The 70,952-nt window shown below is 49.5% G+C and overlaps 1 protein-coding gene and 2 pseudogenes across 3 annotated transcripts; 2 read left to right on the top strand and 1 right to left on the bottom strand.

Moving 5' to 3' along the window:
* Positions 1-13,883: 13,883 nt before the first annotated feature.
* On the bottom strand, positions 13,884-20,143 carry LOC309606564 (methylosome protein WDR77 pseudogene; annotated as a pseudogene). The gene has a single exon. The product of its transcript is annotated as a methylosome protein WDR77 pseudogene (transcript).
* Positions 20,144-29,764: 9,621 nt separating this feature from the next.
* SERINC2 (serine incorporator 2) lies at positions 29,765-45,251 on the top strand. Its single transcript, XM_082343836.1, has 10 exons — positions 29,765-29,901; positions 35,376-35,537; positions 36,251-36,441; positions 36,907-36,986; positions 37,374-37,511; positions 38,803-38,972; positions 40,691-40,781; positions 41,078-41,219; positions 43,506-43,721; positions 44,672-45,251. The coding sequence occupies exons 1-10, from the start codon at positions 29,863-29,865 to the stop codon at positions 44,805-44,807; spliced, it is 1,365 nt and encodes a 454-aa protein (XP_082199962.1). The 5' UTR covers positions 29,765-29,862; the 3' UTR covers positions 44,808-45,251.
* Positions 45,252-45,733: 482 nt separating this feature from the next.
* LOC309621807 (voltage-dependent calcium channel gamma-like subunit pseudogene) lies at positions 45,734-60,571 on the top strand (annotated as a pseudogene). The gene is made up of 3 exons: positions 45,734-45,857; positions 46,989-47,082; positions 55,908-60,571. The product of its transcript is annotated as a voltage-dependent calcium channel gamma-like subunit pseudogene (transcript).
* The last annotated feature ends 10,381 nt before the right edge of the window (positions 60,572-70,952 follow it).

Genomic DNA, 70,952 nt, shown 5'->3' with positions numbered 1-70,952 from the left:
GATCTTGGGGTTGGCTGGGTGTCAGTGGGGGGTAGCATCCCCAGGCTCTGTAGTAAACAGAGACACTGGATAGGAAAAGGAAAGAGTCATTTGCAGGAAGGACTGGGTTGGCTGGGGGACAACCAGGACTGGAGTCCCTGGTGAGAGATTTCCCCTTCTAGGCTTCAGTGGTGGCAAGACCAAGAATTAGAAGGCTGGGATCAGACAGAATCAGCAGGGATGTCGGATGAGCAAGGTTGTCTTCCCCGCAATGTGGTCGTCCAGTGCAGGGGTAAGACGAGCCCAGGGTGGCATCAGGAGCCAAGGGCTGGCTCTCCATGTCACCTTCTCCGTTTGATGAACCAGTGTATGAGCTGTCGGGGGCAGGGGGCTTGATATGGAAAGACCACTGGCAGGCAGTTGAGAGATACGATACCAGCTGTGTGAACTTGGCCAGTCAATCTCTGTTCCGGGGTTGTTGGAAGGGACAAACAAGATTGTGGGTGTTGAGAAGCTTTGTATGCCATAAAGTGTGGTGCAGAAAATGATCGCTAAGATCGATGCAGCCCTTACCAAGTGCCACGTGCTGGACTTAACAGCTTTCTGTCTTTCAACTCTTATAATCCTAACAATAACCCAGTGATATAGGTACTACTGTCCCCATCACCCGTTTACACGTGAGAGTGAAGACTCGGACCCAGGCAGACTGGCTCTAGAGTTTGTATGGCTTAACCACTATTCTACATTGCCTTTCCCCGTGACCATCTTCGCCCTGTCTTGTTCTGTGACCTTGGGCCAGTCTCTTCCCTTCAATGTCCCCAACTCCATGTTGGGGGTTGGGCCAGATGAGCTCTTTAATCCTTCAAGATTTGGCAGTCGGTGGTTCTGGAAGGGAACTTCCAAGAGCGAGGAGAGGACAAATTTTTCCAGCATCTCTGCCCCAACCCTGCCCCTCCTTAGTGGGTAGACTGGCAGGCTCCCCTTTGCCCTACAATTATGGGGCCAAGGGAGCAGGTGATGCTTAGCCCCAGCCTGAAATACCCACTGGTCACTGGGGGTCACTGAAATCTGCGTGCCAGGACGCCTGACAACAGGCGGGCAGGGCCCAGAGGGCAGCAGGGCCACAGCCTGCTGGAGCCACACCTCTTCGTTCCTACCCACCCACCCTGGGCTCCCATCTCCTCACTCAGGGTCAGTTTTTCTGGGCACCAGGCCTGCTCTGGGGCCTGGGATAGGGCTATTTCTAGATGTCCTCCTTGTCTCCTTTGCCTGGGCCTTCGGCCAGCTCAGGTCACCCACATAGACCCCACACACACACGTGCGCGCACACACACACACACAGTGTCCTCTTCTCTCTCTCACTCACCGCCACTGACTTGGTGCCTGGCCCTGTGCAGGGTACTGACAACCAACAGATATCTCACACTTGACTCTCACTCTTTTGAGAGATGGGAGAAGTGGATGCATCTACAGAGGATGACAATACAGAACAGCTATCACTATCCCAGGGGGCTGTACACAGACCGTGGGAGACCAGAGGAGGGAGCTGCTCATTCTGCCGGGAGGGTCAGGGAAGGCTTCACATAGAAGATACCCTTTGGGCAGAGTCTTGAAGAATACATCAGAGTCTGCTGTGTGTGGGGAGAGGAATTGGGAAGGCAGAGGAAGAGGGGATAATTAAGCAAGGATGAGATTTTCCTGCTGATTGATCTGGGAGGACGGCAGAGGATAGAAGTGACAAGTGATGAGACTGGGAGAATAGTTTAGGGCCAGACATGAAAAGACCTTGTCCATCATGGAGGAGGTGGCCTTTCTTCTGAAGGAATGGGGAGCCATGGAAGGTTTGGGGCAGGGCAGCACCATGATGTGACTTGTATTAAGGGAAGAGTTTTCTGGCTCTCGTGGAGGCTGGACCGGAGACTGGTTAGGAGGCTGTGGCAGCTGTCCCAGTCTGCTCACCCACGCCTGCAGCCAGCAGGAAGGGGAAAAGGGGAGGGGACACACCTCTCCTAATGAAAGGCATGACCTGGCAGGTGCACACGTCTCCTCTCTCGGCCAGAAATTAGCCATACATCCACATGCAAGCGAGTCTGGGAAACATGGTCATTATTCTGGACTGCCTGTTGGTCTAGAAAAAGGAGAGAATGGATATCAGGGGATCAGAGGTCTCTGACACAGTGGTTAAAAGTCTCTCTCTGAAATCAGACTTCCTGAGTTTAAGTCCTGCCTTACCACTTACCAGCCATGTGGGCAGGTTACTTGCCCTCTCTGTGCCTCATTCACCTCACCTGAGGGTACAGTGAGCTAACACACCACGTCTTAGAGTGGAGCCTGGTACATAGCGAGGCCCAGAGCTGTCTTTGGCTTCTGAGAGAAGGGGTTGTTTTGGGGACACGCGCTGCCTGAGTCCCCTGCCAGAGCTGAGGCACCCATGGGGGCTGATGTATGGCTAGGGCACCCAGGATTATTTAGCCCCTTCCCTTAAACCCCATGGTTTAGCTGAGGCAGAGAATGCTGGGAGTAAGGGCATGGGGGTTCTGGGCAAAGAAAGGTCAATTTTGGAGGGAATTCGAGAATACGTGGCCCAAGGCAAAATACCCCTGGACCCAGGAGCTTTGGAGGCAGCCCAGCCCGGAGCCCCTTCCACTCTCAGGAGAGCAGATCTCCCAGGACCAGGAGGAGGTGGTTAGTTTTGAGTCAGGGGCACTTGAAGCAGGGCTCAAGGGCTCAGACTCATAGCTGCTGTGTGACCCCAGGCCTCCAACCATCATTGCCCCTCTCCTGACCTGGGTCTTCCCATTTGGAAGCTGGGGATCACTTATTCCTGCCTTCCTGCCATGTGACTGTGAAGATTAGAAGTCAGTCCTGGCTCTGGAATTGGTTGCACCTGCAAGGCTGAGCACCTGGAGGGATGGGTTGCTGCAGACGACAGTGCGCCCCCTCCTGGGAAGGCAAAGCCTTGCAGTTCCGTCCTGCTGTGCCACCGATCTTCTCCCTCGTTTGGCTTGTGCTCCCTTTCCCAGGCTACTGGCTGTGAAACAGGGTGAGATAAGTGCTGATGTGGGAGGGAGAGGAGAAGAGCCTAGAAGGATTGGGGTGGGAGGGAGGACTGGGGAGAAGATATAGCAACTGCAGGAAAAAGGCAGAGTGGTAAGATTGAGGGCTTGTGGGCAGGGACGAGAAGCTTAGCGTGAGTGGAGAGGTGTTTAGAGTTAGCTTTGGAGGGACCCGTTCTCCCCATATTCAGGCCCAGATGTGGAGCTTTCTTAGGGCAGGCACTGTGCCTTATTCATCCTTCTATCCCCTTCCAGGACACCACGTAGGCCCCCACCAAAAACAGGTCAGCTATCAGAGTTCGTTGGTTCACTCATGCCCCACCCCAAGCCTTCATGAAGCCCCCTTCCCCCCAACCAGACTCTGCTTAGGGGAAGATCTGAAAGGCAGCCCTGGGAGGAAAGAGATGCCCTGGGAGACAGGAGACTGGGTCTCAGGCAAGGAGTCCTTGTTGCCTTGTTCTGTGACCTGGGACAAACCACATATCCTCTGGACCAGTCTCCCCATCTGAATAGCACGAGGGGGCACTGCGGTTTGAGAGCCATTGTACACCAGAGAATCCTGTCTTCACACGAATTCTTAGGTGGAAGTCCAGGAGATGAAACAAGCAAAAGGGAGCTGCACTGCTGAAGCCAGGAAGGGGTCTTGAATTTACTTGTGTGCTCCAGGGGGCCAGCAAGGCCAGTGTAAAGAGTGCCAGGATGGACACTTGGATCTCTGGGCCTGGCAGTCCTGCCTGTTCTTTCTGCAGCCTGGGGGTGGGGACGGGGATGGTGGTGGGCAGATGGGTATCTAAGCAGCTTTGGCGAAGAGCAGGCAGAGCCCCTCCCCAGGTTGCCCTTCTATCCCTGCGAACCGGCCCTGCCCACAGTGGTCCCCTCTGGGGTCCCTGGGCTGGAGGGAGGGACCCCAGAGAGAGCCCTCAGATTCCAGGGCCTCTGGATGCTTAACAGGGTTTGGAGTCCTGAGTAGGAGGATGAGGAGAGGGGAAATGAAGGGGAACCACAGGATTTGGTGTCAGGAGGCTCCTGGTGCCAGCAGGTTAAGAGGTCTGGAGCAGCCACTGCCCCTCTCTGGGTCTCAGTTTCCCTGTCTGTACAATGAGGGATGAATGCAGTGATATCTTCAAACCCTTTGTCACTTGTGACTGGAGGAAAGATGGGGGTGGGGTTGGAGATTGTGCTGTCATGCTGAGTTTCCCAAGAGAGATGGAATCCTGCTTGGAATTCAGAGGCAGTGATGGTGGGCGTGGCATCAGAGGCATGGAGGGGGTGAGGTGGGCTGGCAGGAAGACTGACTTTGAGCCTGGGCTCTGTCACTAAGTTGGTGTGTGTTGTCCCCTCTCAGGGCCACACTTTCCCCATCTGTCTAAGGGGACCAGGTGCTCCCAGATCCAGGATTCAGTGACTTTCTGGAGTCAGACTGGGACAGGGGTCTGGAGCAGGCCCAGGGCCAGGGTCCCATTTTGCAGAGCTGGGAGTGGCTGTCATCAGCCATGGGAACCTGAGAGTCAGGTAGGACGCAAGTGCTGAAAGGAACTTAGGGGTCATAACATCCAACAGAAGGGTAGCCAGTTGCCCAAGGTCCCAGAATGGGTTGGGGGCAGAGCCAGGCCCAGAACCAGGACTCCTGACTGCCCGTTTCCTCTTCTCCTCACAAGAAGCCCTGATTGTGAGGTGCAGGAGCAATCTGGGAAGGGGGGGAGACTGACCCCCTCCCTGATCCCTGGGGGGCAGGGAGGACAGAGGGGACACGTGTGGAGCTTGTGGTGCCCAGTGTTAAGCCCAGCTAGCATAGCTTCCTCTCCTCTCTCCCTGGGACTGGTGACCTGGGAGGTTTCCATTGCCCTTCCTATCCTCCTGCAGGGCGAGGGGTGCAGTGGGGCATCGGGATTTTGCAGAGACAGAGGGGTCCTGACTAGGGGGGAGGTGAGGCTGGGCTGGGGGGGTGCAGGGAGGAACTGAAGACAGAGGCTATTCCCTGTGTCTGGGGTGGGGTGGAGTACTGCCTTGTAATTTCTGGAATTCCCACAAAGACCAGCATTCTAGTCCCCAAGTCCAGAGGAAGAGACATCCCAGACATGCATATGCTGGGACCTGGGACCTGGGACCCTTTGCTGCAGCGCTTGCACTTGTGCAAATGTCTCCTGGAGCAACAAAATACAAAGAAACAAATAACTGTGTACATGCTGGCAGTTGGGGCAAATTATGAACAACAAGATACAAAAAGACCAAAAACTCAGCTGCTACTTCTGAGGTGTCAGGAGCAAAAGCAGGGCTCTGTGCATGATCCCTGCACACAGCACCACCAAGGGGGTGGGGAGACCACCCAAGCACCCCTCTGGCATGACCCATGAACCACCCCCTACCCTCACCCCACTTAAAGGACCAGCTCCTTCCCCCCGCAACCCCACACCCCCCGCCCCCAGGGAGCGAGCAAGGGAACATGTTACTTGTTTTCTCTCTCTCTTTTTTTTTTTTTTAATTAATTAATTAATTAATTTTTGGCTGCCTTGGGTGTTTGTTGTGGTGCGCGGGCTTCTCACTGAGGTGGCTTCTCTTGTGTGGAGCACGGGCTCTAGGCACGTGGGCTTCAATAATTGTGGCTTGCAGGCTCTAGGGCGCAGGCTCAGTAGTTGTGGCTCACGGGCTTAGTTGCTCCGCGGCATGTGGGATCTTCCCGGACCAGGGCTCGAACCCGTGTCCCCTGCGTTGGCAGGTGGATCCTGAACCACTGCGCCACCAGGGAAGTCCCTTTGCTCCCTCTTGCTGCAGCATGAGTCCCAATAAAGCCTTGCCTGAATTTCTCTTATCTCTGGCCTCTTATCAATTTCTATTGATGAAACAGTCCAGGAACCTGGGTCAGTAACACAACCGCATGTGACCTCACATACACACCCTACTAGACGCCTACTCACATATCCCCAGCCCTTGACTGGTGACATAATTGGTGGGGCCCAGTGCAAAGTGGGCCCCTTGTTTAAAAAGTATTAAGAATTTCAAGGTGATGACAGCAAGCATTAAACCACGAGTGAGGCCCTTGTGAGTGCAGGGCTCTGTTCGACTGCATAGGTCTGACACCCATGAAGCTGACCGCACCCCTAGACCCACCACCACTGAGGCACACGGTCCCTTCCCTCCAGAAACACACAACTACACCAGCCCCTGGGTTGCTGGAGCCTCACACTGAGCCAGAGCCCCTCCCAGCTGGGCAGGTCCAGCTGCCCCTCATCTGGGCTGCACGATCTCTCCCTCTTACTAAACACAACTGCCTCCTTACACACACCACCCTTCCTGCTGGCGTGGGGGTGAATGATAGAGGAGAGGGTGATGCCAACTCCTCCACCCATTATGTGTGCCAGCCTGCAGGGACGCAGCTGACAGTGAAATGCCAATAATAATATACCTAACACTTGTTGAACATTTACCATGTGCTAGGCACTTCTAACACTTTATAAATATTAACTCATTTAATCCTCACAACTTTACGAGAGGTATTGTAAGTTATTGCCACTTTACAGATAAGGAACCTGAGGCACAGAAAAGTTGAGTCACCTGTCAGATCACACAGCTAGTAAGGGAACTGGGATTTGAACCCAGGCTGTCTGCTCTAGAGAGCCTTCTCTGTCGGTTGTTGCCATGGTGTTGGACCAGGAATGTATCAGGCACTGTGGACCCAGATCTCTCAGGGCCTCTTGTGAAATGAAGAAAAAAGATGATTATGATGCAGCATCACCTCGACTGGGATCCATGGACAACCCTGGGAGCCGCAGCATGGTTACCAGACGGCAGAAACACAGATGACTGTCTTTATTACAGTCTCAATATTTAGAAGATGTATGAGCTAGAGACATATTCGTTTTTTATCTTTTCACAAACAAAAATGTCATATATGTAATGAAGGCATTTTCACTGACAACTGTGTACATGGTTGGATCATGGACAGTCCACATGGTGGTCAGTTCTCTAGAAGACTTTCTCACGAACTGGAATGAAGGGAAACCTGCCCGGCCAGCAAGTCCTGTTCATCCAACTGGTCTCCTTTAATATCATAGACCAGACTTCCCTGGTGGCGCAGTGGTTAAGAATCTGCCTGCCACTGCAGGGGACATGGGTTCGATCCCTGGTCCGGGAAGATCCCACATGCTGTGGAGCAACTAAGCCTGTGCGCCACAACTACTGAAGCCCGCCTGCCACAACTATGGAGACTGCATGCCACAACTACTGAAGCCCGCGCACCTAGAGCCTGTGCTCCACAACAAGAGAAGACTCCGCAATGAGAAGCCCACGTACCGCAATGAAGACCCAATGCAGCCAAAAATAAATAAATAAATTCATTAATTTTAAAAAGTGTTAAAAAAAAAATCTTAGACCTTCGGGAGAGTCTGCCCAGCCCATGCCCACCCTCCTTCTCTCAGAGTTGCCCCTCCCCACTCAATGTGATCCTTGAGGCCCCGTCTGAATCCTTGGCCCCGCTCCTGCACACCCCTGGCCGTGACTGATTGGTCCAGGAATGCCTATCTGCTCCAAGCCGGCCAATCAGATCTTTTGTCTGGGGATGGTGGCTCTGCCTGTCAACCCACTCTGGCTGGTCTCTGACCTAAGAGCAGGTAAACTTGTTGATTGTAAACCAGCTGCCTTCACCTTCACTGCTGTTTGCACAAAAGAAAAGAAGAAGGAAGCTGTGTACAGGGGAAGAGAAGAATGAAGTAGTGACGAAGGGATATGGGGGGGGAGAGGGGAGCTGGCCCTCCCGCTGATGGCCACAATTGCTCTTCCTCCCCGGCATGCATCCCTAGGATAACTCCTGCTGTCATGTCAGTTAGCCTGAGAAATTGCTGTTCCTTGCGGTCCAATAACCTTATTTAAGTTTAAACTGGAAAACGGCAAAGAAAAGTACCACAAAGCCCCTGAATGTGTTGGTTTTATTGTCATTGTTGAAAATGACAGATCCCAAAGCCACAGAGCTATCTGTGTCCTGGGAGTGTCCCCAATGGAAGCACGAGGTCATCTGTCTCTTTGTTTGGAAAATGCTTCCCACAGTGGAGAGGGCTTCCCCAAGAAGAAATGAAACCGAGTTCCCTTACCAAGTTTATGATTAATCTCTCTATCCGAAACTTTATTCCCTTTCTCGTCCCCTCTGACCTCAATCCTGTGCTAACTGAACACTCATCAACCAGAGTCAGATGACTAAAATTGCTGTTGTCAATAACATCATTAATGTACTAAAATTGCTATTGTAAGATATCATCATCAATGTACAAATTCAGGTTGTTTCTCCAGAAACACCTGGTTTCTCCAGAAACATCTGGTTGTTAGCCAGATGAGCTAACAGACCCCCACCCCAAGCCCACCCCAGCCGCGGACTACCTGGCCAGATAATCGTAAACCAGAGACATCCTGATTTCTGAAACTATAATTGATTAAGAGATGCCACAGCACCGTCACTAGGCGATGATTAATCCCAGCCTCTTTGTTCTTCCCCTTTAAAAAAAGCCCCTAACTCAAAGACCAAGTTGGGGTGGATCTGAGGCTTATCTCCCACTCTCTTGCTTGACATCCTGCAATAAACCCTTACTTTGCTGCCAACTCGTGCTGTCAGAGTTTATCTTTCTGCACTGCTGGCACACGAGCCCTTTGCCTGGTTTCAGAAATGTGCTTTGCAAAGGACTTTATCAAACTTGGGCTGTCCAATGGTGTGCCAGCACATATTTGACAACTGGTGCCTCAGAAATCCAAATGTATACATTATATACATATGTACATATATATTTATTATAAATTTTACTGATAAAGTGGATGCGTAGAACACAATTTACAAATAACTGCACAATGTAGGAACTCTTGATTGTAGATTCCTTATAGTCAGTTGATTCTCCAGAAGGCTTTTGTTAATTTTTGCTGAACTGTTGTATGTCTAGTCAACCTATGGTTGCAATTCAATCCAAATTTGAAATGGAGTTGCATTCCAGTCTGCTGTACTAACTCTTTTCCCCATAAATTTATTGTCATTAAATCTGATATGTGATCTACTGTTACACTACTCCCTCTCCTATAAATATATTCATTAAACTGAGACCTCTTTCAGCTTCAGCACTTTAGTTTGCACTGTTAATATTTCATCCATCACTTTCCTTAACCTAGAAAGTCAACAAAACAGCAAATCAAGGCCCGATTTGTGACTTTTGCCAATTCCCACCTTGGCCGACTTCAAGTTACCAATGTGATATCACAAAGCAGAGTTGGGAAGAGGTGTGTGGAAGCACATCATTCATTATGCCAAAGTTCTCCTATTCAGTTACAATAGATGCAGATAACCTCAAGAGAATAGAGAATAGTAAAATGTAGTAAAATCAGTAGGAAGTCGTGAGTTTTGAGTATTATCTTTATTTTAATATTTCCGTTTTTAATTGAAGTATAGTTGATTTACAAAGTTGTGTTAATTTCTGCTGTACAGCAAAGTGATTCAGTTATACGTATATATACATTAGTTTTCACATTCTTTTCCATTATGATTTATACCAGGATATTGAATATAGTTCCCCATGCTATACAGTAGGACCTTGTTGTTTATCCATGATTTAATATCTCTTAATTGTAAATTTATACAATTTAATTTTTAATAATGACCCTTCAACAACCTGAAATCGCAAAATTCCCCAAACTTTAGCAACTGGCTCCTGAAAGCTGGTGTGAGCCAGCTCTGGCGCACTGCTGGATTTGTCTCCATCCAAACGCACCCTATGGGACATTGTCAACAGAAGAGGCCCCATGACTGGAGAGTCTGGTGAAGCTGTTTGCCCTGGGAAAGTTTGAGCTGGTTTGTGCCTTGGAGCAGAGGAAGAAACTTGCAGCAATGACTCTGTCAAATTCAAGGACACATCGACGCAGCCAGTTTGGCAGGGCCATTTTGATTCCTTCATATCAAAACATGAGATTTCTTTTTTTATTATTAAGTGCTCAACAGACATCCTTGACCCTTGACCTCAGCCCCTCTCTGCACCCCACTCTGTGTCTGAGACTCACCCCACTTATCACAGTCTGTAGGTGCCTGTTTTCAACCCAGGCACCCAGAGGAGAAGCCTTTTTGTTTGTTAGATTTTTCAGTCTCCATCACAACTTGCTTGTCCCTCTTTCCCAGGGAAAAGCGGAACTTTCACTAAGATTGCTATCTTTGCGCAGCCAATGTGACAGGAAAAATTGTTTAATTTTAGAAGAATTCAGTACCTGTTTTACTCATCCTCACCTTTCAAAACCCTACTCACGTCACCTCCCTTCTGATATTTCATTTTCCAACATTGCTATGGCTATGACTTGTCCATAATCCAATTGTACTTGTTCAGAGAAGAGTGTGAATGTTTGTTTACTAATCAGTGCCCTTGACTAGGCTGTGAATTTTTCCTCAAGGGCAAGGGTTGTGTCTGTCTTGTATGCGATTGTGTGGCCAGTGGCCAGTACAGGATCTGGCACTGAGGATTTTCTCACTAAATATGTCAAATTAAAACACCTGAATATATATTCAATGCCATGGGGCCTCCTATAAGCCCTGGGAGATGATTTTGAGCTAGTCCTTCCTTTAAGGAAGCTCTCCTTGAGGCCCCTTGCACCTCCTCTTAATCTCCCTAAACACGTATTTCCCACTTGGACCCCTAAATGTCAGAGCCAGAGGGGTCCTGAGGCCATTTGGTCCCATCAACTTGTTGTGCAGATGGGGAAACTGAGGCCCAGGGAAGGGCAGGGACTTGCCTGAGCTCACATAGCTCATTAATAGGGTGGAAACCAAGGCTACGCCTCCTGGATCAGGCTTCATCCTATAACTCCCTTCTTAGAGACAGGGGAGCAGGCCTAGAGAGTGGAAGGTGAGGCCAAGCTCACACAGCAATTGAGGGGCAGAACCAGGGCCCGGCAATTCTCCTGCCCCACCCAGATCTCCTCGGGACCTTTCGCTTCCTTTGAGGCCTGGCAATGAGACTTGTGGGTGCCGCCTCCACGTACTCAGGGCTGAGGAGGGGCGATTCCGTGGCTCCTCATCTGGGAGTGGATGGAGGCATGCACCAGTTTGTCCACTAGGGGGCACTAGAGAGTCCAGCTAGAGAGCGGTCAGTTCACTGAGCCTCCAGCCTTGGTTCATGTGTACCTGGGCCAGATGGGAAAACCGAGACCCTGGGAGGAGAGGGACTTGCAGAGTCACCCTGAGAGCCAGAGGGAGAGCTGGCACTTGGCCCGGGCTTCTTGAGACCAGTCAGGTGCATTCCCTGGGTGGCTGACCCTGGCCTGGGGGCGGGGCTTCTCTGCCCTTTTGCTGTCCACTCAGGCCAGGCTGCAGAGCCACACCCCGCGTGCATGACGTTGCACCTCTCCCTGGTACACACTAGCCAGTGCTGAGTCACACCTTGCTTCATCCCTGCTCTGTCTGAGGCCCCCCACCCCACTGCTGCCTCCTGGCATCAGCACAGGTCTTTGTGGTTTAGGAAACATTGTCACTCTCTGCTTACCTGCTTTGTCTGCGTGGAGAAGAGGGTGGGCCTCGGGTTAGGCTAGGGAGGTGGATTCCAGTCAGACCAGCCCCTCAACCTCAGACCAGGTTGGTTACACATCTCTTTGGGCCTCAGTTTCCTTATCTGTAAAGCAGAGATGATAGTAGCTCTTATCTCTCAGGGGTTTTGAGAGGGTTAAATGAGATAGCACATCAAGTCCTTGGGAGCTTTTTATCAAGACTGAAACCTGCGTAGCATCTGGGAGAGATGTGAAACTGCCTTCACCTTACAGATGACAGACTGAGGCTCAGAGAGGTCAGTGAGCAATAATGCAACTTCCTAGTCGAGGGCCAGGTATGATTGCCAGGCCATGACTCAAGGGTGTGAGAAGTAGCACGTTCTTTTCTTTTTTTTTTTTTTTTATAAATTTATTTATTTTATTTATTTTTGGCTGCGTTGGGTCTTTGTTGCTGCGCATGGGCTTTCTTTAGCTGTGGCGAGCAGGGGCTGCTCTTCATTGTGTGCGCGGGCTTCTCACTGCAGTGGCTTCTCTTGTTGCGGAGCACAGACTCTAGGCATGCGGGCTCAGTAGTTGTGGCTCACGGGCTCTAGAGCGCAGGCTCAGTAGTTGTGGCTCACGGGCTTAGTTGCTCTGCGGCATCTGGGATCTTCCCAGACCAGGGCTCGAACCCGTGTCCCCTGCACTGGCAGGCGGATTCTTAACCACTGCGCCACCAGGGAAGCCCGCACTTTCTTTTCTTTAGCCCAGGGTTGTGTCTCAGTTGGGGTGGGAGAGGAATGTATGTAAAGCTAAGGCTTGGGTAGGCCCATGTGTTTCCCAGCCATGTATCTGCATGGGTCGCCTTGGTGACACCATTGCCCTTTTTGCTTTTTTTTTTTTTTTAATGTTGATTCATTCATTTATTCGTTTCTCTTCTGTGCCAGGTGAGCAAAATGGGCATCCTCCCTGTCTCATTAGGAGCGTCTTGTCTCATGAGGTTCCATCAAGAAAGCATTTCTTTTTTGGTCTTAAGACTCATGCAAGATACCGTCTATGCCCTGGTTCTGGGTCAGTGATTAGAACTGCACCTTCCCTCCATCAGCTCTGCCAACTGGTCAACTATGTTAATCCTTCAGATCTCAGGGTTTGGTTTTTTTTTTGGTCCTTTTTGCTTTAAATGGCCCTTCCGGGGCCAACATCTCTCTCCACTTCTTCTGGGTCATACTGGAGGACATAAGACTAGTTCTGCTGAGCTGGGGGGTCACACTGTGGTTTGGGGGGGTCATTCTGGTAGGTCTCCCTTTGGGGTCTGGCTGCAATGTGCAGGGCCCTCTCAGGGCCCGTGATGTCTCTGCTCTCACCACTGTCTCCATCCTTCCTCCTGTTCCAGCCTGGGGAGGCCTTTAGTCTGCTTAACAGTTTCTCTTGCATGGGAAGCAGGAGAGTAGGAAAAGGGCAAAATATTAGGAGAAAAACAAACAGATCAATTATATCAATACATATTTCTGGAGTGGCTTTTTTGTACCAAGCACTGTTCTAGGCCCTGGGGTTGCAGCTATGAGCAAGCAGACAGTTTCTTCTCTCAAGGGGAGCTGGGGCGGGCAGACAGTGATGGTCACAATGGCTACCCTTTATGGAGCCTTACTATGTGCCTGTGTCATCTCATTTACTCCTTCCAACAACATAATGACATGTGTTACTATTATCCCCATTTTATAGGTGAGGAAATAGAGGCACAGAGAGGTTCAGTAACTTGCACCAGCTAGTAGATAATAGAGGTAGGATTCTGAGCCAGGCAGTCTGAAAATTAAAGAAGGTCATGGGGTAGAGAAGGGCTGGCCGTGCATCCAGCTGGGGAGGGCACTTCTAGCGTTCCTGAGTGAGGAGGTGGGGTTTGAGCTGAGGGCCGCCTGATGGTAAGAGGCAGACATGCCTGGATCTGGGGAATGAACATTCCAGGCAGAGAGAAGAGCAAGTGCAAAGGCTCTGAGGTGAGAATGAACTTGACTTATCAAGGTCTGGAAGGAAAGCCACTGTGGCTGGGAGGTCAGGAGTAAAGGAGAGAAAGTAGCAGGAGGTGAGGGGCGGAGTAGACGGACCCAGGTTGGCAACATTGAACTCCGTGGGGCAGGGAGGTTGCAGACATCTGGGCTGCTTCCCTTGTGCTGGGCAGGGCCAAACCCTATGCCCATAAACCCCAAGAGGTCATTATCTCCTGCCCCTGGAGGCAGCTGGGGCACCCATGGCTGGGGCCTATTCTAACCTCTCATTGGTCCTGGGACCCTGAGGACTATCCAGGTGCCAAGGGGAAGGGGGCCAAGGGTGGGCTAGGGTGGAGGGCCTGGGCCCCAGAGAAGCCTTATTTCTGATGCGGCACCAGGCAGGAGGTGCTGACCCCTGGGTCAGAGACCTGAGGTCTGTCCCAGTGGTGGCAAAGGCATTTTGATTGGAGTCATTAAGATCACTCAGCCTTGATGGCCTGGACTTGAGCCAAGCTGTCCTCATTGGCTCCCCTTGACTTCCTGGCCTGACCTCTCCCACCACCCAATGACAGGAGAGGCCCCTCTGGAGGCACTAATTAGCACTCCCTCTTCTGGATTCCAGGGCTTTCTCCCTGCCCCCAGTCAGGGAAAGAGCTCCTTTCGGAGACCAGCCATTGCCTCTGCCCCCCACACGCACCTTCCCCCACATCCTGGGGTTTCAGCTGAGGCCAGTGCAACCACATTTCCCAGGGCCTCCTGGTCCTTCCTGCCCACGGGGAATTTTCACCCATGTCCCCTCTACTGGGAATGTTCTTTCAACTTTTGTTTACACTGAAAATTCCTCCTATCTTATTCCTCAAGATAGAACAGGTGAATTTCTTCCTTCCTTCCTTCCTTCCTTCCTGTGTTCCTTTCCTCCCTCCCTCCTTCTTTCCTTCCTTCCTTCCTTTCTTTCTTTTCCTCCCTCCCTCCCTCCCTTCCTTACCATCATTCATTCATTTTATTTTTTATTTTTTTAATAAATTTATTTTACTTTATTTATTTATTTTTGGCTGCATTGGGTCTTTGTTGCTGCCCACGGGCTTTCTCTAGTTGCGGCGAGCAGGGGCTACTCTTCATTGTGGTGCACAGGCTTCTCACTGCGGTGGTTTCCCTTGTTGTGGAGCATGGGCTCTAGGCGCACGGGTTTCAGTAGTTGCAGCATGCAGGCTCAGTAGTTGTGGCTTGTGGGCTTAGTTGCTCTGCGGCATGTGGGATCTTCCCGGACCAGGGATCTGAACCCGTGTCCCCTGCATTAGCAGGCAGATTCTCAAACACTGCACCACCAGGGAAGCCCTCATTCATTCATTTTAGTCATACATTTTGGGCATTCATTTATTCAGCTTCCACCAGGCACTGGGGGCACAGAGGGCGTAGGACAGATTCTGAGGTCAAGGAGTGTATTAACCTGTGTGAGAGGCAGACGGTAAAGAAGCAGGACAGGCTACATACGTAATGGACGGGTCCCAGTGCAGAATAAAAATGTGAGACCCCTTGTTAAAAAATCATTAAGAATTTCAAAACGGTGACAGCAGAGCATTAAACCAATCGAAGGGTGCTTCCTAACTAGGGAGCCCTTCTGCAGAGTTCGTGTCCCCAGAAAGCTGGTCCCGTGAACGAACGATTCCATCAGACATGTGGTGGCGAGCCTGGGAGTCATCCAGGGGGAGGGGATGTCCACAAATGGCCAAAAGCAGAAGGAGAGAGATGGAAGGACTCATTTTGGAAACTGCACGTTGTCCGGACGTGAAAAGGGGCCAGAGGAGCAGGCAGGGTCCAATGTAAGGGAGCGGGTCTTTACTCCATGGGCAGTGCAGAGACACCTAAAGTTCTAAACAAGGGTGTGATCAGATTCTTCTTCTGAAAAGATTATTCTGGGACCAAATAAGAAATACAAATAAAAATATATGAAAAATATAAATAATAATACATATAAATGTGAAAAAATTTCCACTTCACTAGTAATCAAACAAATCAAAAGTAATGTTTTTAACTTTTTTTTTTTTTTTATTGCCACGCTGTGTAGCATGCGGGATCTTAGCTCCCTGACCAGGGATCAAACCCATGCCCCCTGCAGTGGGAGTGCAGAGTCTTAACCACTGGACCACCAGGGAAGTCCCAAAAGTAAATTTTTTTAATTATCAAAAAGTGTTGTTTACAATATCAAAACTTTGGAAATGACTTTAACCCACACAGATCAGGCTGGTGTCCTTGTCCTCACAGCTCCTGAGAGATCTGTTGGGGTTCTCCGGGGCACATGGTTGACATGGGAGACATTCCAAGGAGGTTGACTTTATTTGATGATAAGTAATTTCAAACCTAATTTTTGTGTTCAAACAAACATGACAATCACACCACATGGCCACAATAAAAAATATAGACAATGACAAGTGTTGACAAGGATGTGAAGCAATTGGAACCCTCACCCATTGCTGATAGGAATGTAAAAGGGTGCAGCAACTTTGGAAGACAGTTTGGCAGTTTTCAAAATGCTAAACAGAGTTACCATATGACCCAGCAATTCAACTCCTAGGTATGTACTCAAGAGAAATAAAAACATACGTCCACACAAAAACTTGTTTATCAATGTTCATAGCAGCATTATTCGTAATAGCCCCAAAGTGGAAGCAATATAAATGTCTGTCAGCTGATGAACAAATAGAATTTTTTTAAATGCTTTATTCGTATAATGTAATGTTATTTGGCGATAAAAAAGAATGAAGTGCTGATACATGTTATGATATGGATGAACCTTAAAAACATTATGTTAAGTGAAAGAAGACTTACAAAAGGCCACATAATTACATTATTTGAAATGTCCAGAACAGATAAATTTATAGAGACAGAAAGTAGATTAGTAGTTGTCAGGGGCTGTGGGGAGAGGGGAATGGGGAGTGACTGCTTAACGGGTACAATATTTCTTTTTGGGGTGCTGAAAATGTTCTGGAATTAGATAGTGGTGGTGATCACACAACCTTGTGATTGCTCTAAAACCCACTGAAATGTACACTTTAAAACAAGTGGATTTTATGGTATGTAGAATATATTTCAATAAAGCAGTTTTTTTTTTTTTGAAAAGAAATCATGAATACAGTAGAGCAAAGAATTAGGGTGACAAGCTGTCCCAGTTTGCCCAAGACTGAAGGTTTTCCGGGGACATGAGACTTTCAGTGTTAAAATCAGAAAAGTCCCAGGCAAAACAGGACAAGTTGGTCACTCTGCATCGAATGCAAACTTTACATTTATTTGAATGATCAAATGTGAGAATTTAAAGAAATTTCCTGGTTATATGAGAGGTAAAGCAGGGGGAAAGCTTAAGGAGCACTGACCTAAATGTCCAACAACAGGAGGTAGTTAAATTCATTCATTCATTCATTCCCCACTAGAATGTAAGCTCCACAGGGCCAAGGGTTTTTGTCTGTTTTATTCACTGCTGTACTCTGAGGGCCTAGGACTCTGCCTGGCACACAGTCCATGAATGTTTGGTGAGGAGAGCTGTATGCTAGGTGCCAGTGGTGCATTAGTTCCTCCTGTCCTAGGGCTTAAACTGCCTCATGGCTAGTTTAATAAGCAGACAAACAAGACACTAGTGGACAGATGAGGGAATAATATAATTTCAGATAGTGATATATGTCATGAAGAAAATAAAGTGATCGAGTGGATCCCTTTAGGCTGAGTGGTCCCAGGAGCCTTGCTAAGAAGGTGACTTCTGAGGGGGGGGGACACCCACTGACAGAGCCATTCTCAATGGTGTTAAGAAAACATCTTTTTTTCCTTATTTTAAAACAATGAATCAACTTCTTATTTCACTGACCGGTACTTCTGATTCTCTATCTGATGCTGCATTTAAAATCTTCAGAGTCCCCCAAAACAGCATTCAGTCTTCTTATATCCAGAGACAGGGGCCCAGAGGCAAAAAAGCTCAGGCCCCAGGCTGTTTTCAGGTGGGACAATGGCAGACATTCCTATGCAAGCCTGTGTCAGTTTTTAACTGAAATGCCATTAAGCTCTCCATCCTGAAACTTTTTTCTATGGCATCTGTGGCAGAAATACACTCATCTCTCATTCACATAACTCCATGGGGGTGTGGGGTGGGCATTACACAGGTGCCAGCCAAACTTCTTATTCAGCCAGAAACTGGACTTCTGGCTCAGTTTAATAGCAAGGAGATGAGCAAAACTGTGGTGAGTGTGCTGGCTCTTCCTCAAGGTGAACTGGGCTGGATGTGAATGGAAGCACATGATAAAGGTGAATTAAGCTCTACAAAAAAATTAAGTTGCTCCTATCTCTATGAGCGGTCTATGACCTGCTTCCAAGAATCCAGGGATGCCCACATCCCATACCTCATCCAGACAAGGCCAATTCCTCACGCACAGCTACATGGGAAGCATAAAAACCTTTTGTTGGGACTTCCCTGGTGGCCCAGTGGTTGAGACTCCTCGCTTCCAATGCAGGGGTCGTGGGTTTGATCCCTGGACAGGGAACTAAGATCTCACATGCTGCAGGGCGTGGCCAAAAAACCCCAAAAAACAAAACAAAACAAAACAAAGTCTCTCAAATAACGTCTTGCTTTAAAAAAAGTCTTCCGTGCAGATGAACCAGTTTGCAAGGCAGAAATAGAGACACAGATGTAGAGAACAAATGTATGGACACCAAGGGGGGAAACCGGGGTGGTGGGGTGGAGTGGTGATGGTAGTGGTGGTGGTGGGATGAACTGGGAGATTGGGATTGACGTATATACACTAATATGCATAAAATAGAGAACTAATAAGAACCTGCTGTATTAAAAAAAAATAAATTTCGAAAAAAAAAGGAAAAAACCTTTCTCTTTAAAAAAAAAATCTTTTATTAACTTTAGGGGGTGGGGATTGGGTCTTGGGAAAGATGTGGGATGGCTTTTTTATTCCCCTTGCCAGCAACAGCTATGTATCTATACACACACTCAGACACACATACATATCCATGTTCAAGGAAGTTTTTCTTCCTTGACTACAGGACCCCAGAATCCAGCCTGCCCCAGGCTGAGAGACAGTGCCTATTAACTGCACAGATCTGACGTATCAACATACTGTATAAGGCTCCTGTGTTGTCTCACAAACTGAGACGGCAGGGGCAAAGGGAGTGGATACTCACGGGGGATTTGCTTTTTGTCTGAAATCCAACCTACTCGGCAACACTCTTAGGTCCAGGCTCTGGGAGAGGTTCTGTGGGCACGATATGGTGGGTGACCTGACGGTCCCAGCCCACTGGGGTAAGAAGGGAGTGATTTAGCAGGGACAGAGTAGTATCTCTCACAGTCTCTGTGGGCTCGGCTTCTACACCCCTCGGCAATGCCTGAGTCCAGCACAGAAAGTGAGCCGTATTCACTGACAGAGGCCAGGAAGGGAGCACTGTGTGGGGAGAACACCAGCCCAGTGACACACTGGGAGTGCACAGCTGAGCTGAGGGCACAGCTTGCACTCTTTGTGCCCACAAGGGAGACAGTCCATTCTCATCACCAAAGACAAAGACTTTACTCCGCTGAGGATGCCAAGGCTGGGAGGTAGGAAGGTAGCCAGAGGCACTGCGGCCCATCTGTGATGCTGGCTTGGGGCAGTGGATATCCCACAGTGAAATTCTACTGTCCTCACTGCATGAAAGAAACACGGAGTCTTTGTGCAGAGAGGCAGCAACACAGGTGACCTGCCCAGAGTGAGCTCGGTATGAATTCAGAATCATCTACTGAGCAAGGTCCCAAACCTTGATGCAGAAGTCTTTGCTACCACCAACCGCTTGTGTGCCAGAGCTTGGGACACTGCAGACACAATGTCATCGTGCTCATACTTGCAGAACTTGCTGTCAATGAGTGTCTCATTCTCATCCACCTCCCACAATTCAACAGCACCTGAACTGGAAGCCATTAGGATACCTCTGTCCCCTACCCAAGTGAGGTCAGCCACTCCAGCCTCCGTCTGGACTCCAGCAGAGCAGAAATCTTCCTTGCGGACAGCACAATGGTCCCTAAAAAGCTAGAGGGAGCCAGCCCAGCAGAGGCCACTCAAGCTGGAAACCGTTAGCAGGAATGCCCCGATAGCACACCGCCTCCAACTGATGCTCCATATAGGCAGGTGCATTAGGGGGATGGTTCCACTCCCTGCTGCCAGGGGCACAAGTTGGGGGCGGGGTTTCCTTCCAAATCTCCATGGTTCCAACTCCAACCTGGCCCCAAACTGGACATCCGCCAGAGATTCAGCTCTGCCAGCCCCCACGTGGTCCCTCCTCAGGAAAACATCTTAATGGCCAGGAAAATGTTCATGGTGAAATGGTACCCTTATGTTCATAGCAGCACTATTCACAGTAGCCAAGACATGGAAACAACCTAAATGTCCATCAACAGATGAATGAATAAAGAAGATGTGGTACATCTATACAATGGAATACTACTCAGCCATAAAAAGTATGAAATAATGCCATTTGCAGCAACATCGATTCAACTAGAGATTATCATACCAAGCAAAGGAGGTCAGAAAGAGAAAGACAAATACCATATGTTATCACTTATATGTGGAATCTAAAATATGACACAAATGAACCTATCTATGAAACAGAAACAGACTCACGACATAGAGAACAGACTTGTGGTTGCCAAGGGGGAGGAGGGTGGGGGAGGGATGGATTAGGAGTTTGGGATTAGCAGATGCAAACTATTATATATAGAATAGATACACAACAAGGTTCTACTGTATAGCACAGGGAACTATATTCAATATCCTTTGATAAACTATAATGGAAAAGAATATGAAAAAGAGTGTATATATATGTATAACTGAATCACTGCTGTATAGCAGAAATTAACACATTGTAAATCAACTATAATTCAATAAAATAAATTTTAAAAAAAGAATAAGATATATTAAAGCGGGACTTCTCTGGTGGCGCAGTGGTTAAGAATCTGCCTGCCAATGCAGGGGACACGGGTTCGATACCTGGTCCGGGAAGATCTCACATGCCGCGGAGCAACTAAGCCTGTGCACCACAACTACTGAGCCTGCGCTCTAGAGCCCACGAGCCACAACTACTGAGCCCGTGTGCCACAACTACTGAAGCCCGTGCACCTAGAGCCTGCGCTCCACAACAAGAGAAGCCACCGCAATGAGAAGCCCGTGCACCACAACGAAGAGTAGCCCCCACTCGCCGCAACTAGAGAAAGCCTGCACACAGCAACGAAGACCCAATGCAGCCAAAAATAAATAAATAAATAAATTTCTTAAAAAAAAAAAAAAAAAAAATATATATATTAAAGCACGTTGAGGGTGGGAAGTCACGGGTGATTTCTTTTTACTTTTTTAAAGCATTCTTGTATTTCCCCAATGCCCTGTCTGACGCAAAAATCTGGGGGATTGGATCCTGGGGTGAACCAGACAAATGAGGTCCCTGCTCTCATGGAACAGGTATATTTTATAACTGGGAGAACAAAACCCAGAGTAAAGGAGTAACGTTATTTTTTAAAAAGATTGAAGAAATTGCACTGGTAGGTGTGCCAAAGAGCCAGCTGGAAGCTGGAGTCCGGGTTAGGAGTTGGATGCAGCAGCTGTGCAGCCCGGGGTGAGAGCGGGGCTCGCTGGGGAAGGAACAGAAAGTCAGGGAGCACCTCTCAACACTCACCCATTGTGTGCATGGGTGTAAGTCCTTTCCCCTGTCTCAGCCTCAGTTTCCCCATCTGTTAAATAAGAGGAGACACTAGATGTGTTTCTTGCTTTTTAAAAATGTATTTATTTATTTATTTTTGGCTGCGTTGGGTCTTTGTTGCTGCACGCGGGCTTTCTTTTTAGTTGCAGTGAGCAGGAGCTACACTTCGTTGGGGTGCACAGGCTTCTCATTGCTGTGGCTTCTCTTGTTGCGGAGCTCTAGGCACGCGGGCTTCTGTAGTTGTGGCACACGGGCTCAGTAGTTGTGGCTCGTGGGCCCTAGAGCACGGGCTCAGTAGTTGTGGCGCACGGGCTTAGTTGCTCCGCAGCACGTGGGATCTTCCTGGATCAGGGCTCAAACCCCTGTCCCCTGCATTGAAAGGCAGACTCTTAACCACTGCACCACCAGGGAAGTCCCTCCTTCCCTTTTAAGACTGAATAATATTCCACTGTATGTATATACGTTACGAAGTTTTGAGTTTCCTTCAGCTCCAACATTGCAGGATTCTCAATTCCAAGTGGCTGTCCACCCTGGGGCTGATTGCTGCCTGATGGGTTGGGGACCCTGGCTTCAAGTTGACTTTCCCTCCTGCTTGTGTCACCAGGCAGCCAGGGGAGGACCCCGGGGAATGAAAGGCTTTGGCTAAATACCTGCCGCCTTCTCTCTGGAGCTTCAGGAGCCAGGTCAGGGCCTGGCGCAGGGCAGGGGACGGGAGCTAATGATGGCCTGCCAGAGGCTTTGTCATCCAGATGAAGCTGACCCTGCTCCCGGGCCCCTGCTCCCCGGCCGGCCTGATTACAGAGAGCCCTATTCTTCCCCTCCCCGGGGCCAGGCCTGTCCTCGAAGCAGCCTCTGCATGCCCAGCTGCTCTGGAGCAGCTGCAGAGGTAGGCCAGCTGAGGAATCTGGGGTAGCAGCTGCCAAAATGCACTGGCTTTGGGGCCAGAACAACAGATACAACGCACGGTGAAGCCAGCAGGCTTATGCAGTGGTTCTCATCTGGGGGTGACTAGTAATAACAGCCACTGTTGCCTGAAGTTTTAATATGTTCATCATGTTCCAAGCACTGGACATGAATTATTTCATTTAATCTCACACAGCCCTAGGAGGTTGGTACTGTTAACCCCATTTTACAGAGGAGCAAGCTGAGGCTTGGGGAGCGTAACACAGCTGGTAAGCAGCCCAGCCTTGTTCTGTGATGAAGCCTGATCTCTTATCCCCTGGTTCTGCGACTGGGTGGAAATTTCTTTGGCGAGTTCCTTGGTGGAGGGCAGATGAGGGGGCTGAGTGGATGGAGATCTATTTGCCTTCCCTGCACCGACAAGGGCAGCAACTCTTGTAGCTGCTCGGGTTTCTGCTTCCAAACATGTGAAAGCCACTGCTGTAGTTCACCTCATTTATTTTACAGGTGGAGAAACTGAGGCCCTGGGAGGGACAGGGAACTGTCCAGGTGCACTTCAACAGGGTCTATGGCAGAGCTGGGATTAGAACCCGAGTCCAGCCTCCCAGCCATGCTCTGTTTTTGGTGCCCACATGGCCTGCTGGATCTTGTATGTGACCCACACAGGCAGGAGGGCACTCTGGGGCCTCACCTGTTGGGTCTGCTGGGCCTGGACCCCCACCCTTCCTTACAGAAGGAAGGAGATGCAGAGGTGGCCGGCAGTGGTTCAGAGAATAGCAGGCAGGCTGGAGTTCAGTTCTGACCCTGCTGCTACCTTGCTGTGTGGCCTGGGTAGCTCTGCTCTCTGCAGGCCTCAGTTTCCCCTTCTGTACAATGGGGGTTGCTGATAGTTTGAACCAACAGGCACTGGGCAGGGGAGGAAGAGTGGTTAGACAGGAGGAGAGGAAGGGAGTGTATGGAGAGGAAGGGAGGGGCCACGGGGCCGCAGGACACCCTGCCTTGCCCCGCTGTCCTGGGGAAACACCCCAGGTTCCGCCTCCCACACTCCACTGCTGGCCAGGGGATGCCGCTTGGCATGAGAGTGTCCAAGCCTTGGATGAGACAGCTCTTGGTCCCCAAGACTGCCATCGGGCTGGTGGCTTCCCTTCCTCAGCCCCAAGACATTCCCTCGCCCTGAGAACGGTGCTGGCCTCATGGGGACCTAGAGGAGGCTGAGCTCCTGGGTGGGCACTCCCATGGGCGTCAGCCTCACCCAGCCACGTGTGCTTGCATCCCTACAGTGTGTGTATGTGCAAACCCACACGCATGCCTTACACAGCAGGGACTCTCACAGGCCACGAGAGCCCCAAACCAGTTCGTATTTTTGAGGTTCCCAGTAAGTTAAAAATGAAGACATGCCGAAACAGTCTGGCCACAACTGTGGTGTGTTTTACATACTTTTATTTAATAAATTAACATCTTTAACATGCACACACACAAACTCACAAATCCAATGCAATTGAGAGATTCATAAGATCATTGCAGAAATTATAAATGATATGAGTTCACAGTGCTGTGTGGGCCGGTGATGGGATATAGTTTAAAATTGTATGATGAGCGTCCTGTTCTTTCCATCCTGCACGTGGTTCCCTGGGACTAGACATCCAGCCTCCTTTGAGTGTACATTGTTTTCTAACATTTTATTATGAAAAATGTCAAGCATCCAGAAAGGTTGAAACAACTGTACACTGAACACCCATATCCTTATCATCTGGAATCTACAAGGAACATCTTGCGATATTTGCTTTATCGCATATCCATCCCTTTTTCCATTCATCCATCCAAATCCATCCTTTCATCTCTCTATTCCTCCACCCGTCCATCTGTTTTTTGATGCATTTTTGAGGCTCATGAATGTGAGGGCTCGGTCAAATGACACTCTTTTCCCTCCTCCTTCTCCCTGACAGTAACAGGCCTTGCTGCACTCAAACTCACACCCACACACACACCCCTACATGTAAAACCCTCATAGGCACACACCTCACATGATTCACCCATGTTCTCCAATTCATGCATGTCCTCTCCTTACACATATTGACATGAATTCACATATGCAAACATCACACATAATCATCTGTGCACACACACACATAAAGACACACACACATGCACACACAGTGCCCACATGTGCATTTGTGGCAGACTTTTTTTTTTTAAATATATGTCCCCTGGGTGCCAAACACTATTTTTTTTTTTAAACGCTTATTTTTTAAATTAATTAATTAATTAATTAATTAGTTAATTTTTGGCTGCGTTGGGTCTTCGTTTCTGTGCAAGGGCTTTCTCTAGTTGCGGCAAGCGGGGGCCACTCTCCATCGCGGTGCGCGGGCCTCTTACCATCGCTTCCTCTCTTGTTGCGGAGCACAGGCTCCAGACACGCAGGCTCAGTAGTTGTGGCTCACGGGCCCAGTTGCTCCGCGGCATGTGCGATCTTCCCAGACCAGGGCTCGAACCCGTGTCCCCTGCATCGGCCGGCAGATTCTCAACCACTGTGCCACCAGGGAAGCCCTGTGGCAGACTTTTGATATCTGTAAAGGGAGCATCCAGAGACCTAGAATCCTCAGACCTGTGACCCTCGGGTAGTCCATGCCAGGCCCTGGTTTACTCCTCCAGCCCTCGCTTCTGGCAAGTGTCAGGGGCTCCCCTGCAGCTCCCCGCCCCACATGTCTCACCTTTTCCACTTTTCCCACAGTCTTCTCCCTCACCTCCCAGCCACATCCCACAGAGAAAACCTCCCACAAAAGTTCCTTCTGGAGTGTTACCACATCTGGGTACAGAGCCCACCAGACTGCCGCTCCGGGAGGGCAGGGACAGTGTTGGCCTGTTCACACCACATCCCCGGCACATGGCACCCAGCAGGCCCTGTGGCTGGTTGAAAAAGGAACAAAAGCGGCAGAGCATTGCATCCCCTGGGCAGCCTCAGGGGCATACGCGTCACACATGCTCACCGCCATGCACACACAACACATTCTGCATTCAACCGTGCTCACATGTACATCGTGTGTGTGTCTGCGCTCATGCACACACCTGTCTGCCTGTCTCCATATTCTCCAGATGGAGTCAATTCCAGGATCTGAGTCCTTTCCTAAAGCCTTGGTCGCCTAAGACCACTGTGAGCACATCTGCTGGAGTGTGAGGTCCAGATGTGGCCCCCTGACCATGTGCTCCTGAGCTTGGCCCTGTGCATCTGCATGGCAGAGGTTAAGAGTACCAGCTCTGGGCTTCCCCGGTGGCGCAGTGGTTGAGAATCCACCTGCCAATGCAGGGGACACGGGTTCGATCCCTGGTCCAGGAGGGTCCCACATGCCGCGGAGCAACTGAGTCCGTGCGCCACAATTACTGAGCCTGTGCTCTAGATCCAGCGAGCCACAACTACTGAGCCTGCGAGCCACAACTACTGAGCCCGCATGACACAACTGCTTAAGCCCACATGCCTAGAGCCCATGCTCTGCAACAGGAGAAGCCACCGCAATGAGAAGCCCACTTACCGCAACAAAGACCCAACGCAACCAAAAATAAATAAATAAAATAAATTTTAAAAAAATAAAAAATAATTAAAAAAAAAAAGAAAGAGCACCAGCTCTGAGAATTCCCTGGTGGTCCAGTGGTTGGGACTCCACACTTCTACTGCCGGGGCCCTGGTTCAATCCCTGGTCGGGAAACTAAGATCCTGCAAGCCGCATGGCGCGGCCAGAAACAAAAAAAAGAGTACCAGCCCTGGAGTCCGACAAAACCTGGGTTCCACCCTTGCTCTACTTGTAATCACTTTACATGTTTCACGTATGACTTACGTGAGTGCTACTTCTTGGAGCATGGATTTCCTTATCTGTTAAATGGGAAAATAGTTCCCATCTTAAAAGCATCTTACAGGAGGTGTTCTTAGCAGGGTGCCTGGTGTGTTGTAAGCACTTAAAATTGGTTGCTGTGGATATTATTATTGTTGTTACTTCAGGCCTTTGCCTCAAACTCCCATGCACGCTTTGGGAGGGAGGGCAGCCTTGGTGGGGGGCTGTGTATGGGAAGAGTGGGTGGATGGTGTCTCGTGAATGCCTCTCCCCGGAAGCTCCCCCAATCCCAAGCCCTTATTATCCCACATGAATATTCATAAGGGATAGCTTCAGCCCTGCTTTGTAAATGGGTCAGAAGCAGGAAGTGGAGGCCAGGGCAGAGAGCTAGGCCCAGGGGACAGGAGGCTCAAAGCCAGAGTGCATCTGAGTCCTCACACACGGGAGGATGGTAAGAGAGATGGGCAAGGATGGGTGGGGGATACTGGGGGCCATGGGGGAGTTTGAGCAGGGGATTGTCACCATATTGCAGATTCGAAAACTGAGGCCCAATGAGATCAGATTAGAGAACCCTTGGGCTGAGTGGCCCAAGAAGCCAGGTCCTGCTTCCTTTGGGATCTGGAGAGTTGAGCATCTGTCTGGGCTGGGTGATGGGCACAGGGGGATGGACCAATTGACCCCTGCAGGTTTCTCTCAATGGGTGTAGTTTACATGGCATTACATGGTTGGAAGAGCTGTGGTGATCATGAATCCCAACCCTCCACTGAGGCTCCAAGAGGCTGGGTGACTTGCTAGGATCACACAGCTGCTGACAGTAATCTTGCCTTTGGAGGTGTGAGAGATAGAATGATTCTGGTCCCTTGCAAGAGATTCAAGACTGGGAGAAAAGTGGGTGGGCTTGTCAGGATACCAAGGAATGAAGCTTCTTTATCCATCTCCTCATTTCATCTCCTCACTAGTCCCGTGAGACAGCTGGAGCAAAAACGATTATCTCCATTTTACAGATGAGAAGCATGAGGCTGAAAGAGGAGGAAGCACCAGGAGAAGGCTACAGAGTGAATTGTCTGTAGGGTGGGTCTGCCCCTCTGTGCAGGGCGATGTGGGGATGTGAGAGTCCAGCTCGCCTCCATCTTGGGCGGGGTGAGGCCAGGACAAGGCAGCACATCACCCTGCTCTGGAAAACTTCAATCTGAAAAATCAGAGGGGGGGGGCGGCGCTTCCTTGGTGGCGCAGTGGTTAAGAATCCGCCTGCCAAGGCAGGGCACACGGGTTCGAGCCCTGATCTGGGAAGATCCCACATGCTGCGGAGCAACTAAGCCCGTGTGCCAAAACTACTGAGCCCACGTGCCGCAACTATTGAAGCCTGTGCACCTAGAGTCCATGCTCTGCAACAAGAGAAGCCGCCGTGGTGAGAAGCCCACGCACCGCAACAAAGAGTAGCCCCCGCTCTCTGCAACTAGAGAAAAGCCCACGCGCAGCAGGAAGAACCAACACAGCCAATAAATAAATAAATACATTAAAAATAAAAATCAGAGGGGGCTGTTTCTCTACACTTGCAGGTATGTTAATCCCTCCCTCCTTTCAGATAATTGCCTGTTTCTTAGAATGCTTTCTGGATGCCTGTAACTGCTCTGTGAGGTTAAGTAAGATAACCACTCCCATTTCAGGGTAAGGGGTGGAAGCAAGAGAGGAGAAGTGATCTCCAGGGTGGCAGAGGGTGTGAGAGGCAGTGAGAGAACAAGAGTCTCAGCGAAGTCGTGGGTGTTTTCTACTGGACCAGTTCATGGAAAGGGACGGGTTGAGGGATGGAAAATTCGGCTCTTGGGGCAGCAGTGTCAAGAGGAGCTGACCCTGGGGTGGGTGGCCGTGAGAAAGGCTCACTTCAGACTGCTGGGTGGCAGAATGAGGACACTGGTCTTGTGGTACATGTTCAGGCATTCATTCATTCAGGAAGCATTCACTGCCTTAGTGTGCCAGGCCCTGTGCTGTGCCCAGGGCAGGGGAGGGACCGGCCAGAGATGAATCAGACAGTCCTTGGGGGGCTCAAAGTCTCCTGAGGGTCTCTGACTAGGACTGAAGACATTATTGGACAGAAAAAGAGGCTGACTGGGTATTGTCACCTCTGCTTTCAAATAGAGGCAGTGGGATGTCGGGGACAGGCCTTGGGTTCTGAGATCAGGGCCAGATTGGGTGGTCTTCTAGCTCTGCCCTTCTGAGCTGTGTGGCTTTGAGCAGCAATAATAACTAACCACAATAGTCATAGCTGATGTTTATTCAGTGCTCAGTTTACATCTAGCACGTTACTTTACTTCTTTGAACCTGTTTCCTCATCTGTAAAATGGAATGGAGTAGGAGTTAATCTACTTCTCAGGGTTACTATAGGGCTTGAATGGGACCATGTAGGTGAAAGAGTTTGGTATAAGCTTGAGATGTGTGGTAACTTTAGTTATTTGTGGGGCTGTAAAGGGGTCCCGTGTTGTAGAAACACAGGGAAGCAGGAGGATATTTATTTCTAATGGGGCCAGGTAGTGGTTTTGGGGGAAGGGTGGTTCTCTTCACCAAAAAGATATGAGATTGTGAGCAAGGCTTTGAAGGGTAGAGAGGGGGATAAAGAGAAGGACTTTCCAGGGGGAGGGTATCCTGTGTGCAAAAGTGTGGAGGAGGGAAAGTGTAGGGTATGTTTGTGGAACAGTCCTGGCACAATGAATGGCTAAGCCTGGCGCCCCATGAATCACCAAGGATGCAGTCAGGTAGGATCTTTGGCTGCGGGGGTCAGCTTTTTTTTTTTTTTAAAACATCTTTATTGCAGTATAATTGCTTTACAATGGCGTGTTAGTTTCTGCTTTATAACAAAGTGAATCAGTTATACATATACATATGTTCCCATATCTCTTCCCTCTTGCATCTCCCTCCCTCCCACCCTCCCTATTCCACCCCTCTAGGTGGTCACAAAGCACCGAGCTGATCTCCCTGTGCTATGCGGCTGCTTCCCACTAGCTATCTATTTTACATTTGGTAGTGTATATATGTCCATACATGCAGATTTCCTTCCCTAACATTATCCCATCTACGGCTGAGTGAGGAGTGGGCTGGAGGGTGAACCGAGAGTGATTACAGAGCCCTACTTCTGGGTCTCTCCCACCTACCTCTGGGGGACGGTCTGGCAGGAATGTGACCCACCCACCCCTTCTGACCTCCTTAGCTGGGGGCCAGGTTCGGGCATCCCTGGGGAGCGATGAGCCGGGTGGCTCTAGGGAGCATGTGGCCCAAGACAGGAGTCAGTAGAGCTTAAAGAACAGGTGGATGGAGGAGAGGACAGATGAAAGAGTGCGAGGCGGGGTCTTAGAAGTAACAGGCACAGGGAGCTCACACTTGGCAAGCATCTCCTATGTGTTGTAACAGCCCTTTGAGGTAGGTATCCTCACTTTACAGATGGGAAAACTGAGGCTCAGAGAGGTGAAGTGACTTGCCCATTCCTTTGTCCAGTCATTCATCATTCAACGCTTACGTATTGGGCAGAGGCTCCGTGCCAAGCGCCGAGGAGTCAGGGGTGACCATCTCTTGGCTTCTGTCCCCTGCGGTGGGGGTCCGGGGGAAGTGCTGTGAGGTCGCATCGCGGCCTCGTCGGCACTCGAACCCAGGTCTCACTATTTCCAAACCATCACTTTGGACCCGGACACCAGCCCAGTTGCGCGGCTCGCGCGGCCGCTGGAATCCCCAGTACCTCCACTTTCCCTAAGGTCCCACCTGCCGCACCTGGCCCAGGTGAGTCCCGGGAGGCCCCGAGCGCCGCCGGAAGGCGGCGAGCGGTTCCGCCAGGTAGGGCGGGGCGGGGCCGGGGCTGGGCGGGGCTGAGGGCGGGGCCAGCCCGCGGCGCCAGGAGCCCGACAGGATCCAGCGCCCCTCTGCCCGCGCCCTGCGCCCCGCGCCGCCGCCGCCATGGGGGCCTGTCTGGGCGCCTGCTCCCTGCTCAGCTGCGTGAGTCCCGCCCCCGGCGCCCGCCCCCGCCGTCTGCCCCTTCTTCGGCCTCGCACTTTTGTCCTTTCTTCCTCCAAATAGTTTCTTCTTTTTCCTTCCTCCAAACTTGTCTTTCTGGGCCCGCACCCCGCCTCCTCGCCCCTCGGGTCCCCCCTCTCACCGACTTCCCCCGCCCCCATCCCGGGCCCGCGGGCGCCGGGGACAGCTGGTGTCCGGGGATCGGGTTACCGCGGGGGAGGGGGTGGGGCGCGCTCGGGCGGGGGAGGGGGTGTCCTGGGCGGGCGCCCCTCCAGGGAACTGGGGCGACTGAGGCCCAGAGCCCGGGGCGGGGGTGGGCGCTGCGGCCCCAGCTGGCTCAGCTTGGAGTCGTCCTGGCAGTGCTCCTCTGGTTTCCCTCCCGGACGCTCTCTTTGTGTGGCCTGCCGGTCCCTGTCCCTCTCTGCCGTGTGTCCTTCTCTGTTTCTCTGGCAATCTGTCAGTTGGTCTTTCTGTCCCTACCCGTCTGCCTCAGTTTGTCCATTTGTGTGTGTCTGATATCTGTCCGTTCGTTTGTCCGACTGTCTTTGTCTGTCCGAAGCCTCTCCATCTGTCATTGTCTGTCTAGACGGTTCCCTGTCTGTCCGCCGGGGTCTGTCTGCCCGTCCGGTCTATCAGTCTCTCTGTGTCTTGTCTCTGCTTCGTTCAGTCTGGCTCAGGCTAATTCCTGGGCACTTCCCCAATGAACCCCAGACCCTTGCCCTCTGGGCCCCAGAGCCGAAGTTGGGGGTGGGGAGGAGGCCTCCTTTGCCTTTCTAAGCCGGTCTTGAGTGAGGGGTGCGGGTTACCACCGCCATCGGCCCAACTCTGGGTGGGAAAACCCAGGAACTGAGGGAGGTTGGGGTGTGTGTGTGGGAGGGATTACCTGGTCGTCTGCTCGGGGACCTGGGGAGCAGCCAGCAGAGGGGAGGAGCGTCCGCCAGACCCCGGCTGGGAGGCCCCTTCTCTTTTCTCCTTTCCCAGCCCCCTCTCCCTTCCCTCTTCCCTTCACTAAATCTGAGGTTCATTCAGGCAGCCCCCTCCCCCTCTGCCCCACACAAAGATGAGCGGAGAGGAAGGAGGGGGAGTCTGGTGGCCGCTGAATCCCAGACTTAGTTTCCTTTGTCCCTGATTTGTGTGAGTGTGTTAGGATGGGGGTGTAGGGGCGGACAGCTGGGGGATCTAGAGATTTACTTTACAGCCATTTTTGGAGAATGATATCTGCACAGAGAGGCTACATAGTGGGTTCCTGGACTCTTGTCCTCCCTGGGCCTCTATTTCCCCATCTGTGAAGGGTGTGTGTGTGTGTGTGTGTGTGTGTGTGTGTGTGTGTGTGCATACCCGCTGGAGGGGGAATCAAGAGCTGGTCCCTGAGATCCCTCCCTGCCCAGTGAAACCAAGGTTTGGGCTGGGGCTCTGGCCAGAAAGGGTTTGCTTCCTGATGGGGGAGGGAGAGTTTCCTTGGAGTTGACCAGAATTTCATCAGGCTGGGCTATCCTGGGGGTGGGGGGAGTGTTGAAGGGAGACCTGCCATTTCTCTGTGTCTCTGTCTCCCTGTCTACCTCCCTCATAATGATACTGGGAAGATTTAAAAGTGCCCCGCCCTGTTCCTGGCATAGAGTAAGTGCTCCAAATAGGAGCTATTGTTATTATCATCTTAAAAAGGTGGGTGGAGAATTCCCTCTGGAGCCAGTTGCTGGTCTCTGAGTCAGACTCCTACAGTGCTGAGTCAGAAGGCACCTGACAGGCCTGCTCCAACCCCCAGTTTACAGATGAGGAAGCTGCAGCCCAGAGAGGTTAGCCGACTTGCCTAAGGTTGCACAGTGAAAGGAGGAGGAACTGCACAGTCAGGGTTAAAATCTGATTCCTGGTCTAGGCTTCTGCCCACACCTTCCCTCCCTTCACATCCTGGATGCTGAGGGATAGGGTTGGCACAGAGTGGAATCAGGAGGTTCGCTTAGGGAGTATCTGCAAGGGACCTGCCCCTCGGGTCAGCGGCCTCCCCTTGGCGTTCTGACCTCTGACATTTACTGAGTACTTACTGCATGCCAGGTGCTGTGCTGAGCCCTTCACCCCTGCCATCTCATTACCCACCCCACCCGCCAACCCCATGACATAGTTATCCTATTTTACAGGTCATGATACTGACAATAGCTGCCGTTTACTGAGTGCTTACTGTAGGCCCAGAGCTCACAGCCCAGAGCTGTCCAGTGGTAGCCCAGGCCCAGCAGTGTAGTGAGTGCTTCGTATATACCCTTTCATTTAATCTTCACAACGACCCCAATGAAGCAGTGAATATTATCCCCATTTCACAGCTGAGGAAGCTGGATCAGAGAGGGAAGATGATTTCCCCACAGCCACACAGTATTAAGTGGTACAGTTGGGCACTACTGGATACCAATAACAACCTGTTTCAATGGACATTGCCCCACAGGAGTGAAGTTCTAATGGGGGGTTGCCAGGCATCTTTAGAGGGAACATTTTGGCATACATGGGTCGGTGGGGAAGACTTTTGTTCCTCCTGCTGTGACGCATTTGCATCTGCCTCTTGGTCAGGGCAGGAAGGGGACAAAAGTCGCTCTCTTGGTCAGCATTTGGACTGGGCTGAAGGTGAGTCCTGGCCAGGAGGAGATAAGATGGGCCCACTAGGGATGGGAGTCACCAGCCAAGCCAGCACATGGTGAGTTGGACGGTCAGCAGATATTTAAGGAGGACCTTCTACAGTCGAGGGAGTGTGAAAGGCCTTTGGCTCAGACCGATTGGTCTTGGTCCTGGCTTGGCCTCTTCTCAGCAGCATGACTGAGGACCTCTCTCCTTGTCTGTAAAGTGGAGAGAACAACAGCACCTGCCTCTCAGCATGTCAGGAGGGATCAGTGGGACTTAGATAGCATGAAGCTGGCGTGCAGCGGCTGCTCTGTAAGCTCCCGCCGGTGGTAAAGTGCTGGAGACCACATTCGAGGAATGGAGAAGCTGGTGAAACCCAGGGCTGTCTGATGGGCTCCAAGCCACCTCACTGCCCTGCCCAGAGGCCCATTTTATGGCTGAGGAAACTGAGTCCCACTTGTCTAAGGTCATACTGCCAGCTGGTGGCAGAGTCAAGACAGGGCCCTCTCCTCTTCACACTGCATGGGGGAAGGAAGTATGCTTTGAGTAGTCGTGGGCTGACCTCTTCTCTCCTGTGTTTGGTCTAGTGCTAGGGTGGCTCAGCCAGTTATGGGGTGCCACGGAAACTTGCAGCTTAAAGACTCTCAGACCCAGGGCTCCTGAGTTCTGAGTTCTCCATTCTGAGAACATGGCTGGTGCTAAGATTCCACCGCTCTTATTTCTGGCGCTTTTCCATTGCTGCCTTTCCCCTGAGTGCATTTGTGGAGGGGGTGTTGTAATCTGAGTGCGGGAACTTTGTTTGTAGCTTGCCTTGGCCCTTCACATTGCATCACAAGCATAGCCTGTGCTGCTGTCAGTCTAGTGGCTTTCATCTTTCCTGCCTCTGTAACATTCCATGGAGTCAGTGGGCCACCACTGTCCCCTGGTGTTGGGCAATGGGGTCATTTGCAGTTTCCTGATAGTCTAATAAGCTCATACAACCTAAAGCTTCGTGCCTGTTTTAGTTTTTTTCTTAATTTAAATTTTTTTTTTTTGATAATGAAAATCAACTTTACTGGGGTATAATTTATATTTAACTATATTTAGTTGTATATACCCATTTAAGTGTTACCAACACATCTGCTCCATTCAGCAGAGAGATCTCTCTTAGGGATCACGATGTGCCATGATGTACCACGATGTAATGATGGATATTTAGTTATTTTCAGCTTTCCCCTATTATTTTCCTCGTGTGAACAGTGTCACAATGGACTTCCCTGTGTACGTGTGTGCGCACGTGTCTGCCTTTACTCCCGTGGGCTGGTATTTCTATAGGAAGAGGTTGTGGTAGGAGTGATCCCCAAAGGTGGAGTGGGGATCGGAATGTATGAACAACTCCAAGGAAGCTCCAGAAGCAGCGGGGGGATCCAGGATGGCAGAGCCTGTGTCTTTCTTGCCCTCCAGACTCTTAAATACCTGAATGAGGAGTCAGGGCTGTTTGGGGGAAGAGAAACAGTGAACCAGATGTATCTGGATGTGGGCCCACTTCCTCCAAGTCTGGGCTGTAGAACTGGCTCCCAAGGGATGAGTCTACAGCTACGAAAGGTGTGGCATCACCAGCCCCTAAGTGATTTCAGCCAGCCCTAGGGAGGGAGGGTCTGACAGAGGGCAGAGGAGCTGGAGACAGAAAGGGTTGGACGCCTCTGCTGTCCCAAACTGGTGCAGCCCCAGAGCGGGAAGTCACAGCCACTCATATTCTTCATTCCATTCATTCAACAGATGTTGATTTATCAGCACTTGCTGTTTTTTGAGGTCTTAACATACGTCTGGTACGATGCCAGACACTTTACATTTGTTCGGCAGATAGTCACTGAGCTCCCGATGATGTGCCAGGCACAGTTCCCACCTCTGGGAATACCATGGTGAACAAAACAGACAAAACCCCTTGCCCTGGTGGAGCTTGCATGCTAGCAATGAGAGGCAGGCAACACGAGTAAACTATGAAGCCAATCAGGTGGTAGTAAGTCCTACAGAGAAAAATAAAGCAGGGAAGGGAGAAAGGGAGCCTGAGTGAGTTACAATTTTTTTTGGTCGTGCTGCGAGGCTTGTGGGATTTTAGTTCCCCGACCAGGGATTGAACCCGGGCCCTCGGCAGTGAAAGCACGGAGTCCTAACCACTGGACTGCCAGGGAATTACCAGGGAGTTACAATTTAAAATCCCTACTGGACTTCCCTGGCGGTCCAGTGGTTAAGACTCTGCACTTCCACTGCAGGGGGTGAGGGTTAGATCCCTGGTCGGGAACTAAGATCCTGCGTGCTGCGCAGCGCAGCCAAAAAATTAAAAATTAAAAAATAAAATAAAATCCCTACAGTATTTCATTCTTAGAACTGCTATGTGAGAAGCAGGTACTGTTACGATTCCCATTTTATGGAAGAGGAAACTGAGGTCCAGAGAGCTTGAGTGAGCTGTATAAGGTCACATAGCTAATCAGTGAAAGAGCTGGCCTTCTGGATTTTTTTTTTCCACTCTGCCTCCTCCTAAGTAAGAAGCACTGTGACCCCAGCTCTCTCTCCGAAGCCACAGTAACACCTGAGATAGATCCAGGTTTGAATCTGGGTTCTGTTGCTTACTGGCTGTGTGTCCTTGTGGGACCCAGCCTCTCCCAGCCTTGGTTTCCTTGGCCTCTCCCTTGGGCTTGAAAGTTAGATGGGGTGACATCGGGGGAAGAGGCGTCCCTTCGTGGTGTGGCACAGGCAGTCTCTGCGTAGGTTTGGAGATACTGAACAGGCAGCGGGCAGTGGGTGGATGCTGCGTGCTTGGGCGGGGAAGGGGAGAGGAGACCAGAGAGTAAGGCGCCATCCTGGCCTCCCCGCAGGCGTCCTGCCTCTGCGGCTCTGCCCCCTGCATCCTGTGCAGCTGCTGCCCCTGCAGCCACAGCTCCACACTGAGCCGCCTCATCTTCACGGCCTTCCTCTTCCTGGGGGTGCTGGTGTCCGTCATCATGCTGAGTCCCGGTGTGGAGGGCCAGCTCTACAAGGTGAGCCACCTGCGGGACCTGGCCTCTGGCAAAGGCTCAGCTACCAGGGGGCCCAGGCTTGGGGGCCCAGCTGATCAAGAGGTGGGCAGGAGTGCCAGCGCACCGATGATCCAAGCTTGAGGATGGAGGGTCGTTTCTTCATGTTAGGAGGAGGGTTTGAGCCTTATTGTTTCTCATAAGCCTTGGTCCCCTCGGGAAGTCTCATGAATCATTATCGCCATCCCCGCCAGACACTGGCCCAGGGTAAGCTCTCCCCGCTTTAATGCATAAGCCCAGTTTGAGGGTCCTAAGTCTTCCCTTCCTCTCAGTGTTTCATAGCCAGTGGGATAGTTAGGCCAGAGGTTCTGATATACTAGTGTATACAGAGCATGAATTCCCTGGGAAGTGTGCTCGTCATGCAGAATCTCAGACCCTGCCTTAGAGACTCTAGTTCTGTAGGAGAGGGGAACCTCCGGGGATTCTGATGTAGCTGGTGGGTGGAGAGCACTTTGGGAAATCCTGCCCTGGACCGTGCCATGCCTTCCGTTTGTCCCTGGGGGGCTCACTCATAGGGCTTCAGCCGCAGAGGTGGGTGGGAATGGAGATGGGCCATGGGTGGAGGTGGGAGGCTCGGGTGGCCCTGCTGGGAGAGCCTCCTGCCTGGCGGCCTGGGCAGAGTCAGCCCGGGTTCTGGGTGGGGTGGGGTCTTCCAGCTGTTCCGTCTGTCTCCACAGCTGCCCTGGGTGTGTGAGGAGGCGGCCAGGTCCCCCGTCGTCCTGCAGGGCCACATCGACTGTGGCTCCCTGCTCGGCCACCGTGCCGTCTACCGTATGTGCTTTGCTATGGCGGCCTTCTTCTTCCTTTTCACCCTGCTCATGACCTGTGTGCGCAGCAGCCGGGACCCCAGGGCTGCCATCCAGAACGGGTGAGGAGGGGTCCCACCTGCACCCTGGGCCCCTCCCGCTGTGGTTTTCCCCATCCTCTGCCTGTCTCCAGCAATCTCCAGACCCTAATCCTCAGACTCAGGAGCCGCTGAAGCCAGGAGGGCACGGCACAGCCCTCAGAGGTCAGCTCATTTAGTAGTTCCCGTTTCTCAGATGAGGAAATAAAGCTCAGAAAAGGCAACAGCATCCCTCAGGCCACGCACCAATTTAGTGACACAGTTGGGGTTAGAACCCGGGTGACCATCCTCACCCATCACTGGTCCTTCCCTCTGCCCCTCGGGGCTTTTTCTAGGGCCAGGACAGACTTTCTGTGCCTGTCAGACCATCAGGAAATCTCTCTCACCTCTCCCAGTACCTGCTCTTCAGGGGTGGGGTTCTGGGGGTCCAGGCTTTTTCTCTCCCCCTACTCAGCTTTCTTGTCTGTCCTACCCCTTTCCCCACCATAGGTTTTGGTTCTTTAAATTCCTGGTTTTCGTGGGCATCACCGTGGGCGCCTTCTACATCCCTGACGGCTCCTTCTCCGACAGTAGGTGGCCCTGGCGGGGAGGGACGGGGGCTACCAAGAAGGATGAGCGTGCTGGGGGCTCCTTTGCACACAGATCCCAGACTGCTGGCTGGGTCATTGCCTCCCACCCAGGAGACAGGACTCTGGTGCTTGGCCACATGGCCTTTGGGCAACTCGGGGTTGGAGGGAACCCCCCTTGACCCCGACCTACACCCTGACACAAGGCATCTCTGTGCGTGGCCAGGGGCTCCTGAGGGCAGGGACTTTGCTGCTTCTCAGTGTCCCCAGTGCAGGGTGTGGCACAAATGACTGTTGAATGTATAAAAGTGAGCGTGAGAAGAGACCCAGACCCAGGGGCTGCTGCGCCACGGCTGGACCCCCTTGCCTCCCTCCCCTCTGCCTGCCTAGTCTGGTTCTACTTTGGTGTCGCGGGCTCCTTCGTCTTCCTCCTCGTCCAGCTGTTGCTGCTTATCGACTTTGCGCACTCCTGGAACCAGCGGTGGCTGAACAAGGCTGAGAAGAGCGACTCCCGCGCCTGGTATGCAGGTCAGTGCCACCCAACGGCCTCACGAGGGGGCTGGGCTACCTGAGGAGTCGGGGGAGGGGGTGGTGGTGTTCCCTGAAGCTGGACGACGGCCTGGAGGGCATCTCGAGCTGCCTCCTAAGGCAGGAGGCAGCCTTAGGGCAGGAACTGAGCTTCTGTGTCACGTGGAGGGAAGGGTGTGTGGCAGGGGCCGCCAACCCGGGGTGGCTGAGGGCTGAGGTGGGGTCAGATGAGAGCTGCACTGGAGAGTTCACAGGGATCTGGTTGAGCGACCCCTGCAGGGCGAGCCACGAATGACACCTGGTCATTGAAACCCCAGTGGCAGAACGGGTCCCTTTTCAGTTCTTCTGAATTGATCAAGAAGAAAGGTGCTCTTCAAGGTTGATTTGATTTTCACACCTCCCTGATCACCAGGCGTCTAGTTCACTTTTTGAAAGACTGTTCTCTATTCACTGTCTTTTTTTTTGGCTGCATTGGGTCTTTGTTGCTGTGCGCGGGCTTTCTCTAGTTGCGGCGAGGGGGGGCTACTCTTCTTCGTTGCCGCGTGCAGGCTTCTCATTGCGGTGGCTTCTCTTGTTGCGGAGCACAGGCTCTAGGCACGCGGGCTTCAGTAGTTGTGGCGCACGGACTTAGTTGCTCCACAGCATGTGGGATCTTCCCGGACTAGGGCTCGAACCCGTGTCCCCTGCATTGGCAGGCGGATTCTTAACCACTGCACCACCAGGGAAGTCCCCTCTATTCATTGTCTTTATTTTTATGGTGACCTTTTTTGCGGCAAGTGAATCATTTTAGTTCAGGGTGGGGCAGGAGCTCACAAACCCTGGGCGAGGGATGGAAGTTTTTTTGTTTTTAATAAATTTATTTATTTTAATTCTTTTTGGCTGCGTTGGGTCTTCGTTGCTGTGCGCGGGCTTTGTCTTCATTGCGGTGTGCGGGCTTCTCATTGCGGTGACTTCTCTTGTTGCAGAGCACGGGCTCTAGGCACATGGGCTTCAGTAGTTGTGGTGCACGGGCTCAGTAGTTGTGTCTCACGGACTCTAGAGCGCAGGCTCGTAGTTGTGGCGCACGGGCTTAGTTGCATGTGGGATCTTCCCAGACCAGGGCTCGGACCGTGTCCCCTGCATTAGCAGGCGGATTCTTAACCACTGCGCCACCAGGGAAGCCCCCAGGGACCGAAGTTTAGTAGACACTCCTTGGAGGAGGAAGTTGGGGCCTGAGACCCAGTGCACTGCTCGACAAGGGATGGGGGTCCTTGCACCTCCTGACCCACCTGCCGCTGCCCCTCCCTCCCAGGCCTCTTCTTCTTCACCCTCCTCTTCTACGCACTGTCAATCGTGGCCGTGGCACTGCTGTTCATCTACTACACCCAGCCCGGCGCCTGCTACGAGGGCAAGGTCTTTATCAGCCTCAACCTCATTTTCTGTTTCTGCGTATCCATAGTCGCTGTCCTGCCCAAGGTCCAGGTGAGCCTGCCTGTCTCTGCCCAGCCTGAAACCAGGCTCCTCGGTGTGTGGGACCTTGGGGAACCTTGGAGTCCTGGGGCCAGGGCTGTCAGTCACAGAGGCTTGGGCCAAGAGTGTGGGCTCCCAAGTCAGCCTCCCTGGGTTAGAGTCTTGACTCTCGCGTTTATATGCTGGCTGTCTTTGGGAAAGTGCCTTAACCGCTCTGTGCCTCTTTCGTCTCAAATGTAAAATGGGAATAATAACACTGTTTGGAGTTATTCTCAAGATTGAGACCATGTTTATGAACACTTAGAACAGTGCCTGGCATACAGATATTAGAACAATGAACACTTAGAACAGTGCCTGGCATATCCATCAGACATTGGCTATTGTTATCATTATTTTGATTTCATCATTGTTTTCATGCAAATCAGGAGAACATTAGGAAGGGTCACCGAGTGATGATTCCTAGACACCTCAAGAAGTGGTGTTAGAAGGTGCAATTTCACAGTTTCCAGCCCCAGACTATCTGGGATGATGGGTGGGAGCTCCTAAGGTAATCACTTGTTCTTCAGAAGGGAAGCCTTCTGAGTCCAGTGGTATTTCACAGTTTGGGATATCAGCCCACCAGGTGTTTCAAAGGTAGCTTAGATAGTCTTTGGGGGTCCTTAGCAGAAAGGTTGGGAATCTCCCTTCTGGCCAGAGCTTCCATTTCCCAGTAAGAAAACGGAAGCCCAGAGAGGGTGATGCCTCTGTTCCAGGTCACACAGCAATCAGTATTCATTCAGCAAATACCTCTTGAGCATCCACTGTGTACCAGGCACTCTTCTAGATGTTGGGGATACAGCTGTGAGGAAGAGGAGGAATAATAATAGCTAACAGTTAATGACATCTGTCATGTTATTTAGTCCTTGCACCATCATCATCCCCGCTTTCCAGATGAGGAAACAGAGGCTTAAAGGAGTAAAGAGACTTGCCTAAGGTCACACGGCTAGTAAGGGGTGGAGCTGGGATTTGAACCCAGGCAGACTGGCTCCAGAGACTGTGCTCCTAATCATAGAGTTCAGATTCATATTTTCAAGTGTGTCTGTGTGGTGAGGAGTGGGAAAGAACAACCGATAGGAGACGAGGCCAGGTGAAGTAATTTTGGAGAATAAGTGCTATGTGGAAAATAAAAGAGGGTATGGGCTGAAAGGGAGGTGGGCAGGCAGGGCCGGGGTCTGCTGCAGTCAGGGTTTTCAGAGCCTTTTGAGGGGTCCTGTTTGAGCTGAAGCCTGAATATAAAGACACTGCTGGTGCAGAGATATGGGGGAGGAAGATGTCAGGGAGAGGGCAGGGCGAGTGCAAAGACCCTGAGGTTGGAGAGGATTTGGCAGGTTCTAGAGAGGTGGCCACCACGTTTGGGGAGTAGTCAGCAGGGAGGGCTGTCGGATGAAGATGCAGATGGGGTAAACGAAGGAGGGCTTTAATTCAGAGTGTGAAGAAGTGCTGCCTTTGAAGGATTCTCAGCTGGGGAACAAGTCGGGTAACCTGTTAAGAGAAAAAATTAGGACTCTACCTTTGGGTGGGCGAGGTGGCAGTGGGTGGCCCGGGTGGTATGTTTTCCCGAAGGGTGTGGGGTGGGATGGCCCTAGGGTGGTGGGGGTTTCTGAGGTCCCCCGGTTGGGCGTGGCTGGGCTGGGTGGGGGTGGGGTGTACCCAGGTTTGGCAGGAGTCACACTGTGGAATGCTCTTGCCAGGATGCCCAGCCCAGCTCGGGTCTGCTGCAGGCCTCGGTCATCACGCTCTACACCATGTTTGTCACCTGGTTGGCCTTATCCAATGTCCCCGGTGAGTAGAGGCCTGGGTTCCAGGTGGCCTGGTCTTCCTCCTGGGCTGGGGACCCTCAAAGATGACGGGGACATTCCCAGCCCATTCCAAGAGTTAGTCCTTCAGGGAGGTGGGAGGACCCCATCTGTTCCTGGAGCTGTCACTGTTGTTTTGTCTGCTGAGTGCTGTCGCTGGGACTTGAGTGGTTGGTTGTGTGTCTGTCTGTCCCTTGGCTGTCCATCTGAGCCCATCCTCTGGGCTCCCTGGCTACAGACCTGGCCTGCGTGGGCTGAGGGTGACCATGCTCCCATCCCCAGACCGGAAATGCAACCCCAACCTGCTGACCCACTTTGGCAATGGGACGGTCCTGGCAGGCCCCGAGGGCTACGAGACCCAGTGGTGGGATGCACCGAGCATCGTGGGCCTCATCGTCTTCATCCTGTGCACCCTCTTCATCAGGTAGGGTGGGGGGCTGGTTTCTGGGAAGGAATCATGATTGGGAGCCCTGAGGCACAAGTGACGGGGGGATGTGGGAGCCGGGACACCAAGCTGGAAGGTGCACTCAGCAGGCAGCACATCCAGCCCCTGCACTGTGCTGGTGGGGAAACTGAGCCCCTCAGAGGGCACAGAGTGACTGGGCAGCGGAGGCGGGGCTGAACCCTGCCTCCTGGCCCAAGGCCTTTCCTGACCCCGGGCTGCCATGTGCCCAGCTCAGCCGGGTGCAGGCAGCTGTGGTGCCAGGGCAGGAGCCTGGACTGGGGCCAGCGGGTCCAGGCTCTATCACTCACACCTGTGTGTGGCCGCTTCACCTTTCCAAGCTTCAGCTTCCTTTTCAGTTAAAGGATGATAACCTCTAATGCCCAGGGTGGCTTGTGACCCCACAGTGTCCCTTGAGAAAGAGCAGCTCATTCTTAAGATCACATGTGCTCTTAAGAGCACATTCTTTAAGGGGGTGTCTTAGCAAGTGCTTATCAGTGTGGACTTGAGCCAGATTGCCTGCAGTTGAGCCTGGCACCTTGGGCAAGTCTCTCAACCTTTCTGTGCTTCAGTTTCCTTATCTGTAAAATAGGAATAAAAATACTACTTACTTCATTGGATTGTTGAAGAGTTATGATGAGTTAATATGTACAAGGCACTTAGAAAAGAACTTGGCAAGTAGTAGGTGCCAAATAAGTGTTTGCTATTATTGCAAAGAACTATTAATATTTGCACAGCTGGATGGCTGTGAGTGGCTGTTTTGTGTCACCAGATGGTGATATCAAGTATACTTATTGTTGACACTGGCAGACTCAGGTATTGCCTCCCTGCGGCCTGGCATCTCTCCAGGTGCCACTTTGTGTGTCTGCACCTCTGCCCTGATCTCCTTTTCTCCCCCAGTCACCCTTCCTGGGCAGTGCCCGTTTGCCTGTAAGCAGCACACCTGCTTCTAGGCTCCTGGGCTAGAACATTTTGAGGCTGTTTCACATTTCGTTTTGTTTTCACCTTTTTCAAAACATTTTCTCCCAGTTGAGTTGGGGCAGTTCACAAACATCTCTCTTCTTTGTCCTCTCCTTTGATTTCTTTTCCAATCTGGAAGGGCCCATGTCACCTCCATCTTACAGATGAGGAGACTGAGACTTGGTGAGGAGCAGCCACTTGTCCGAGGCCATGAGTGCACAGTGGCCATGGTGCTTGAGCTCACTTCCCTTCCCCCGAGCTCTGTCCCTCCCCATCCGCAACGTGGGCACAGAGCTGTGCTTCCTGATGCTTCTCATACTCACACCTCCCTGACCTTCAGTCACTGGGCTGCACCTCGGAGAGCCCACAGATCCCATCTGTTCTTAGCACAGTTCTTAAAACCCAGGAAGCAACGAAGCATAAACAGCCACGAGGGCAGGGACCACTGATGATGGCTCTTGCCCCCAGCTAGATGGCCCAGATCTAGGCTCATGTGCACTAGATATCAGCACAGTATTTGGTGATTGGGGTCAACTGAAGCTCAGCAAGGGGTGATTTTTCAGTTTGACGGAATGGGCTGGAATCCAGGCCTTTGTTCACTTTTTTCAGGATACAAGTTGGATCTTCAAAATTGTATATGTCTCAAACTATTAAATGTAGTCAAAAACATCAAGACCTCATTGTAGAAAAGCAAGGACAAAAATCATTACTATTATTCTCTCTTTATTATAAACATAGAGAAAGGGGAGGCAGTGGGTAATACTACTTAGGTAAAATGAATAAAAGGTAAACAAATGTACCAGCAAATGAGCATTATTATGAACATTTTTAATGAATGTAGTACCTGGTATGATCCTTTGCAGTACTAAGTTCTCAACACGTGTTTGTGGAAATGGCAAATAAACAACCAGAATAACAGGGGCCGTTTATTTGGTTTCTGCTCTGTGCCAGGCACAGTGCTAGGGGCTTCAAACACCATTACTCCATTTAATCCTCCCAGCAACCCTGTAAGGGAGGTACTATTATCTCTGAATTTACAGACAAGGAATCAGAGGCTCAGAGAGGTTAAGCGTCTTGCCCCAGGTCACACAGGGAGCAGGGGTAGAGTTGAGAGTCAAGGCAGTTTGTTAACTCCAGGGCCCAGGGCCTAACCTCCAGGCCACCGGCTCCCGAGGCTCTGGGACCCCAGTGCCCATGGTCATCATGGCCAATGCCGTGGTGCGTGAGGCCCCCTGGCGCTGCCCACCCACCCACCTCAGTGGTGACGGCCTGACAGCCACACGCACATCCTGCCCCCGCCTCCCCCAGTCTGCGCTCCTCGGACCACCGGCAGGTAAACAGCCTGATGCAGACGGAGGAGTGCCCGCCTGTGCTGGAAGCCACGCAGCAGCAGCCGGTGGCGGTCTGCGAGGGCCGGGCCTTCGACAACGAGCAGGACAGCGTCACCTACAGCTACTCCTTCTTCCACTTCTGCCTGGTGCTCGCCTCTCTGCATGTCATGATGACGCTCACCAACTGGTACAGGTGCGTGGATGGAGCCGCAGTGTCCGCAGTGCGTGTGCCACTTCCCTTCCCCTCCAGCCCTGCGCTGGGGTTTAAGACTTGGGCATGGAGGTGTCTCTCTAGGACCCTCCAGGGAGCCTGCCTCATCTGTGCCCCAGTTTCCCTGCCAGTGCCTGGTCCACTCAGTAGCTGGTACCTTCGCTAAGTGCTGAGAAGTGGGGATCACGGGAGGTGAGGCTGGACCTGTGCAGGGCAGACCGGGTTTACAGATCAGGGGTGGTGATTTGGGTTATGGGGTCGGATTTGGGATTCATGGTTTGAGGGTTAAGAGTAGGGTATGGGGTCAGAATCAAAGTCACAGGGTCAAGAACAGGAGTCATGAAGTCGAGAGTTGGGATTGGGGCCATATAAAGTAACAAATTTGGCCATTTGGTTAAAATTGGGGTTACAAGTCCAGAAAGCCAGGATTGAAGTGACCAGGTCAAGGAGCTAAGATCAGAGTAACTAGGTTAGCGGCCAGAACTGGGGTCACAGGGCCAAGGGTCAAAATTGAGGTCAGAAATATCAGAACTGTGGTCATAAGATCAGGGATGGGGTTATGGGATTGAAGGTCAGAGTCAACATTAGAGGTCAGGACTAAAGTCAGGAGCTTCCGGGTCCCAAAGTCAGGGACCAGGAGTGCAGCCACAGAATTAGGATCATAAGGTTAGCAACCAGAATCAGGTCACAATATTATGCCTAGGACTGGGGTCAAGGTTAGAACTGAGGTCAGGGTCAGGTCTATGGTACAAGGCCATGAGCTCTATGTAGGGTCTTAAGGCCAAGTGTCAAAAATATCAGAGACGGGGCTAGAGTTTACAGGATAAGAGCCAGGGGTGAAGTCAGGGGTTGCAACTGGATCCTAAGGTCGGGGCCAGGACTGAGGTCACAGCATCAGGGGCCAGGCTCACTGGGATGATGGTGTGTTCCAGACCCAGTGAGACCCGGAAGATGATCAGCACGTGGACCGCCGTGTGGGTGAAGATCTGTGCCAGCTGGGCAGGGCTGCTTCTCTACCTGTGGACCCTGGTAGCCCCCCTCCTCCTGCCCAACCGTGATTTCAGCTGAGGCAGCCCCCTGCAGCCAGCCCACCTGGTGCTTCGGGGCTCAGTGACCGCAGGCTGAGCGCCCGCTCCACCTCCGGGACTTGCCCCTGAGCTGGGCCCCTCTGTTCTTAGTGCCTTCAGGGAGGAGGAGCGTCAGGCCCCTCCCTCCCACTGCCCCCCCACCCCGACCATGGAGCTGCCTCCTCCTTCCCCTCACCCCCATTCGCCCACACTTGCCCTCTTGGGAAAAAAGGGCCCGTTGTTCTAAGGCTCCCCAGGAGAGGGTCCTGAAGGAGAGGAACACTGAGAGCTGCTCAGAGAGCAGGAGTGCTCGCCGCGGTGGGGTGCCCAGCACTGGGGCCTGGGTATTCCTGACCATGTACTCCAGGACACCCCGTCCCCTTCCTGGGCTCCGTGCCTTACTGAGTCTCTAAGACTCTGCCAATAAAGAAGCCGGTGTGTGTGCCTCCCTTGTCTGTGCCCCTCCCCCTCGGCACGGGCCCCATCCCATCTGGGCCCAGTGCAGGGGCTGGGAACAGAATGTCAGGGCAGAGGGGGCTGAAGGGCCAGACCATGAGGGGCCTTGAAGGTCAGACAGAGTGGTCCTGGCTCTGTCCTCTGGGTCGTGGAAAGCCTGCAGGCTGGGGCTATAGAGGAAGGAGGGGCTTTGGAAAAAGGGAGCCTGGGGGTCAGAAAAGGGGGCCCTGGAGCAGTGTCCATATGACGGGTGATGAGGCCAGAGTCAGGGTGGAGAGGGGGCTCACGTGGGGTGGCTGAGAGGCTGGTCTTTGGGCCATCTTACCAGTGCCCATCCTGAGGTCCTGCCCACCTCTGACCTGCCTCTAGGGTCCTCCTGAGGAACTAGTCACCACCTTCCACTTCTCCCTGCTGTAGACATTGGCCGCTGCTCTGGGCCCCGGGGTGTGGTGGGGAAGAGCGTGTGCTCTAATGTCGGCCAAGCTGCCTGGATCCGCTGAACTGCAAGAGCCGTGGGGCTCCGGGCAAGGCCTCCCCTCTGGGCCCTGGCTCCTCATTCAGCAGATGGAAAAACGCCACCTGTACCCAGGCTGCTGTGGGGCTCAGATGAAACAGGTTACCCACTTCTGAAGGCGCACAGCGATGTGCGGGGGATGGACAGGCTCCTGGCTGGGGCCTCCTGAGCCTGGTCTTGACGTTGTGATGTCCATCCCCCAGGTCATAACAGAAATTGAGGTGACTGGGGTTTGTTGGGGGCCGGGATGCAGTGGCCAGGGACGCAGCCCACTTCTAAGGAGCTTTAGGGTCATGGGGGCAGCACAGGTGCACGGGTGCGCCAAGGAGGTGCCTGCCGCAGCCCCTGCCAGGACAGTGGGAGTCGGCCAGATCAGGGGGAGCGAAAACGCCCAAGGGACAGGACGCGGCATGTGAGCAAGAGAAGGAGAGCGGGGTGTTTGAGGACCAATGAGAAACGTAGGGTGGTTGCAGGGCAGAGAGCATGTGGGGGTCGGAGGTGGTGAGCTTGGGAGAGATGGGCTGGGCCTGAGTCACACAGGCCCTTGAGGGCCATGGTGTGGAGATCAGATACTATCCTCAGGGTAGACGGGAGCCATGGGGGGTTTCTGAGCAGGGGAGAGGCCGTGAAGTTGTGAGCTGACCATGGGGTGGTCCTGGAGGGTTTAGAGCAGAGTAGTGACGTGGTCAGATGGTTATTTTGGAAAAATCTTCCTGGATGAAGTGGAGGGTGCAGCAGCTAGAGGCGGGTACCAGGGCCCAGGGCGGAGTGGGTGGGGGCCTGGAGTCGGGCAGGGGCCGAGGAAGCCTTCTCTCACCCTGAGACAGATCCTGTGGATGCTTTGGTCCCCTGGTAGCTTTCAGCTGAAGGAGACCTCTCCACGGAGCAGCCTGAGCTTCCTCCCCGCAACACATGAGATTTCATTTCTTTCCTTATTTCACTTTAGGGAGAAAAAGCCCACTTTGTGCTCCCGATAACCTTTTTCAAAGGTTTGTAGAAGTGGGCACTTTTATCCTGCTTTTGTATCCTTGTTGCTCTGCAGTTTTTCAATTATTCATTCAACAAACATGTACCGAGCATGATTTGTGCCAGGGTCTGGGCTGGGGCAGGCCTGGCAGGGAAGGAGGCTGGAACCAGACTGAAGAGCCTGAATGCTGGCTAAGGAGTTTCAGGTCCCAGTTTGGCTCTGAGAAGCCACCTCTTATCCCCCAGGCAGGGAGCTCTCCCTCCGTGTTTCCTCAGCCCCTGTTCTCTCTGGCGAGACAGTGGTCACGCTCCTGTACCTGGTGGTCGATGGGGGTGTCAGGTGTGAGGCCTGACCCACTGCCCACTCAGGGGCTAGGAAGCCCACTCGGCCTGTTTGCTGTAACCCCCTCATCCCCTGCTGCCCAGCGTCATGGCTTCCACGCATCCTCCCTCCCCCATCTTTCCTCCATCACCTCCTTTCTCATTTCCTTCCTCTTTTCCTTCATATCCTCTTCTCTATCCCCTCTCTTCTCTCTCACTCTCCTTTGTCACCTCCCTTCCTTTGCCAGTCTGTGGGACAGGCTGTAGGAACCCAGCTTTTTCTGTCTGCCAGCGCTGACAGGCTGGGCTTCCCTGCTGGACTGCTAATGGGGAAGCGGCTGCCCTCATCCCCGAAGACCTGTGCTCTGTCCCTGGACACCTGTTGCCCGACACCTGCTTCCCAGCACCTGGGCTGTGGTCCCTGCATAGATACCACCAGCAGCCTCAGCCCAGCCTGCCCTGGAGCAACTTTGGACAAAGTTGTAGAACAAATATCTGGGCAGAGTGGGTGCAAGACCTGCAGATCATGTGGGGAAACAGGCAGTGTGGTGCGCTGGAAAGGGCTCTGGGCTCAGCTCCAGTTCTGTTTCCATGGCTATCTCACCACTATCTCGTCACCTGAAGTTAGGCAACTCAGTTGCTCTCTCTGGGCCTCAATTGCAGCTTCCGTAAAATGGCAATAGTAGCTGTTTTGTAAACCATAAAACATGGTGCTTTCATGAGACAAACACTGTGGTTAACCAGCAGACATTCCCAAGCCCCTTCTCCCTTTCCTGCCTCTGTCACAAAGGTGGGAAAAGTCAACTGTCACTTTGCAGCTTCCCTGAGAGTTAGAAGTGGGTACCTGAAAACATTCTAGCTAAGTAGACCCAAGTGGGGATGCTAAGGAGCAATTCTAGAAAAGTTTCTGATTTTCTTTTACAAGGCACTACTCATTCCCCCTTTTCCTATTTTAACACAAATACGATGCCTGGAGCCACAGCAGCTATCTTGGGACAATGAGGCAACGAGCCTGAGGATGAGAAACCAACATGGTGAGGATTGTGGTACAAAAAAATGGAAGGAGTCTAAGTCCTTGATGCACTTTTGAGCTGCTGCATCAACCCTACTGTACCTGACTCCAGACTTCTGTTATGTGAGGAAAATAAACACCAATAGATTTAAGCCCCTATTAGTTGGGCATTAAGTTCCTTGCAGCTGAATGCATTTCTAAATGATATAACATGTGAGATGTTTAGTGATAATAAAAATAATAAACAGGAGAAACTTACCTCCATTCCTCAGGACTATGGGCTAGCAATAGTATAGCACCCCCCATATATATGTGTATATTTATAAATAACTGTATATTGTATATGTTTATACATACATACATATATGTTTAGTAGCAGGAGATATTGTGACCAGACAGTTTTGTTGTTTTTTTTCCTGCCCCTGCCCTGGACTTCAGCCCTGCTCCCATGATCTGACTAACTTGGCACCTCTGCTTTACTCTCCCTCTTTCCCATGGACACTATTATACTTTGTGATATTGTGATCAAATATATATCTGGTCTTTGCCCGTTTCTGGCACAGAGCTCCTAAAACCCTTGGAATTTCCTTAGTGATAAGAGTGAAAAAGTGGACAAGACAGTTTTATGAGATATTAAATTTTCTCTCCTCTGCGAAACACATGGGAGAAGAAGGTTCTGGACTTCCTTGTCTTAGGGGAAGTCTGAGGAAGAGTGGGAAGCAGGAGAGAGAGGTTACCTGCAAAATATACTTCCCCTCCTGCCTTTGGTATCCAAAAGTCCAAGTTTGTTGAGCAGCTTCTGGGCAGTGGGGGAGTGGGTGGTGATGGGGGCAGCAGAGGCGCCTCCTGGACGGAGAGGAGAGAGCCCCAAAGGAACTTGATTAGGGATGGGGGTGGTTCTTCCCAGACCCCAAAGAAGTTCTCCATGACTGGAAGAGGAGGCTGAGGGCTGTGAGTTCTATGAGCAAAGATGGGGGCACCAGTTCCTGCTGAGCTGGGGGAGCCAGGCAGAGCCCGGGGAGCAGGTGAGACCTCAAAGGGTGGAAGCACAGTTCCCTGCCCTGCCCGAGCTGCCCACCACCTCTCCCCCACCCCATACCAGATCTTTCTTGCTCTGCCCACTGCCTTGCTGCTACATGCAACCCCAGGACTTTTGCACTATCCAGGAGGGGTCGTGTGTGTTGGGGAGGAAAATGAAAAATGGCTGAGGTTGAATTTCCCACCAGCCTGGCTGGATGGGGCTTTGCACAGAAAGAAAGTTGATACAGGGGGCTTCCCTGGTGGCGCAGTGGTTGAGAGTCTGCCTGCCAATGCAGGGGACACGGGTTCGAGCCCTGGTCTGGGAAGATCCCACATGCCGCGGAGCAACTGGGCCCATGAGCCACAACTACTGAGCCTGCGCGTCTGGAGCCTGTGCTCCGCAACAAGAGAGGCCGCGACAGTGAGAGGCCCGCGCACCGCGATGAAGAGTGGCCCCTGCTCGCCGCAACTAGAGAAAGCCCTTGCACAGAAACGAAGATGCAACACAGCCAAACATAAAGAAAAAAAAAAAGTTGATATAAAACAAATGAACAGGGCTTCCCTGGTGGTGCGGTGGTTAAGAATCCGCCTGCCAGTGCAGGGGACCTGGGTTTGATCCCTGGTCCGGGAGGATCCCACATGCCACGGAGCAACTCAGCCCGTGCGCCCCAATGATTGAGCCTACGCTCTAGAGCCCGTGAGCCACAACTACTGAGCCTGCGAGCCACAACTACTGAGCCTGTGTGCCACAACTACTGAAGCCCACGCACCTAGAGCCTGTGCTCCGTAACAAGAGAAGCCACCGCAATGAGAAGCCTGTGCACCGCAACGAAGAGTAGCTCCCGCTCACTGCAACTAGAGAAAGCCCACGTGCAGCAAAGAAGACCCAACGCAGCCAAAAAATAAAAAATATAAAAATAAAAATAAAACAGATATTCTGTTTCTTGCACACCTGTGAATTGAGCTTGATACCCCCTTTAAAATAACTGTAGATATAGGCTGATTTATGACAACCCCCTCCCCCCAAAAAACAGTACAGGAGTGTGAAAAGCACTCATCTTTTTCATTTTTTCAAGCAGCAGCACAGGATTCTATTGAGTGAATATTCTATCATTAATTTAACTAATCCTCAGTTAACGGGCATCCACATTGTTTTTAGTGGTTTTTTGTTTGTTTGCTTTTGTCCTTCCTACTACCAGCCGCTGTGTTTATTCTGGCAGCTTGCTGAGCTGCAGGAAGAACGTGGACTCCAGAGCCAAGATCCTCTAGGTTCTTATCTCAGCTTTGCCCATGAGCTGCCCTCGCCTCTCTGGGTCTCAGTTTCCCCATCTGCAGAATGGGGATTGTACTAGCACCCACCCCATGGGATGTTGCCATGGTCAGTGAAAGCACATCTGTAAAGGGCCTGGCACCATGCTCGGCTCACCGTAGGAGACAAAGAAAGGGTGCCTCCTTCCTTTTTCTGGCTATCAGTCCTCGGGGACTGAGACAAAAGTCTAGGCCATTGAAAGAAATTAAAGATGATACCAACAGATGGAGAGATATACCATGTTCTTGGATTGGAAGAATTAATATTGTGAAAATGACTATACTACCCAAAGCAATCTACAGATTCAATGCAATCCCTATCAAATTACCAATGGCATTTTTTACGGAACTAGAACAAATCATCTTAAAATTTGTATGGAGACACAAAAGACCCCAAATAGCCAAAGCAGTCTTGAGGGAAAAAAATGGAGCTGGAGGAATCAGACTCCCTGACTTCAGACTATACTACAAAGCTACAATAATCAAGACAATATGGTACTGGCACAAAAACAGAAACATAGATCAATGGAACAGGGTAGAAAGCCCAGAGATAAACCCACGCACCTATGGTCAACTAATCTATGACAAAGGAGGCAAAGATATACAATGGAGAAAAGACAGCCTCTTCAATAAGTGGTGCTGGGAAAACTGGACAGCTACATGTAAAAGAATGAAATTAGAACACTCCCTAACACCATACACAAAAATAAACTCAAAATGGATTCGAGACCTAAATGTAAGACCAGACACTATAAAACTCTTAGAGGAAAACATAGGAAGAACACTGACATAAATCACAGCAAGATCTTTTTTGATCCACCTCCTAGAGTAATGGAAATAAAAACAAAAATAAACAAATGGGAGCTAATGAAACTTAAAAGCTTTTGCACAGCAAAGGAAACCATAAACAAGATGAAAAGACAACTCTCAGAATGGGAGAAAATATTTGCAAATGAATCAACGGACAAAGGATTAATCTCCAAAATATATAAACAGCTCATTCAGCTCAATATTAAAGAAACAAACAACCCAATCCAAAAATGGGCGGAAGACCTAAATAGACATTTCTCCAAAGAAGACATACAGATGGCCAAGAAGCACATGAAAAGATGCTCAACATCACTAATTATTAGAGAAATGCAAATCAAAACTACAATGAGGTATCACCTCACACCAGTTAGAATGGGCATCATCAGAAAATCTACAAACAACAAATGCTGGAGAGGGTGTGGAGAAAAGGGAACCCTCTAGGGCTTCCCTGGTGGCGCAGTGGTTGAGAATCTGCCTGCCAATGCAGGGGACATGGGTTCGAGCCCTGGTCTGGGAAGATCCCACATGCCGCGGAGCGACTAGGCCTGTGAGCCACAATTGCTGAGCCTGCGTGTCTGGAGCCTGTGCTCCGCAACAAGAGAGGCCGCGATAGTGAGAGGCCCGCGCACCGCGATGAAGAGTGGCCCCCGCTCACTGCAACTAGGGAAAGCCCTCGCACAGAAACGAAGACCCAACACAGCCATAAATAAATAAATAAATAAAATTTAAAAAAAAAAGGGAACCCTCTTGCACTGTTGGTGGGAATGTAAATTGATACAGCCACTATGGAGAACAGTATGGAGGTTGCTTTAAAAACTAAAAATAGATTTACCATATGATCCAGCAATCCCACTACTGGGCGTATACCCAGAGAAAACCATAATTCAAAAAGACACATGCACCCCAATGTTCATTGCAGCACTATTTATAATAGCCAGGTCATGGAAGCAACCTAAATGCCCATCGACAGAGGAATGGATAAAGAAGTTGTGGTACATATATACAATGGAATATTACTCAGCCATAAAAAGGAACGAAACGGAATCATTTGTTGAGACGTGGATGGATCTAGAGACTGTCATATAGAGTGAAGTAAGTCAGAAAGAGAAAAACAAATATCATGAACCTAGAAAAATGGTACAGATGAGCCGGTTTGCAGGGCAAAAGTTGAGACACAGATGTAGAGAACAGACATATGGACACCAGGGGTGGAAACTGCGGTGGGGTGGGGATGGTGGTGTGCTGAATTGGGCGATTGGGATTGATATGTATACACTGATGTGTATAAAATTGATGACTAATAAGAATCTGCAGTATAAACAAACAAACAAACAAAACAACTAATACTAAACTTTCATTGGGTTATTTGTATGGAAATATGTTAATATAAATGTTTCAGACATTACATGAAATTTCTAAAGATCTTATATGTTCTGGTATAATGTTATAAGTCATAATTCTAGTTATTACTTTAAAATGTATATCTCAGAAATAACTAAATTTCCTTGTCAATTGCATTATTATGAACTTTCATCAAATCTTTAACCATGGTCATTTTTAAGTCTTCTGTCATTTACAGACAGTTCTGGGTGTACTCTGATGCTTTTGCAAATATGTTCCTATAAAAGGGTTTCATCTTCAAGGAATTCATGGAAAAGACTCTGACAAGTACAGGTTTCTGGTAACTGATTGTACTGCTGAACTGAATGAATAAGCATTTTCAGAACTCTAATGAAAAACTGATGAACTCATAAAAGTGCTAACAAAAGATCAAGATGAAAAACAAAATTAATTACATGGGACTAAGTGAACTGATGAGGATGATTATAATTTTTGTGACTTTCTGTTTGAATTAAAAAAAAAATCCCACAAGGACTCAGAGGCAAAGAATATACAAATCAATTTTCACTGCAAAGTAAAGGAGCTGTTACAGTGGAGGATTACTGGACTGAATGTCAATATTATGACATAGTATGAGTGTGTTTCGTGTTTGGTAATTGCAATCATTGTTGCTTTTGTTGTGGTCATCCATTTACAATGCTTGGTGTCAGTCTATTTATCTCTTGTAAAAATAAAATACAGTGTGTGTGTGTGAAAAAAAAAGAAAAAAGTCTAGGCCAAAAGATGCGGTCACCTTAGCCTTCCCTCTACCTCCAGGGACACCTGTCCTTTGCCTCTCTGGAGGAGGATGTGAGTGACAGGTGGCAGGAGGTAGGGAGAAAAATTATAACAGGAGCCAACATTTATTGGACAGTTCCTGTGTACCGAGCCTGGAGCAAGGAACTTCAACGCCAATAGCAAGTCTATTAGTGTACAGAGAAAGAAATTCATAAGAGAAAAAGAAGATGGAGACCTTGACTCCCCAATCTGCCGTGATCCCCAGTCTAAATTAGCCTTCCCATTTCTCTTAGTTTTCTTAAAAACTCTACACTTCTCTGCATACATAGCCTTTATTACGGTGTGTGATTATGTATCTATTTGTGTGATGATCACTGTACTGTCTGACTTCCCCTAAGGTCAATGAGGGTGAGAACCTACTCTCGTTGTTTATCATTTCCCTGGTGCCTAGAACAGAGCCTGATAAACAGAAAATGCTCAATAAGAGAAAGGTTAGTTGAATGACTGATCATCTGAATGAGTATTAGTTGATTCTGGAGTAGCCATGAGAAAGCCTAGGGGACAGAGAGTTTATAGCAGAGTAGGAAGGGCCAGAGCCCTGGGCTGGGGTCAAGAGGCCTGGGTTCTGGCACTGAATGTGCAGGGTCAGAGGAAAATTCCGAGGAATGGCTTTGAAGCTGAGACCAGCAAAATAGGTGGGAATTGGGTGGTTCAAAGAGCATAGGAAGACGGACCAGGGCAGAGGACTGCATGGCAGTGGCTCTGCAGTAAGAGGACAGGACCATCCAGGAGATGAGGAGCTCGAGCATCACGGTGAGGGGTCAAGTGGCGGAGGTGGGGAGGTTCAGGCTATGGAGTTCAGAGGTCGCAGACTGCTGACCGGAATGCATGTCTGGTTTGGCCCTTGTTATATGTTTAAAACAACAAGAACCTCAACGAAGATTATGGTGCCTCGCTCTGGAGCACACCTTCCGTCTACCTCAGCTCCCCCTGCTCCTGCTCAGCATCCCCCTGCTGCTTCATCTTTTAAGTGACCTGCCTGACCATGAAGACATCTGAGTTGCAGCTTGATGCAGGGCCACGTAGGCTGTGGACAGGGCACTGGGAAGGCCTGAGACCTGCCCACCCTCTTCTGAAATGCCTCTGGGGCTGCAGGCTTGGTCTATCTTAGCCCTTCTCTGTTCTGTTTCCCAAAGGGTCCTTTGCTGGTGAGGTCCTGGCTTGTGAGGGTGGAAGGGCCCTTGTGGGGGGGTGGGTACCACCCTATGGTGGTCAGATCCTGAGCTGGAGTCCAGAAGGTTTGGTTCCCATCCTGACCCCTCCACTTGCTTCACCTCTCTGAGCCTCAGCTTCCTTGCCTGTGACAGTGGTGATAAGAGTCCCTACCCCAGAGGCTTAGGGTAGTTGTTTGACTTTGACTATGAGCAATTCAGGACAACCCACTCGCTTATTCATTTGTTCAACACGCCAGGGTGTGAGAGTTTAGTCAACCGTACAGTTTAAAGACAACACAGGCCACAAGACCACCGTCACTTCTGACACCAATTGCAGGTTCAGGGGTTTCCAAAACTGCCCTTAAGTTTGATCGTTCACTAGAAGAACTCACAGAACTCAGTGAAAGCTATTCTACTCACAGTTACAGTTTATTACAGGGAAATGACAGAGTAAAACCAGCCAAGAGAAGACAGGAATAGAGTGGAGTCCGGGGACACGTCAGCTGCTGAGCTTCCACTGTCCTGTCCACGTGAAGTCAGGGTGTGTTCATTTCCCTGCATCCATGAGCGACAATATGCACAGAGCACTGCCAACCAGGGCAGCTCACCTGAGCCTCTGGCATTCAGAGTTTTGATTGGGCCTCCACTGGGTAGGCATGATTGATTGATTTATTGATTGATGACTGATTGGTCAATGGATACTGTGTGACCCAAAACCCGCATCCTAAGTCATGCGGTTGGTCTTTCTGGTATGGCCAGCCCCCATCCTAAATCACATTGTTACTGAGCAGAGTGGTGTGAAGGAGCTGGGCAGGAGCACACGGCCAAGCCCCCGCACAGGATGACAGCCCTCGGTAGCGTGCAGAGTGATGCAAAGTGTTTGTTTGAAGAGCTGACCCCGGGACTTCCCTGGTGGCGCAGTGGTTAAGAGTCCGCCTGCCAATGCAGGGGACACGGGTTCGAGCCCTGGTCTGGGAAGATCCCACATGCCGTGGAGCAACTAAGCCCGTGTGCCACTACTGAGCCTGCACTCTAGAGCCCACGAGCCACAACTACTGAGCCCACGTGCCACAACTACTGAAGCCCGTGCACCTGGAGCCTGTGCTCCGCAACAAGAGAAGCCACCGCAATGAGAATTTCGCACACCACCACGAAGAATAGCCCCGGCTCACAGCAACTGGAGAAAGCCCGCATGCAGCAATGAAGACCCAACACAGCCAAAAATAAATAAACAAATAAAAATTAAAAAAAAAAAAAAAAAAAGAGCTTACCCCTTCCCACCCCTCTCCTCAGGCATGAGGCTCTGCAAAGGGAAGTCAGCAACCTGGCAGGACCACTGCCCTGTGGGTGAGCTTCCTTTAGTGGACGTATCCCACCAGCTCGCCTCATCTCCCGACTGGACGGTCCTCGCAGGCTTTGCCTGCAAGCCCAGAGGCTGCTGGCCCAAAGGAGGCCCCACCGGTCCTTCTCTGAATCCTTCATCCGGGCCCTCATCATCTTGTGTGCCCCTCTGTCTGTGGTCCTCTCCTCCATCTCCATCTGGGATGACCACTGGCTCCTGGCCGACAACTGCCTCTTCCGGCTGTGGCGCTTCTGCACCACCTCCAACCAGACTGGGCTGCACTGTCTCCAAGACCTGAGTCAGGCCCACGTGCCCAGGCTGGCCTCAGGCATGGCCGTGGCCCACAGCGTGGCCACCTTGGCCGTGGGGGTTGCCATCTTGGTCCTGGAGCTCCTCATGGTGTCCCAGGTGTGAGGACCCCCATTCATGGCGCGAGTGGGCCATGGGCTCCGCCCTCTTCCTTGTCTCGTTCATCCTCTCCTTCGGGGGCCTCCTGAGCTTCCTGATCCTTCTCAGGAACCAGGTCACGCTCATCGGCCTCACCCTGATGTTCTGGGGCAAGTTCACGGCCTCCTTCCTCTTTTTCCTGAACGCCATCAACCGCATCACCCACTTCAACAGCATCACCCATCTGTGGGGCTTGTCTACAGAATTTTAGGCCTCCCTCTGAGAATATCGAATGCTGCCAGAAAGTGTGGCCAAGATGGCACTTTTCCAACGTGTGACATTAAAACTGCCACCTCTTAGCCTTTGGCTGATTGGGCCAGTGGCCCTGGGGCCTTTGCAGCTGGTCCCACAACCCTGGGGTGCAGCTGGCTCGGTGCCACCAGCTGCACCGGCTTAGCCAAGTTATTAGGATGTAGATTTTACAAGAAGAAACATATTTTTAAGAAAAATCACATTGTTGCTATCTGGCTAGTCCCAGACCCCCCCAGGCAAACAAAGATTACCATCCAGAAGGTGAGAGCAAAGCTCAGACCTCTTTTTGGCAAGGTTAAGTTTTATTTTATTTTTCCAGCCTCACTGAGATATAATTGACACATACCATTGTGTCGGTTCAAGGTGTATGTGTCAATTTGATACATTTATAAATTGTAAAATGATTACCACCATAGTATTAGCTACCACCTGCATCCCATCACATAGTTACCATTTCTTTTTTATGGGGAGAACACTTAAGATCTACTCCCTTAGTAACATTCAAGGATATGATACAGTATTATTAGCTACAATTACCAAGCTGTGTATTAGATCCCCAAACTTGTTAATCTTATAACTGGGAGTTTGTACCCTTTGACCAATACCTCCCCACCCCCAGCCCCTGGTAACCATTAAATTCTTTATTACATACAAGGTCAGCCTGGAAAAGAGACGTGACTTCTGCATCTTAGAAGATTCAAGAAGAGCCACCTTGCCTCTACGCACACTTATAGTCTGAGCAGCCTGGAGCCGGTAGGTTGACTTAGAATAAACAGAGCTACCACTTATTGAAGATTTCCTATGTGCACGGGCTCAACCGTTTCCGTGCATTATCTCACCTAACCTTCCCACCTTTTCCACAAGGAAGAAATATGCATGGCCTCATTTTATCTATGAGAAAACCAAGGCAAGGAGAGGTTTATCACTCACCCACCACACACAGCTGGTAAGGGGCTGAGTCTAGGATTTGGACACAGGTCTAGGTGACATCTAAGTCCACACTCTCTGCTACCTGCCTCTTATATTCTAAAATCACGGGGTTCGATTCAATTGTGAAAATTAATGAAAGAAGGGAAACCTCACTAAAATGGAGTTGGAAGCCAAAACGGGGAGCTCTCATAAGGGTACCTCTCCATCAATACCGATTCCCAATGGGAAGAGACATACCTTGCATCTCCAGCAGGAAATGAACTACTTTACTACCTGCAGCAGGAGGAAGAAAGATTTTCTCCTCCACTGAAAACAGCTGGGCCAATGAGAGACTGACACAACTCAGCCAATGAAAAGCCACTATTCTTTGAACTCCCAGTTTCCTCCAATGGACTTTTTGTTTATAACAGCCCCTCCCAACTTCCCCTTCTCTATAAAAGTTTCCTCTCCTTCCCTTTACCTGACTTGCCCATGGTTTACCATAGTTGCAATTCTTTGCTGCTTCCCAATAAACCCATTTTGCTGGTAAAGTAACTGACTGTTTTGTTGTTTCAGATTAACCAAATATATTGAGTTCAAATTCTGGGCTCAGCCACTTACGGGCTGTGTGACCTTGGTCAGGTCAGGGATCCTCTCTGAGTCTCAGTTTCCTTATTGACAGCAGTTAGGATGCCCCCTCAGTGCCCCCTCCCTCCCTTTGGCCTCCTGACTCTGTCGAGATTATTCACCTGACTCGCCCACAAGGCTAGGGACTGCTGGAGGGAAGAATCGCGACCTATGTGTTCATCCAGCTCCCACCGCCACCTGCCACGCTGCCTGGCTCAGAGGAGGCGTCTGTAAATGCTTGCTGTTATTGAAGTACATTGGCGCGTGCCCCGGAAAGACCAGGCACGAATCCTGCTGAGCAGGGGGAGGGCTGTGCAGCCAGGCATCCTCGTGGCTGGGTGCCCAGGGCTGGAGGGTCCCTCAGGTGACCCTCCCTGGGGACCTGGTCGCACCTCAAGTGGAAAACACAGACCGTAACCCCCAGGGACCTGGCTGGGTTTAGGCCAATGTCTCGACTTGCAGTGTGGCCTTAGGCAAGGACATAACTCCTTTGGCTTTGCTTTTCCCATTAGTAAAATAAGGAAGTAGGACTAAACCATTGGACAGTTAAAGCCTGTTCTCCTATCTCGGCTGAAAGGCCCTCAGGACCTGTGGTCCGGGTCCTCACAGAGGAAATGTCTGTGATGGTCTTTTTGAGAATGCCTCCTTCTCTCTGGTCTTGATGGCCTGTTCCTCCTCCTACTGTGCCCCGTCACACACATGCACGCATGCATGCATGCATACGAGGCACACACATGCATACACACGGTGATGCATACAATGGACTGTCACTCAATATCCAGCCACCCCTCCTCTCTGGACCTGCCTTAGTGCAGGAACTAGAAAGCTGAAAACACCTCTCAGACGCCCTTTCACTTAGAGCTAGAGTTCTGCATGTGACTTAGCTTCAGACAATTGGAGACACTTACATGACCTTTGGAAGGTGGAAGTGAGTTTCCGCAGACAAGCATTGTCTGCAGATGTTTGTTTTTTTTCCTGTGGCCATTTCCAGCGTGTGGGCACCAGGTTCAGGTGGGGTGAGAGGTGGGGCTGAGCTGTGCAGATGCTGGTGGTGAGTCTGCTGGGAGTACCCATCCACTGTGACAGGCAGTGGTGGCAGCTCGGGCTCCCTGATCCTGGTGGCTTCAGCACGGGTGGTGAGGGTCTGGAGCCAGGGGCAGCTCTCTTGAAATACTCAGGTCTCCTGATTGTTTATAATACATAACACTCTGTAATGGATTCCTTTCTGTTTAGCTAGAATACTTACTTTCTGTTCTCTGCACCTAAATCCTTCAAGTCTTAGCTCAGCTGTCCTGACCCCCAAGCTAGACCGAGTCCTCTGTTAGGTGCTTCCCATTCTCCAGTTACACCTGATATTCGACCAATGTCTATTCTCTCAGAGCCTGGACGAATTCACATCCTCTCATCAGATATTTAATGGGCATGTGTAGGCTCTGTTCTTGGTGCTGGAGATAACAGCCCTTCATAGTGTGAAAATTAATAAAGGAAATCTCACTGCAATGAAGTCCGGAGGCCAGAAGAGGAAGCTCTCAAAGTACCACTCCAGGTCAATTACAGACCCCAACAGAATGATATTCAACAGGGAAGAATCATCAATTACAAGCCCCAACAGGAAAAGATGTACCTTGCATCTCCTACAAGAAATCAACTACCCTAGCAACTCAGTCAATGAGAAACCATCATCACCCTGAACTCTCACTTTTATCCAATGGACTTTGGTTCAAAACAACCCCTTCCAACTTCCTCCTTTATCTCTATAAGATAAAGTTCCTTTCCTTTGTTTGTTGGACTTGCCTGTGGTTTTTGCTGTGGCTTGCTTGTCTGGACTTGCAATGCTCTGCTCTTCCCAAATAAACCCACTTTTGCTGGTAAAATAGCTGACTGTTTTATTTTTAAAGTCAACAATGTGACAGCACAAAGTAGGGGCTCAGTAAATATTAAGGAAACACACAAACAGATCAGCTAGTTAATAAATCAGGTAATTTCAGATAATGAAAAGCATTATGAAAATAGAACAGAGTAAAGGAATGGATGGATAGTTGGAAAGTTATCTTTCCAACTGTCTATACATTTCCTGAGCCAGGGTTAGGAAGGAGCTAGGGGAAGCCTCTTTGAGGGGGTGACATTTGAGTTGAGAACTGAAGGAGAAGAAGCCAGGCGTAGGAGGGTCTAGGGAAGAGAATTCCAAGCAAGTGTAGAGGTCCTGAGGTTAGAAGGAGCTTGGAGTGTTTGAGGAACAGCCGTCAGGACAGTGTGGCTGGAGCAGAGTGATTTGGGGCGGTGGTGGGGCGGGGAGGGAAAACATAGGCTGAGTCACATCAGTTAGGGCCTTGGAGGCCATGCTAAGGAGTCGAATTTTATTCTTAGTACAATGAGAGGCTGTCAGAGGCCCTGAAGCAGGGACATGATGTGACTGGTTTATGTTTTATTATTTTTTTTAGATTTTGGTTTTCTTAAAGGAACTAATTTTTTTAATTTTAAATTTATTTATTTTTGGCTGTGTTGGGTCTCCGTTGCTGTGCATGGGCTTTCTCTCTAGTTGCAGTGAGCGGGGGCTACTCTTCGTTGTGGTGTGTGGGCTTCTCATTGCGGTGGCTTCTCTTGTTGCAGAGCACGGGCTCTAAGAGGCGCATGGGCTTCAGTAGTTGTGGCATGCGGGCTCAGTAGTTGTGGCTCGCGTGCTCTAGAGCGCAGGCTCAGTAGTTGTGGCGCACGGGCTCAGTTGCTCCGTGGCATGTGGGATCTTCCGGACCAGGGCTCAAACCCATGTCTCCTGCATTGGCAGGTGAATTCTTATTTATTTATTTATTTGTTTGTTTGTTTGTTTGTTTCTACCTCTTAATTTTACACTTTATTTATTTATTTATTTATTTTTGGCTGTGTCGGGTCTTCGTTTCTGTGCGTGGGCTTTCTCTAGTTGCGGCGAGTGGGGGCCACTCATCATCGCGGTACGCGGGCCTCTCACCGTCGCGGCCTCTCTTGTTGCGGAGCACAGGCTCCAGACACACAGGCTCAGTACTTGTGGCTCACGGGCCTAGTTGCTCCGCTGCAAGTGGGATCTTCCCAGACCAGGGCTCGAACCCGTGTCCCCTGCATTGGCCGGCAGATTCTCAACCACTGCGCCACCAGGGAAGCCCTGGCAGGTGGATTCTTAACCACTGTGCCACCAGGGAAGTCCCTGGTTTATGTTTTAAAAGACAGTATGATGTCAGGGGGTAGGAGAAGGTCAGAGTGGGATCAGGGTGACCATTTGGGAGGTGACCATAGTAGACAGGGAAGGAGGTGACTGACTAGTGTGACAGCCCAGGAGATGGTGCAATGTGAGCTGAGCTGGGAAATTTTTTGGAGGTAAAACCAGTAAAATTTGCTGATGGGTTAGACATGGGGGTGTGAATAAAAGAGAAGAATCAAGGATGAGCCCTGGCTTTTGGCCTGAGCAACTGGGTGAATGTTATCTATCGCAATGCGGACAACTGGAGTTGGATTCGGAGAGGAGAGGTCATCAGATTTCTGTTTGGGATGTTAGAACATCCAAGGGGAGCTACTGAAAGCCTGCATAGTTCAGGGGTTGAGAGCAAGGGCTCTGGAGCCAGACTGGCTGGGCTGGCTTTCTGGCCTTTTAGTAACCGTATGGCCAAGTTACTTTAATCTACTTTAAACCAATGCCTTAATTTTATCATCCGTAAAATGAGAATAATTATGGTACTCATTTCATAGGATTAATGAGGACGAAACGAGTGAATTTATGTACAGTGCTTGGGACAAGTATGGATTATATGTGCTGTTGTTATGATTATGATGAGGCCAAGCCAGCAGTTACATATAAGAGTCTCGAGCTTAGGAGAGACGCCAGGGCTGAAGCCATTGACTTATAAAAGATACATGTACAATTACTAGACTGGATGATTCTTCCTGGGGGAGGATACAGAAAACTACATGGACATGCATGTTGTTGTATTCACCACTGTATCCCCAGTACCTCACACAGTCTGCATATAATAGGTGCTCAATGAACGTGTGTTGAGTGGGTACGTTTCCCTTGGCAGAAGGGTCCTCTAATGGCCAGACTGACCATGTCTGGCCATGTCTGTCTCCCAGATGGAGTCCCCACCACCCTTGGGCCCTTTCACTGCTATATTCCCAGGGCTCAGCACGGGGCCTGGCACAATAAGCCCTCAATAAGTACTAGTAGTAGTTGGAAGAATAAAAGGCTACCTACAGGTGTGCCTAGCTCAGGGGTGAACACAGAGTAGGCCTGACCTTGGAACCTGTGCATGAACGTGACTGTTGGCACTTGGCAGCCATGCCGGCCCATTCTGTGTTCTCACTGGGTTCCTGGGCTCTGAGCTCAGGAAGTAGATGTTCCAGACTCTTTTACGGGCAAGATTATGGGTACAGTTCAGAGTGTCCTGAAGAAACGTGCTCACATGACATTTAGAAGGTGGAAGAGGGTAGAATCCATCTTTCCTTCTTTGGCAGCCATGATAGATGTGTGGGCTTCTGCAGATGTAAGTTTTTACGGCACCTGGATGATTCCATCCCCCATCCCCCATCCGCCTGCCCGTCTCCGGCCTCAGGACTGCACGACAGCACTGACTGCAGTGTGGGCCAGGATTTCCTATAGTTTCTCGACTCCAGGTGGCAGCAACAGCATTCTAACTCTTCATATCTAGCTACACTGTGACTCTTGACCCTAGAAGCTGGTGGCATCTCCTGACTTTACTCCTGATACCTTCTTTGCAAACACCTAATTCCCTGTGTTAAATTCCTTCCTGCTTGAAATTCCTAGAGTGGCTTTTGTTTTCTTGATGGAACTCTGGTTGATACAGCAACCTTCAGGGAGGGACAGGCTTGTGTTGCAGAAAGAGCTGGGACTCTGGAGCCAGGCAAGACTGGATTTTCATCCAGCCTTGTCCACTTTTTTAGCTGTGTAAGCTTGGGCAAGTCACTTTGTCATCCTTTGCCTCAGTTTCTCCTTCTCTAAAATGGATATAAAATTAAGTGGTTAATAATCATCATTTATTAAGTATATAACATGAAATAAGCACTTTTCTAAAGGCTTTGAATATATTAACTCATTGCATGTTCCTTAATAATCCCATGGTCAGATTTTAGATATTTAAGACAAAATTTTAAAATTGAGGTAAATTAACAGGAAATTAACAATTTTAAGGTGTACCCTCCAGTGTCATTTCATACATTCACAACGTTGTTCAAGCATCACCTTTACCTAGTTCCAGAATACTTTCATTTCCCCAAAAGGAAACCCCGTACCCACTAAGCAGTCACTCCTCATTCCCTCCTCCCCTCAGCCCTTGGCCACCACTAATCTGCTCTTTGTCTCTATGAATTTACCTATTCTGGACATTGCGTATAAATGGAATATGCGACCTTTTGTGTCTGGCTTCTTTCACTTAGCATAATGTTGTTGAGGTTCATCCATGTTGTAGCAGGTGTCAGTACTTCATTCCTTTTTACAGCTGAATGATATTCCAGCGTATGGATACACCACATTTTGTTTACGAATATTTGGGTCGTTTCCACTTTTTAACTATTATGAGTAATATTGCTATGAGCATTCACGTACAAGTGTTTGTTTGAATACCTGTTTTCATATCTCTTGGGTATATACACACATAGAAGCAGGTGCTAAAATTATGTGTTTGTGAATGTGTGGATGTCCCACCCTGATATGAGGCTACACCATGCCACTGGCTGCTCAGAGAGAGAGGGCAGAACACCATGGCCTCCTGTACCAACTCTCCTCTGGGCAGTAAGCCAGAATGTGCACTGGGTAAGTCTCTTCTCTGAGTTGAATCCCAAGATCTTAACTAGTGCCTGGAGACAGGCCAGCCTGAGCCATGACCTCATCTGATTGTACTGTTTATGCTTTTCTCAGAACTCTTAAGATCACTCACCACAGTCTGAGTAAGATGCCTCCACCCAGCTAAGAGTCTTTAGAACATTCAGTAACCAAGGCAGGACAACTGATCCACTCCCTAGTCGGTGCATAATGACTACAGGTGAATAAGGTGACTTTGGACACATTTCTTGAAGAAATGGAGACTCAGTTTCCTCTCCTGTAAAATGGCAATAATAATGCCTTCTTCCTTCCTTCACTCACTCACTCTGTTCATTCATTCATTCACCTACTATGTATTGTGCACCTATCCTGTGCCTGGCCTTGTTCCAGGCACTGAGGACACAATGGTCAGCAGCAGACATCGTGCCTACCATCCCGGGGCTGATAGTCCAGTGGAGGAGATGGACATAAACCCAATAGTCGCACAAACACATGTGAAGTTGTAAATGTGTCAAGAGCTATGATGGAAAGGTAGCCAGAGCTATGAGCTTCCATAGCAAGAAGATTCAACCTGCCTGGAAAGGGATGGATGGCTTTACCGAGGAAGTGCTACTTGAGCTGATGTCTGAAGCAGGAGTGTAGTGGTATCACGCGATCTTTTTTTTTTTGGCCGCACCACGCGGCATGCGGGATCTTAGTTCCTCGACCAGGGATCGAACCTGGGCCCCCTGCAGTGGAAGCTCAGAGTCCTAACCACTGGACCGCCAGGGAAGTCCCAGTATCACATGTTCTTAATTTACATTTCCCTGATGACCAGTGATGTTGGGCACTGTTTTATATGCTTACTGGACAGTTGAATACCCTTTTGTGTGTGTGCGTGTGCATGTGTGTGTGAAGTGCTTATTTAACTTATTTCCCCCAGCTTTATTGAGGTATGATTGGCAAATGAAATTGTAATGTATTTAAAGTATACATCTGATAAAGTGATGGTTGATGTACATATGGTACATTTGGTAATATATATCAGTACATTTGGTGAAGTGGTGATCTGATATACCTATACACTGTAAAACTATTCCCTCAATTAAGTTTTTGAACCCATTCATCACCTCATAGAGTTCCTTTTGGCGGGGGAGGGGGGGATGAGAATGCTTAAGAGCTGCTCTCTTAGCAAATTTCAAGTATATAAGACAGTATTATTAACCATAGTCACCATGCCATACATGCCATACATTAGTGTACATTAGAGCCTCAGAACTTATTCATCTTATAACTGAAAGTTTGTTCTTTTTGACCAGTCATTCCTGATTTCTCCTATCCCCCAACCCCTAACAATCACCACTGTACTCTGTTTTTATGAGTTTGACATTTTTTTTTTTAGATGTTATAGGTCAGTAATACCATACCACACAATATTTGTCTTTTTCTGTCTGGCTTATTATACTTAACACAGTGACATCCAATTTTATTCATGTTGTTACAGATGGCAAGATTTCCTTCTTTTTAAAGGCTGAATAATATTCCATTGCCCATTTTTCAATTGGGTCATCTTGTAGACGCTTCTTGAGAAGTGCGTCCTTTTATTGACATACGTTTTGCAAATATATTTTGCAAATATCTTCACCAATCTCTGTCTTATCTTTTCACTCCCTTACTGTTGTCTTCTGATGAACAGTAGTTCTTAATTTTAATAGAATCTGATTTATTATTTTTTTCTTTTATGATGCTTATTTTGCCCTGCTTATGAAACTTTTGCCTCCCCCAAGGTCAGAAATATATTCTTTAATTTTTTCTTCTGGAAACTTTGTTGTGCTACTTTTCATAGTTAGGTCTATCCTCAAACTCATATGACCACTGCTATTATTTGTCTTATCAACCCTTACTCTTCCTTCAGAATCTAGTTCCATCACTGGCTTTTCTTTGGAACACTGTGACCGCTCTAGACTTATTTAAAATGCAGTTATATCACTGAACACATTGTGATTCAATCAGGATTCAGTTGCATGCTGGCTAGTCTAAGCAGGAAGGAATTTTTCAAGGTGTTAAGTGGCTCACAGAATGATTGGGTGAGCTGAAGAAACAGGCTCCAGTTCGAATTTTCAAGAACAACTCCCAGAACTCGACAATCAAGAGCACGGCTCTAATTAGAAAGACTAGGCTCCAGAATCACATCACTGCCACAGCTAAGAAGCTACTACTAATGTACCAAGTCATGCCTGCCACAATCCTTGGTAGCAGAATGAATGAGTGTCCAGTCTTATTCTTAATGTCTACTAAGCAAGGGAAACCACATCGTTACTAACTGTGCTTCAGAAAAACCAAATGTCTCCACAATTGTGTTGCTAGCAGAACTGGCAAAAGCAACGGGAAGATGGCCTCCATCTGGCTTCCATTTTCCTAAATCTGGTGTGAGTGAATCTGATTGCCCTTTACATAAATTCCCTGAGTCCTGGCTGCCAGGGGCCCTGGGAGAGCACACTGGAAGGAGGGTGCTGACCCAGTGTATCCGTCACACACAGTATTGTGGTATGTGTGCTCTTTTCTGTCTTTCTTACTGGAAGGAATGTGTTCCAGGAGGGCAGGGTTCTATTAACCTTTGTGTATGTCCAGTGACTAGGTATAGTGTAGGGGCTGGTTAAATGTTTGTTGTATGAATTAATTAAATGTGTTTCTGCTTATTGCCTGTATGTCATTTAGGATACTTTTAGTTATAGCCAACTGAACAGCCAATTCAAATTTGTTTAAAAAAAATAAAGAGAGTCTATTTGTTCATGTAACTAAGAAAGTCAGAAGTAGAGCTGGCAGCAGGTGAGGCTTGATCAAGCTGCCCAACAATGTCACCAAAGGTCTAATTTCTTGTCATCTCACTGATCTGATTTCTTTCTCCAATGTTGGTTTCATTTTTTTCTGTCCTCGTGGGTTTTATTTTCTAGTGAAGATGAACAGATAATTTTATTTTATTTTTATTTTTTAAAAGATGTATTTATTTATTTTTGGCAGCATCAGGTCTTAGTTGCGGTGCACGGACTTCTCTCTAGTTGTGGCATGTGGGTTTTTTCTCTCTAGTTGTGGAGTGCAGGCTCCAGGGCACGTGGGCTCTGTAGTTGAGGCGCGCAGGTTCCAGAGCATGTGGGCTCTGTAGTTTGCAGCATGCGGGCTCTCTAGTTGAGGAGCTCGAGCTCAGTAGTTGTGGCGCGCGGGCTTAGTTGCCCCACAGCATGTGGAATCTTAGTTCCCTGACCAGGGATTGAGCCGGCACCCCCTGCATTGCAAGGTGGATTCTTTACCGCTGGACCACCAGGGAAGTCCCAGATGATTTTAAAATATGGACTATATAGTGTATTAAAAGCTGAGACATGCTCTGAATAATAAATAAAAGAGGAATAAAATAATAAATAATGAATTAAACTTAAAAAAAACAGGATTGGAGGGTGGGCCAGCCAGTGGTTCTTAACCTCTTCTGTGCCATGGGCCTCTGACAGTCTGGTGAAGCTTAAGGACTCCTTCTCAGAATGTTTTAAATGCACAAAATAAAATATATAAGACTACAAAGGTAACCAATTATATTAAAATAATGAATAAGCAAACTTATGATGGGGTAATATATGTATTTTTATAGATACTTAATATAATAAGATATTTTAAATACCAACAAGTCAAAGCTTTAATTTTATTTTAAAATGACACATCAACATGTGACAGTTGTTACCCAGTTTTAATAAGAACATTAAACAGTGAGGTGAACTTTGACTTACCTCCTTCCACTTGTTGATCAACAAACTATGTAGGGAAAGGAGCTTGGAAAGCAATTAACATACCTGGGTCACTGGTATGAGACCATGAGACATAACTGTTTGGTGACTGAACATCTACTAGGCACAGAGTTGCCTGATATTGGCTGGCAATGTTGCAGAAGCATCGGATGAGAACATTTTGATCACATGTATTCAGCAGCAAATTTAATAATTACTCTAGTTTAGAAGTAATAATGAACATAAATGATATTTTGAGAGGTTTGCAACACTGCAATGTGATATGAATATCTGTGATTTCCACTGGTGACAAAGACACAGGTACTGATCATGTGACTGTGGTTTGCTACCTATATTTATAATGAAAGAAAATGATAAATTTCAGTGGGAGGCTGGTGAAAATAAAGATATAAGTACTTTCCTATATGGGTTCACGGACCTCCTGAGTTCTATCTGTGGCCCCCAGGTCAAGCAGGTAAGTCATTCATTGCCACCCCACCCAGAGGTGAGATTAGTATTACCCAACTTCTAATGGTTGGAAAATTCTGATATGATAAGGAAGGTGGGGAATGGGTGCTGGGGAGGTCACAAACGAGTGCCCACTGCATCTCTGTGGATCTTTCATGAATGTGTTATATTCAGTCCTGGTTTCCACATCCTGGGAATCCCTCCTCAGTCTTAGACAAACCAGTAAGGCTAATTTCTCTACTCATCCAGCTTTCTCTGTAATCTCTGTGCTTCCATGAGTTCATGAATTTGGCTTCATTTACCTGAACTTCGACTTAACCCAGGAGCCGTTCTGCATGGGAGAGTGGGTTAGTATCCAGAAAACTGTCTTCACGCTCTGTTTCAGTCCATTTGGGTTTTATTCTCTGGGTTTTATTCTCAGGGACTTGTAAGATCATTTCATCTGACCACACACAACTCTCAGGTAGGTCATGAAGGAGTGAGAAGGTCCTCTCTTCCTTATAGAATATAAAACCAGGACAGCCCTGAGCTGTCAGAGAGCAGATGCAGATGCTTCCTTGCACACTTCAGTGTTAGCAGAGGACCTGTCCATGCTGGGACCAAATCTCTGAGGCAAAGACCTCAGTTTCCTGATCTGAGAAATGGAATGATTGGGGGAGATCAGATATTCTTAGCCTGCAAAAGATCTTGATAAGAGAAGAAAGGAATAATAACTTTCACTTGATTCTCAAAATGGTCTATGATCAAGAAAAGTTTAGATCCCTTGGATTAGATGGTTTCTAAAAGGCCTCCTGGACATTCCATCATCACCATTGCCATCACTAAGGTGACCAGCTGTCCTGATTTGCCTGGGTCTGAGAGATTTCCTGGGATTCAGGACTTTTGGTGCTGAAACCAGAACAGTCCTGGGCAAACTAGGGGATGGTTGGTTAACCTAAGCATCATCACCGTCACCGCCACCATCATCAATAGCATCCCCATTAGTACCCCACCGCCACCATCATCATTACCATCCTCATCACAATCACCCCCACTATTACCATCTCCACCATTACCACCGCCATCATCCCCATCACCACCGTCGCTATCATCACCATCACAGTCATTCTCATCTGTAATTTACTGGACTCTTACTGTGTGTGCGAAATGCTTTACATGCATGGTCTCATAAGTTCATTACAAAGCAGTAAGGTAAGGACTAAGTCTTAAGAATTCAGGCTTAGGAATGTGGTAGTAATGAGCTCAAATCCCAGTTCTGTCACTTACCAGCAGCAAAACTTTGCAAGTCATTTACCCTCTTTGAGCATCATTTTTTTCCCCATTCCTATTACTTTCCCCTCTCTCCTTGTTGTATATCTCTGTCTCTAGCACTGGATTTCAGGAAGCTTGAGGGAAAGCAGTTTGTTTTATTCATTTTCTCTGTCATTCCACCTCACCCAAGAGACTGATATAGAATAAACATCTGTAAATAACAATAATTGTTATAATGGTAGCAATACATATATTTTTTTGAGCACTTACTTCGTGCTGGGCTCTTTTCTAAGCACTTTACATGTATTAACTCATTTCCAATTTGGTTTATTACATTATATATAAACAAAAAAAATCAAAGAAAAATGGTGGGAAATGGAAATGCAAAATAATATGGTATGTTTTATTGTATAGAAATTAAATCTCCATAAAGCCAAATGAGAAACAAAAATATAAGATAGTAGAAATAAATACATGTTTGTCATTAATCACAATAAATGCAAATGAATTTAATTAACCAGAGTTCTCTGATAAGATTTTTTTATAAAGATACATCTATATACTATTTGCAAGGGTCACACCTAAAACACAGTGACACAAAAGAAGAAAGTACAGGCATATCTCAGAGATATTGCAGGTTTGGTTCCACCTACTGCAATAAAGTGAATATGCAGTAAAAAAGAGTTACACAAATTTTTGGTTTCCCAGTGCATTTGAAAGTTATGTTTATATTATACTGTAGTCTACTGTGTGCAATAGCATTATGTCTAAAAAACAGTGTTCATACCTTAATTTAAAATACTTTATTGCTAAAAAATGCTAACCATCAGTGACCAAATGCTGTTGGAAAATGGTGCCAATAGACTTGCTTGACTCGGGGTTGCCACAGACCTTCAATTTGTGAAAAAAATGCAATATCTGTGAAGCACAATAAAGCAAAGCAAAATAAAATGAGGTATGCCTGTAAATTGGTGGAAAAGACATAATAGGCAGACACTAACCTAAAGAAAGCTGGTGTGTCAATATCGATACAAACAAGATAGATTTTAAGGCAAAAGTCTTTGTTAGGTATATAAGAGAATCATCATTTAATGATAAACAACTCACCAGGAAGTTATAATCAACCTAAAGCTCTATGGACCCAATAATATAGCCTCAAATTATACTAAAGCAAAAATTAACAGACTAGGAGAAATCTACAAATCTACAATTAAAATGGGATTTTTAGACATGCTTTTCCAATAAATGATGTATGAGACAGTAAAAAAGTAAAAATAGAGAAATTGGAATAATAAATTCAACAACTAGTGGGGATAGAGGTTGGGAAATAGATTCCTTAAAAATTAGTCTTTAAGGCTAATGACATTTGTGTTGGTAAGATGTGGAGAAACAGGAACTCACATATTTCCAGCAAGAGTGTATATTGGAGCCATTATTTTGGAGGTAAATGTGGCAATATTGGGCAAGCTTGAAGATGAGAACAATGATTGAGCAATTCCATCAATAGATGTTTGCCCTAGAGAAACCTCACCCACATGCACAGGGAGACATGTACA

Source organism: Balaenoptera borealis (assembly GCF_965194805.1).
Source record: "Balaenoptera borealis genome assembly, chromosome: 1".
Classification (NCBI taxonomy): domain Eukaryota; kingdom Metazoa; phylum Chordata; class Mammalia; order Artiodactyla; family Balaenopteridae; genus Balaenoptera; species Balaenoptera borealis.
The sequence above is the reverse complement of the archived record's forward strand: the minus strand, read 5'-3'. Positions and strand labels throughout refer to the sequence as shown.

Bases quoted from the DNA above. Each gene is read 5' to 3' on its own strand.
- SERINC2 (XM_082343836.1), top strand. From the start codon at position 29,863: ATGGGGGCCTGTCTGGGCGCCTGCTCCCTGCTCAGCTGC. The intron at 37,512-38,802 runs GTCAGTGCCACC...CCTCCCTCCCAG, and splicing joins CTCCCGCGCCTGGTATGCAG to GCCTCTTCTTCTTCACCCTC. The intron at 41,220-43,505 runs GTAGGGTGGGGG...CGCCTCCCCCAG, and splicing joins CTGTGCACCCTCTTCATCAG to TCTGCGCTCCTCGGACCACC.